At 38.3% G+C, this 72,089-nt stretch overlaps 4 protein-coding genes across 7 annotated transcripts; 2 read left to right on the top strand and 2 right to left on the bottom strand.

Annotated features, from left to right (window-relative positions):
- Positions 1-40,198: 40,198 nt before the first annotated feature.
- On the top strand, positions 40,199-42,821 carry LOC140884506 (protein INVOLVED IN DE NOVO 2-like). 2 transcript variants are annotated; one of them, XM_073291279.1, is made up of 2 exons: positions 40,199-40,271; positions 41,808-42,821. In XM_073291279.1, the coding sequence occupies exon 2, from the start codon at positions 41,820-41,822 to the stop codon at positions 42,639-42,641; it is 822 nt and encodes a 273-aa protein (XP_073147380.1). In that variant the 5' UTR covers positions 40,199-40,271; positions 41,808-41,819; the 3' UTR covers positions 42,642-42,821. The 2 variants fall into 2 exon arrangements, with proteins under 2 accessions (XP_073147380.1, XP_073147381.1); XM_073291280.1 differs by having other exon boundaries at positions 40,211-40,271; positions 41,820-42,821.
- Positions 42,822-43,679: 858 nt separating this feature from the next.
- On the bottom strand, positions 43,680-49,100 carry LOC140880964 (uncharacterized). Of its 2 annotated transcripts, none has more exons than XM_073285880.1 (7): positions 48,795-49,100; positions 48,653-48,715; positions 48,464-48,550; positions 46,484-46,718; positions 44,661-44,734; positions 44,478-44,570; positions 43,680-43,906 (listed from the first exon to the last, which is right to left on the bottom strand). In XM_073285880.1, exons 1-7 carry the CDS (start codon positions 49,008-49,010, stop codon positions 43,832-43,834), a joined length of 843 nt encoding a protein of 280 aa, XP_073141981.1. In that variant the 5' UTR covers positions 49,011-49,100; the 3' UTR covers positions 43,680-43,831. The 2 variants fall into 2 exon arrangements, with proteins under 2 accessions (XP_073141981.1, XP_073141980.1); XM_073285879.1 differs by having other exon boundaries at positions 44,472-44,570.
- Positions 49,101-53,301: 4,201 nt separating this feature from the next.
- Positions 53,302-54,790, top strand: LOC140882867 (CAX-interacting protein 4). Its single transcript, XM_073289096.1, has 2 exons — positions 53,302-53,420; positions 53,643-54,790. The coding sequence occupies exon 2, from the start codon at positions 53,666-53,668 to the stop codon at positions 54,638-54,640; it is 975 nt and encodes a 324-aa protein (XP_073145197.1). The 5' UTR covers positions 53,302-53,420; positions 53,643-53,665; the 3' UTR covers positions 54,641-54,790.
- A 179-nt stretch (positions 54,791-54,969) lies between these two features.
- On the bottom strand, positions 54,970-57,595 carry LOC140883873 (pentatricopeptide repeat-containing protein At1g07590, mitochondrial). 2 transcript variants are annotated; one of them, XM_073290484.1, is made up of 2 exons: positions 57,228-57,595; positions 54,970-56,703 (listed from the first exon to the last, which is right to left on the bottom strand). In XM_073290484.1, exons 1-2 carry the CDS (start codon positions 57,522-57,524, stop codon positions 55,450-55,452), a joined length of 1,551 nt encoding a protein of 516 aa, XP_073146585.1. In that variant the 5' UTR covers positions 57,525-57,595; the 3' UTR covers positions 54,970-55,449. The 2 variants fall into 2 exon arrangements, with proteins under 2 accessions (XP_073146585.1, XP_073146586.1); XM_073290485.1 differs by lacking the exon at positions 57,228-57,595 and adding an exon at positions 56,893-56,979.
- Between the last annotated feature and the right edge of the window lie 14,494 nt (positions 57,596-72,089).

A 72,089-nucleotide genomic window follows, 5' to 3' on the forward strand; every position in this document is an offset into this window, starting at 1 on the left:
TCAATTAATCACTCACGCGTAATAAGATTCGTTCAATACTTTCAAACCTAGTTGAGATATAAAAAGTTCAAATATAGGATTATAATTTCTTGTTGTCTCTATTTCTAGTAATAGTTTCCTATATAGAAATATAGAAGAGTATCATCTTCCTATGGCATTAAATTTGTGTTTAGATGTGTCAATTCGGGTTGGTCAAGTGGATTCAGGTCGGGTTGGCACAATATACTGCTGAAAATTCTCAACCCGAGCCCGAACCCTGCTAATCCGATCAACCCAATTTTTTTAATTTTTATACAAAATAATTAAATAAAAATTCAAAACATACAATAGTAATATTTCATTTAAACAAATAATAATAAAATCTAAACTTATATACAATTTAATTAAATTTGAAAGTCTAGTTGTAGAAAATTTAAAGTATACTTACTACAAATAATAAAAAATTATTTAAAAAATAAATTTTTTTATAAAATAAAAATTATATTGGAGATCGGGTGTGTGTAGAGGGGGATGAATACACATTTTTAAAATATTTTGAGCTACAATAACCGCTCGTTCTTGAAATGTTCGAAAATAAACCAAGCATCGAGAAATTATATCGAGTTTGTTTACAAAACCAAGTGAAAAATACTCGAAATAATCCCTCTAAAAACTGATTAATCATTTGAGAAATCGTTTGAAAAAATTGCAAGTTGAGATAGTAAAAACATTTTGTTTGAAACATTTTATCAAACACTTTGTATGCAATATTTTGGTATTTTAAAAAACACATAAAATGCTTCAACAAACCATCTAAAAACAACAACAACAATAAGTAAATGTGATAAAGTAAAAAGACATGAATTTTTTTTATGTATGTTCGGAGATAAAACTCCTATGTCATTCCTTCTTCCCCTTTGAAGGATACACTTTGACTATTACAACGTCTTGTAATACATCAACTACAACCTTAGGACTTACCCCACCATTTAAGTCGTAACTCCTAGATTCTCAACTTTCTCTAATGACATAACATTGAACATAAACATTGGTTTACACAATCTTTAACGTCTTTGTGCAAAAAAATTAACTCAACTCATCCATACAAATCAACTAACAAATGTGTGTGAGTGAGTTGGGGTGCGAAGAACTTGACTATAAAATCTCAAGAAATCTGTTGAGTTCTTCACACCAAGAACAAGTTCTCAACTAGCTGAATGGATCTGTTTTGACGCCCTCTATATGTGGAAAGCTCTAACTAGCTGAATAATCTTTTGGTCATCCACTATCTCTTCTCCTTAATCTCCAGATCTTGTATTTATAGTCTCCAAAAATTATATAGACGTTACATACAAGAATATGACTGTTGGAAAATGTTTTAAACTATTTCTGACAACATAACGATCATATTTGAGCTTCTGGAAAGTAGTTTTGACCGGTTGACTAGATCTGGATCTGGAGCAGTCGACTGATGAGAACAGGTGACAAGATTGGTGATCAGTCGAGTAAGAGCAGGTGACAAGCTTGGTGACCATTCGAGTGAGAGCAAGTGACAAGCTTGGTGACCAGTCGAGTAGAGCTAAAATGAGTGAGTGAATGTAATCTGTTCAGGTGCTTATAATTCTTGTTGTGCAGAACCAGAAACTTACACTTAATATATAAGCAACTTCGACTCTAATTCACACTTAGACTTGTAAAGATGATTTGTATATCATTTTCTTATCTTTGCAAATCACACTGAATCATTCCATTTGGTTAACGGATCTGAGAGATATGGTCATTAAACCAGAGTTGGTCTGTATTTTATTTGCTACTACACTTTATCCAACTCTATTTTGAGACGATGGTTTGGCGGGCCTAGATATCATCCGAATTGGTCCACCTGGCATGAGATGTGACTTGTAGACTTTTGTGTTGGCTATGATATGATTTTTGTGGCTGGTCATTTGGATCATCGAACTATGAGATATGTTTGAAACAAACAGCTACGTCAGAAACTAAGTTGAGCTGAGATTGTATTTCAACTTAGCACTTTTAATTTGTGATCTATCAGCTGCACACTTAGTAAATATGTTAAAAACACAATATCAAGTTTTGTTATCATCAAAATCAAGATTACTTGCATTTTCGGATCCAACACATTAAATGATGAAAACACATCATATCAACGTACACTAATTTTTTTCAAATATACAATACATAAAAATGTATTAAATCTTTGTATATTTTATATAAAATAATAGCAATAATAATAATAATAATAATAATAATAATTTTGGGTCATCTCGGGTTGACCCAAACCTGATTAATTTTTTCGGATTAGCTTTTGGAAACTTAAAAAATACCAACCCTAACCCGATATTTTTTGGGTCGAATGGTGTCGGGTTGGCGGTCGGTTTATATATATATATATATATATATATATATATATATATATATATATATATATATATATATATATATAACTCATCAAATATAATTTGTACCACGCATCATCTTTTTGAGTAACATGACAATGAAAATGTAGGTCACATATATTTAATTTATAAGATAAGATAAAATGTATCACATCAATAAATATCAATAAAATAGAAAGCTAAACATAAACTATTCAAATAAATCATCAGATAGTAAGGAAATAAAAAAATCCTAATCCTAATTAAGAAATGAGTTTATACATGAATCTGTAAGATGAACTCCTAAGAAGGATACTCAAGCGAGCTATGGCAATTCTTACTAGTGTCTCAGTATTAATAAAAAAATAGGAAAATTTGTTATTTTGATCTTGTATATTTGTCATTTTGCGATTTCAGTATTTTATATTGTCAGATTTCAGTTTTATTCTGCTATCTTTGTAGAAACTTCATGGGAATGTGATTCTGCAAGAGTAATTGAGCCAGATCAAGAGAAAATATTATTTAAGGAATCTTCATGCAAAGATGAGCCAAAAGTGACATTGAAAGAGAAAGAAATATACAAGGCGAAATATTTGAACTCGTCAATGGTCTTTGCATGTACACCATTAGAAGATCCATTCTTTTTATTGACGCCAACTCCACAATATTACATCCTTTATGAGCTTCAGCTACATTCAGAGTCTCTTCCCAAAATAATCAGTTCATGCCAAATATTGTTGGAACGACGAGCTTATAATGTCAATATCATGTCAAGCTTGAGGACGTACAAAATCAAGACTCATACGTAGAATCGTATGATACATACTATACGCGGCAGCCGCTTTTTGATGGTTGCTTCGGGAATTCGGTCTATAGAATATAAATTTAGCGCTGACTGGGAGGCAACCCAGTATTTTTTTCCCTCTTTTTTTATTTATTTTTCACTTTATTTTTATTATTTTATGCTGGTCCAACGCCTTACCCATCACCTTTCCATGTCCAATATGTTGCCCCGCCAATAGAAATTTGATGCTGGTGTTCCATCACCTGAGGAGGATGAATAAAAATGACCAGGGGAGTTTTCTTAATTTTTTGTTCTTCTTCATGCATTTAGTGTCTTGCATCATTGCATTGTCTATTTTTGTAATTGTTTCGTTTGTTGTATTTGTTTGAAGCATTAAGGGCAATGCTTTGAATAAGTATGGGTGGGGGAGTGTTTCATTGAATTTTACATTTATTTGTATATCTTTGCATGATTGTGAATTAGTTGCATTTTTTTGTGTTTAGTCGTTCATCATGTCGTGTTGTGTCAAGTTCGGATTTATGAAATGGGAGCCGATGATGAAATTAAGCATGAAAATTGATTGTGATGTATAATTTTGTCTTCACTTGAATTAAAAACCTCTTATTGTACCATGAACAAATTTTATGCACATTTTTTAGACTGGTGAAGTGTACAAAAAGCGATGAAGTTATAATTTTTTGATCATTGCACGACACTAGGTGTTTAGAAAACTCAATTGTATTCGTGTGATTTCTGGTTACACTCTAGTATCATATGTATGATCTCGGTACTTTCCTTGCTTACACCAAATTATGTTGCATAGGCCACAATTATTGACCTTGGAGACATCCTCTTGATTCTATATATATATATTGTCAGTACCTAGAGATGTCAAAACAGGCCGGCCCACAACCCGTCGTAACCCACCATTAGGCGGGGCGGGGCGGCCCACGTTTTAGGCGGGTTGGAAATACACCAACCCAACTCACCTATTTTAGGTGGCGGAAAGGGCCAACCTGACGGGCTCACGTGTAAATTGATGGGTTTTTGCGGGCCAACCCGCAACCCACCTTGGAATGAAGAAAAAAAAGAAGAAAAAGAAGAAGAAGATTGTAAGGTGAGGGGAGGCCTTGGAATGAGGATTGAAATCCTAATCCAACCAATTCCAAGAGCTAAGTATGGGAAAAATGTATGGAGTTGAAGTAAACCGGGTGTAAAATCCGACGGTGCATTAAAAATATGGATCATCCTTACTTTTTGTTCATGCCAGTATTTATTCTGATACACAATAAGCCATGTTTCTATTGATAAGTCCGGGGGATGTGTGAATTCTAGGTGTGGCTAAAAGAAATTGTTACATGCGAGGGATATTTGCACCGATGTGTTAATTAGGTTCTTTTGCACTCGTTATAACTGATTCTACTTGAAGTGCATAACACGAGAATAACATCACACACACACTTTCATGCTCAATATTCGAGGTATATTGTGAAAATATTAAGGGTTTTTCTAGCTGCTGAGTGTTTGATTTGACTGAGGCTCGATTATTATCTATGGAATCGTCCGTAACTTGATGTTACATCATGTTTTTTGTCATGTGTTTGTGTTTTTGTCATTTGTTCTTGCTCGAGGACAAGCAAGAGTTAAGTATGAGGAAATTGATAAGTGTTATTTTTATCTATTATGTTGCGGTATTTCGAGTTTATTTTTCATGCATATGTTGTGTCTTGAGGTATTTTATGTTTTATTTATTTAATATTTAAGCATGTGTTCGACTTCTCGTTTCTCCTGGTTTAATTGTAGGTACATAAGAAAAATCAAGAAATTTGGCAAAAAGAGAGAAACCAAAAGAAAAGAGAAGGAAAATAGAATTTTAGGCGCTCGAGCGCACAAAAGAGAGGAATTTTTGAGCTGGACAGAAGTTGCGGCGCTCGAGAGGAGGATTTTTCCCGCTCGAGCGCGAAGAAGAAAGACCCAGGGCGCACCCGCGCCGCGAGCATGAGGAGGGGCAGCGCCACCAAGGGCGCACCCACGCCCTGCATTAAAAAAATGTGGCGCCTAGGTGCTAGTTTTGGGACCTAGGCGCTGCTGCGCGAAATATGAAAAAAAAAAACAATTTTTGAAATATTAAATTCTCGAATTTCCGGGCTTTATTTCATGGGATTTCAAAGACATATAAAATGGAGTTTTAAGACTGCAAAAAGGGGAATTCAGATTGAGACTTATTTTTGAAGAACGAAGACTAGGGCTTTGGAGGATTGAAGGCTTTGAAGAACGCTCTATCTTAGTTTATTCTCGATTATTCTTCTTTTTATGTAAAAACCTACTTTTTGAATTGAGTTCTCGTTTCTTGAGTAGTTTTTCTTCAACTAAGACCATGAGATTGAGTCGCGACTGATTTATGTTTGACACGTGGTTGCATGTTTGAGATATTTTGAATATTTTCAATTATTGATTGATGTTAGTTTAATATTTCTGGTGAATAGCCTGATCACCTAATCACTTGTTTGTTGATTAATCATGAATCGAAAGAGGATTGATTAAAGATAGCTTCAAAGATGTCAATCAACATATGGTTAAAGCGACTAGAAATAGTATTCGGTTTCAATATGCGATTTTAGATGAAAACTGAATTTTCATAAATATTTAATGCGTTTGAGTTTGAGTAAAATTAATTAGAAATAATTAATCCGCCCAACTTAAATATATTTAGTAAATCTAGAAATAGATTGTTGAATAGTATAGGAAAATTCACCGTGATAGAAATAAACATAATTTTCAGCATGTGCCACGTGGATGCATAAATTAGCTCGCTACCTTCGTGTGTCTTGGTTGTCTCGTTTTAATTGAATTTGTATTTGAGCTCTAGTTGTTAGATAGTTTCATAATTAATTATTATTTTAATTCTTGTTTTTTAATAGTAATTGAATTTTTATTCAACTCATCACACTTTTTTTATTATTTTGTCTAGATTAAGTAAAAAAATTAAATCTTGAGAATTAACTACAGTCTCTTTGATATCGATATTTGGACTCATCGTCCATTTACTATTACTTGACCTAGTCCGTTTTGCTAGATTTATTCTCAACCGAAATTGTCGGTCAACGGGCCTTGAGATTTGAGGAGAATTTATTTTTTGAAAGTAAGCAATGGAAAAATTGGATTAGCTAGCTCATCCTATGGTTATCAAGCCAAGTAAATACACCCTTAAAAAATCTTAAAATATCCTTTTTCTATTCTAAATAAATTCTAAATGAAAATATATAGTAGTATATCTACGAATATACAGTAAAATAAACATAAAAGTAATCAATATTTGTGTAAAAATTAAGTATACCAAAAAAAACGAAATTCATACTTTGTTTGAAAACTAGGATTGATGTGCTTCAAAGTTCAAAGCTCTACACACGAATTGATGAGAGAACTAAATAAGAGAGTTGAGACAGAGAAACTGATGGGGAATATATTTAAATTATATATTTGTAATTTGATATTATAAAAAGATTATTTTCATAAATTAATTTAATTGAAAACTAATATATATACATGTTTTACGTTAATTGAAGGCTAAAATTGTTTATAGTAATTTGATGGAGGTTATTTTAAAAAATCTCTTCTTTTGTATTGTAAAATAAGAAGATTTTTGTGAAAAACAAAACAAAACGAAACGAAAAAAAAAAAGAGTTAATCAAAGTTTGAAAAAAAAAGCACGTCAAATTCAATTACCATTTACTCTTTTCCCTTTATTAATGAATATTATTCTGATGCACGTATTGCGTGCTCGTACAGTGCGGTTTTTTTAACAAAACAAAAAAATTAATTGTAAAATTTAACAAATGCAAAAAATAACATTTTCCTTAATAAATAATCACAAAACGCAATAAATATATAAATTTTACAAAGTGAGTGTCATTTTCGTAAATAAAAAAAATCAAAAGGCGCACTGAGTGTCATTTTGATAGATAATAAAACATCTAATGACTAAAAAATAGGAAACCATATAATATAACTAATTTTCTTAATAATATTGAAAATTAAATTATGATATAAGGGTAATTTCAAATCTAACTTTACCAATTAATTAAAAATTAATTAATTATATAGTCTCTACTATAATAATATAATAAGATATATTAATAAATATCCGCTACGCGCTTGTATATATAAATAATTTTTGTTATCATAAATTTTAATAGTATATGATTAATTTAATTTGAAATTAAAAAAGTATTAAATGATTTGTATAGAATGAAAGATTGACGAGGAAAATTAGGGAAATGAAAAGTGAGAATTTGAAAGTTATAGAGATAATGATAGAAGGTTAATAAATCAAATATTTAATATTATTATGTGTTCAATTTTAATATAGTATTATTACTCGAGTGCATCCATTGCTTGCTAATATAATCCATTTTTTGTAACGAAAAGAAAAAAGGTATGTGTAACTATTTAATTTTATCAACTGTCTAAACATGTTGAATTGGTCAAAACATGATTAAAAAATTTTTAATTGGATTTAAGAAGTTGGAAATCGGATTCGGAATGGTCGAAAATAGTTCCAAGAGCTTCAAGTCATTAGACAATTCGGAAGCTCCGAAGGGTAGTTCGGAAGCACCAAACTGGTTCGGAAGCAGCGATGTACTTTGGAGACAAAGGGTGAGTTCAGAAGGTCCGATCGTCTTTGGATAAGAAAATATGGGCTTTCTTATTGGTGAACTGGCGTGAGATAGATCGTAAGCTCCGAACCCCAGTTCGAAAGGTTCGAACTCCGTTGGCCGTAGTGTATTCTCCAATTAGAGACACGCGTTCGGTGTCTGGCGATCGGAAGCTCCGAAGTCCGTTCGAAAGCTCCGAATATGGGATCGATAGTTCCAATCATTGTTTATAAATAGAGTCGAGGCTACACTTTTTCTCATCAATTCACTCTTCTCTCTCTCGTTTTTTGTGATTTCGTAGGGCTTTCAAGCATCGTCTTGAGGGTCAGTAGATAGCGAGGCGCTACCGGGATCGTAGCGGAGTTGTGCCTAGAGTTTGAGGCAATCGCCATCAAAAGGCTAACGACGGACGAGGTATAAGTCTAGACTCATTAGCTTTAGTGAGTAGCTATTAGTTTAGTTAATGTTTTTAGTAGGCAGTAAGTGATATGGTGATTATCTGCTTATAGGCTTGGACTAGAGAGTCAATGTTGCTAGGTTGCTTATATTGAGGTACGGACGTACTATCCGAAATATCCTGGTTGAGTATGCATTTCTATGTTTGCATGGTTTATATGGCATGACTTATGTGCATATCTTATGTCACAATTATTATGTTGTATGCATTATCATTTTGACTCTGTACCTTGATATTACCAGTAGTGAGGTCGGTCGGTCCTGAATTATCGAGTGGATGGTTGGATCCGTGGATTCGGATCAAGTCACTTATATCCACGTATTCTTGGGAGCCACCTGATGTGACGGTCCAGCGTACTACATACCATGACACCTCTCGTTTGAGTAGAGTTGTAGTAGCCCGTAACCAAATCAGTAATTAAGGAATTAATCATAATTACTTGGGTAGAGTTCGAAAGCTCCGAAGGTGAGATCGGAAGCTCCGAACAGGATCGGAAGCTCCGATCAATATTACGCCAAGCATGACGTGTGGCAAGATCGGAAGCTCCGATCAGGACCGGAAGCTCCGATCACCCCTATCCGGAGTCAACTAGTGATATTTTGACACGTGGAAGATCAGAATCTTCGGAAGCTCCGATGGCAGGATCGGACGTTCCGATCAAGGTTCGGACGTTCCGATCAAGGATCGGAAGTTCCGATCGTTGTCTATAAATAGAAGGCCGAAGCTTCACTTTCATTTGCCAATTCCGAGTTCTCCTTTCCATTCTAGTCCTTTTGGAGTTGTTCTAGTCTTCTTAGGCTTGGTCCGGAGGTCGGCGAGGTGTTCGGTAGTCGTAGCGGAGTTGTGCCCAAGTTCTGGAAGCATCGGCATCAAAGGGCTAACGACGGACGAAGGTATAGCTTTTGCTTCCTATAAATATTTAGGAGTATGCAATAGCTTAGTTAAGGCTTTTAGAGCACTTTAATGATAGTAGTATCATTTGGCAGTGTAGAGCAGACTATAGGCGTGGACCTAGAGTTGGTAGAGCTTGCACTGTTTTGAGGTACGAAAGTACTGTTCGAGATATCCTGACTGAGTATGCATGTATTATGTGACTGCATGATTTATATGCCATGATATTATGCTGCATTCATGTGCATCTTGCTGTATCTCTTTCGAGATGTCTGTTAGTAGGGTTGTACCCTATCCTGTTAGTGGATGGACTTCCATCGATTTGGGTCCGGCGTATCCACGGTTATCTCGGTATGGGAGCCACCTCCTGAAGCGACGGCACAGCGTGCTACATACCAGGGCCCGGTCTGTCTCTGTTATCTGATCCTTGACCTCGAGTCTATAGGGAGTTCACTTTGCATGCATGTATACTCATACTCTCGCACTGAGCGTTTTATGCTCACGTCTCGTACTCTGTGTTTTTTGGACACCCTATTCCATGGGGCAGGTTTGCGATTGGACGAGGAGGGTGGATCCAGGAGGGGCTAGTCAGTGGTTGGCCAGCTGGAGTTTCGTCTAGGTTTTATTACTGTTGTTTGGGTTATACAGCTATTCGATTTGGTTGTATATTATTGGATAAATTACAGATTCCTTTACTTGGGGTTGTAAATTATTTCTGGTTTCCGCAGTTTTATTCTGATATCTGTTTAATTAAGTAAATTGCATGCATAAGTTCTGCTTAGTAGGTAATCCGGGTAAGGGTCACTACATTTATGGTATCAAAGCATGCAAAAGAATTCTTGGGATCTAGTCTCATCTTGAGGTATTTTTGTAGATGTCAAATCGTGACGACCGGAGTTCTCATGGCAGTGTTGGTGGGCGTTGGGGTGATGCCGACCGGGAGCCTCGTCGAGAACGGCGTCATCGTCATCATGACGACGAGCGTTTCACTGTGCGTCGATTCTTAGCTATGGGTCCTAAGCCCTTAGTTGGAGGTGAGTCACCGGAGGATGCGGAGAACTGGTTAGACCGCATGGAGACGACTTTTCAGACTTTCCAATGCACCGAGGAGCAGAAGGTGGAGACCCTTGGCTATCTTCTGGATGGGCGTGCGCGCAGGTGGTGGAGGTTTACTTCTGCACCTTTTGTTGCGGCGAGAGGAGTGGCCACCTGGGCCGAATTCCGCACAGCTTTCCAAAAGCGGTATTTTCCTCCTGCACTATGTCAGTCGAAGGCAGGCGAGCTACTGAGTCTGCGACAGGGAGCCATGTCTATCGATGAGTATCAGCAGAGGTTCTTTGATCTGCTATCCTATTGCCCCGAGATTGCTGATAGCTCAGAGATGAAGTATAATCTGTTCCTTCAGGGCCTTAACCCTGAGATCCATGACCGTGTGGCGGTTGGCGACGACATGTCCTACGAGGATTTGGTGAGCCGTTGTCACCAGGCGGAAGACAGCATTCGGCGGAACAGGTCTTTCCCTCAGTCGAGGCCTGCTAGTTCTTTGGGTCCCCGTGCCCAAACTTTCAAGAAGTCTGGATCTTCTTCTTCCTCTGGTTCTGGAGGTGTTGTTCGTTACGGTAAGAAGGACAAGTGTGATCACTGTGGGAAGAACCATCCATCCGACAAGTGCCGTAAAGCTTCTGGAGCTTGTTTCCGTTGTGGAGAGACTGGTCATATCTGGAGGGATTGTCCACTGTCTGGGGGAGGCGGTTCTAGTTCTGGTTCAGGATCGGGTTCTCAGGCCACCGTTCAGCAGAGGTCGCAGGGACAGTCTGCTGGGAGTTCTCATTTGAGGCCACGAGCTTCTGGCCAGGTGTTTGCCCTGAGACATGATCAGGCTGTGGAGGAGAATGAGAAAGTCATCGCAGGTACATTTCTGCTTTATGGTATACCTGCTCTTGTACTTATTGACACTGGTGCATCTCATTCCTTCATTTCTGCACGTTTTGTTAAGAGGCATAAGTTACCATGCATTGCACTAGACGTAGTGATGTCTGTTTCTACTTCGACGGGCCAATCTGCTTTGGCTAAGCGTTTAGTGATGGGTTGCCCTTTAGAGTTCGAAGGGAACATTCTGTTAGCGAATCTCATGGTCCTGGCGATGGACGACTTTGATTGCATTCTGGGAATAGATATGTTGACTACCTATCGAGCTTCAGTGGACTGCTATCAGAGATTAGTACGCTTTCATCCGGAAGGGAGTGAGAGTTGGTTTTTCTATGGTGAGGGAGCGCGACCCCCGATGCCTTTGGTATCAGCTTTGAGAGCCTGTCGAGCTCTAGAGTTTGGCGGGGAAGGCTACCTTATCTATGCAGTTGATTTGTCCGCTGAGAGTTTTGGGATAGAGAGCATTCCTGTGGTGGATGAATTTCCAGATGTATTTCCTAATGAGATTCCGGGTTTTTCTCCTGCTAGGGAAGTCGAGTTTGGCATAGAGTTGATGCCGGGTACTTCGCCTATTTCTAGAGCACTGTATCGTCTGGCTCCGTCAGAGATGCGTGAGTTGAAGAATCAGCTACAGGATCTTTTGGACAAGGGGTACATTCGTCCTAGTGTATCTCCTTGGGGAGCTCCTGTTCTCTTCGTGAAGAAGAAGGATGGGTCGATGCGGCTGTGCATTGACTATCGGCAGCTGAATCGAGTCACTGTGAAGAACAAGTATCCGTTGCCTCGTATTGATGACTTGTTTGACCAGCTGCAGGGCACATCAGTTTACTCCAAGATTGACTTGAGATCTGGGTATCATTAGTTGAGAGTCCGTGATCAGGACGTAGCCAAGACGGCATTCCGTACTCGCTATGGGCATTACGAGTTTCTAGTGATGCCATTTGATTTGACTAATGCGCCGGCTATATTCATGGATCTGATGAACCGTGTCTTCAGGGAGTATTTGGACAAGTTTGTCGTGGTCTTCATTGACGACATCTTGGTTTATTCGCGTAATACGGAAGAGCATGTTTCTCACTTGCGGTTGGTACTACAGACTCTTCGAGATGAGCAGTTGTACGCCAACCTGAGCAAGTGTGAGTTCTGGATGGATAGAGTGGTTTTTCTTGGCCATATCATATCCAGGGAGGGGATTTCTGTTGATCCAAGCAAGATTGAAGCAGTACTTAATTGGTCGCGTCCGACGACAGTTGCTGAGATCCGTAGTTTTCTGGGTCTAGCAGGGTATTATCGTCGCTTCATTCTGAACTTCTCTCAGTTAGCTCGACCGTTGACGCAGCTTACCCGCAAGGGTGTGGATTTTGAGTGGTCCTCCGAGTGCGAGGAGAATTTTCGTGAGCTTCGACGATGGTTGACTTATGCGCCGGTGTTGGCATTACTGTCCGGATCTGGAGGGTATGTGGTATATACGGATGCTTCTCTTCAGGGGTTAGGTTGTGTCCTGACTCAGAATGAGCATGTGATCGCATACGCTTCTAGACAGTTGAAGCTTCACGAGGACAACTACCCAGTCCATGATTTGGAGTTAGCAGCCATTGTGTTCGCTTTGAAGATCTGGCGTCATTATCTGTATGGCGAGAAATTTGAGATCTTCACCGACCATAAGAGTCTCAAGTATTTGTTCACTCAGGCAGAGTTGAACATGAGGCAGAGACGTTGGATGGACTTGCTTAAGGACTATGATTGCGAGATTAAGTACCATCCGGGAGCTGCTAATCTCACCGCTGATGCTTTGAGTCGCAAGGTGCGACTATCCGCACTTCAGACTTGTTCGATGTCTAGTGTGATCAGTGACTATTGTACTTCAGGTTTTACCTTTAAGCATAAGAAAGGTATGCAGAGTATCCAGATGTTTGCGATATTATCTGAGCCAGCCTTGTATTCGCGGATCCGAGATGCTCAGATGTCTGATTCGAAGACCCAGCGTTTAGCTCGTCTAGCTAACGAGGGTAGCTCGTCTGGATTTCATTATCAGTCAGATGGCTTTCTGTGTTTGTCTGGTAGGCTTGTGATTCCGCAGGATGAAGAGTTGCGAGAGGAGATTTTGTCTCAGGCACATCGCACTAAGTTGAGTATTCATCCTGGGAGAAACAAGATGTACAAGGATCTACGTACTCGTTTCTGGTGGAAGGGAATGAAACACAGTGTTTATCAGTTTGTTTCGAGATGTTTGGTGTGTCAACAGGTCAAGGCAGAGCACCGACGACCTGGAGGATTGCTTCACAGTCTGCCTATTCCTGAATGGAAATGGGAGTTTATCACAATGGACTTTGTGACCCATTTGTCGGTATCCCCGAAGAACTGTGATGCTATCTGGGTTGTGGTGGACCGACTCACCAAGTCAGCGCATTTCATTTCCTATAGCCGAGAGTACTCTGTGGATCGCATGGCACGGATGTACATTCAGGAGATCGTTCGACTTCATGGAGTGCCTGTGAGCATTGTCAGCGATCGGGACCCCAGGTTTACTTCTAGATTCTGGGGGAGTGTTCAGCGTGCGATGGGTACTACTCTCAGTTTGAGTACAGCCTATCATCCGAAGACTGATGGTCAGTCAGAGCGCACTATCCGTACTTTGGAGGATATGCTTAGAGCGTGCGTCATGGATTTTGGTTCAGCCTGGCAGGATCATTTGCCGTTGATCGAGTTCGCGTACAACAATAGCTATCATACTAGTATTGGGATGGCACCTTTTGAGGCGTTGTATGGGCGACGTTTTCGTACTCCACTCTTCTGGGAAGAAGTGGGGGAGAGACAGGCTGAAGGACCGGAGTTTATCCAGCAGGCGATAGACATTGTTGATCAGATCAAGAAACGAATTAAGACTGCACAGGATCGTCAGGCCAGTTATGCTAATATCAAGCGTAGGCCCTTGCAGTTCGAGGTCGGGGAGAAAGTGTTTCTGAGAGTGTCACCTTTCCGCAAGATTCTCAGATTTGGCCTTAAAGGCAAGTTGTCTCCCAGATTTATCGGTTCGTTTGAGATCTTGGAAAGCATTGGCGATTTGGCTTATCGACTAGCTTTGCCACCGCATCTATCCAGTATTCACGACGTTTTCCACGTATCTCTGTTGCGACGGTATGTGGCGGATGAATCTCATATTCTGCAGCGGTCTGAGGTTCAGGTAGACAAGGATTTGACTTATGTTGAGAAACCTCTTCGTATCCTGGATTATAAGGATAAGGTTTTACGAAACAAAGTCATTCCTTTGATTTTAGTTCAGTGGCAGCGCCGAGACACTGAGGAAGCTACTTGGGAGCTTGAGGACAGGATGCGTAAAGACCATCCTGAGTTGTTTTGATTTCATTCTTTGAGTTGTATTCAGTTGCAAACTCTGTAAACGTTTGATTTGAATAAAGAATGTTTCTGATTTCTGTATTTGCATTCGGTACTTAAGATCTGATTTCGAGGACGAAATATCTTAAGTGGGGGAGAATGTAGTAGCCCGTAACCAAATCAGTAATTAAGGAATTAATCATAATTACTTGGGTAGAGTTCGGAAGCTCCGAAGGTGAGATCGGAAGCTCCGAACAGGATCGGAAGCTCCGATCAATATTATGTCAGGCATGACGTGTGGCAAGATCGGAAGCTCCGATCAGGACCGGAAGCTCCGATCACCCCTATCCGGAGTCAACTAGTGATATTTTGACACGTGGCAGATCAGGATCTTCGGAAGCTCCGATGGCAGGATCGGACGTTCCGATCGAGGTTCGGACGTTCCGATCAAGGATCGGAAGTTCCGATCGTTGTATATAAATAGAAGGCCGAAGCTTCACTTTCATTTGCCAATTCCGAGTTCTCCTTTCCATTCTAGTCCTTTTGGAGTTGTTCTAGTCTTCTTAGGCTTGGTCCGGAGGTCGGCGAGGCGTTCGGTAGTCGTAGCGGAGTTGTGCCCAAGTTCTGGAAGCATCGGCATCAAAGGGCTAACGACGGACGAAGATATAGCTTTTGCTTCCTATAAATATTTAGGAGTATGCAATAGCTTAGTTAAGGCTTTTAGAGCACTTTAATGATAGTAGTATCATTTGGCAGTGTAGAGCAGACTATAGGCGTGGACCTAGAGTTGGTAGAGCTTGCACTGTTTTGAGGTACGAAAGTACTGTTTGAGATATCCTGACTGAGTATGCATGTATTATGTGACTGCATGATTTATATGCCATGATATTATGCTGCATTCATTTGCATCTTGCTGTATCTCTTTCGAGATGTCTATTAGTAGGGTTGTACCCTATCCTGTTAGTGGATGGACTTCCATCGATTTGGGTCCGGCGTATCCACGGTTATCTCGGTATGGGAGCCACCTCCTAAAGCGACGGCACAGCGTGCTACATACCAGGGCCCGGTCTGTTTCTGTTATCTGATCCTTGACCTCGAGTCTATAGGGAGTTCGCTTTGCATGCATGTATACTCATACTCTCGCACTGAGCGTTTTATGCTCACATCTCGTACTCTGTGTTTTCTGGACACCCTATTCCATGGGGCAGGTTTGCGATTGGACGAGGAGGGTGGATCCAGGAGGGGCTAGTCAGTGGTTGGCCAGCTGGAGTTTCGTCTAGGTTTTATTACTGTTGTTTGGGTTATACAGCTATTCGATTTGGTTGTATATTATTGGATAAATTACAGATTCCTTTACTTGGGGTTGTAAATTATTTCTGGTTTCCGCAGTTTTATTCTGATATATGTTTAATTAAGTAAATTGCATGCATAAGTTCTGCTTAGTAGGTAATCCGGGTAAGGGTCACTACAAGAGTTTTCTACCGTAATAGGTTTCTGGTACCTATTCATTTGTATTTGCATTCATAGCATGTGTATACTCATACTTTTGTACTGATCGTTGTTGGCTCATGTGGGGACCTGGGTTGCTAATATTATCTTAGGGCAATTTATTATAGTTAACAATTAATCAAGTACTTAAAAGAATTAAAAATCCAAGAGCTAAAAAAAAAAAAAAAAAAAATTTAAAATTACACAGTCTCGCTCGATCGGCAAAAGTTGCCCGATCGAGCGAGCTCAAACTAAAACTCTCGGGTCCAGGGATTTTTGGCCTCGCTCGATCGGTGAATTTCTACCGATCGAGCGGGCACAAAATTGATTTCTCTGCCTTGCAAAATAAGGGCCTCGCTCGATCGGTGAACTTCAGCCGATCGAGCGGGCTTCAAACTCAGAAAATTCTGCTGCTAACAAAGTGCTGTCAAAGGTAGAAACAATAACCATAATCTCTTGTACAATCTACCAAATAAGATACATGCTATCTCATAACATCTAATAAGCTTCCAAACACAAGCTAAAACATATTCAACTACTTATACAACATTCTTGTATCTGTTCTAACATGGTTCATCAACTCAAAGTACATGTAATGCTGCTAACACCCGTGTCCTCACATGCTACAACTCTATCTCGAGCCATCACTGTCTCTTCTGACTAGCTCCTGCCCCACCTATTACCATGCATACATACAAAACAAAGAAATAGCCGGATACTTCCGGTGAGAATAAAATCCCAGTATAAACAACATAAAGCGCGAGATAATAAACATGAATGCAATGCATATGGCAAAAGAGGCTATCAAGCTGATATCAATCGAATATAAGTTCTTTGGGATCCCGAAGAAATAAAATCTTTAACGAACACCAACTCACCCAATCGAGGTGAAGTTAAATACTTTATTTTCTCTGACTTTTGTGCAACTATAGTGAGTCTTCTGGCTCAAGAAGTAAGTCTACAATCCGTGCCACTCAACTACAGCCCTCCAAACGTCATATGCACTATAGGCTTTTCAACCCTCTGTGCTTTTCAGGCTGAAGTTCAAGATGAATGCAACATGTTCTGTATGCATTAAATGCTATAAAACATCTTGAACAACTAATCACATAAGCATGTAAAGCAATCAAAGCATCTAATCACATAAAATACATAATCAACCAAGTATGTGATTAACAAGGGAATACTCGAAACGATAGCTATTTTGAGTGTTCTATCCCATCTGGATTCGCTGTAATTTATACCTTTCAATGTCGAGTCTGAAAGTACTTCAAATCTGTAAATACAATCAACAACAACATGTCAAAATCTGCTCAGCTTCTCAACTTTATTTCAACTATAATTCTAGCAAACCTTGCTTCAACTCCTTCTCGGTACGAATCGGGATTCTCGAGTCGTCAATCTTCGAATGAAAGCAAAACGAAGGTCTCGGATCGGTGATCGCAGATATATATTTATCTGGAATTTCTGACAATCGGAGCGCGAGTTATCGAAGCTTTTTCGGATAAAAAATGGAGTAGGAGGGTTTCAGCTGTTCTTCCCTTCTTCTTCTGATGCTTCACGTGTAATTCAAAATAATTCAAGTGGAGAATTAGATATATATAGCATATTTGCACTTTAGTCCCTGAACTTTTGGCTATTTGCAATTCAGTCCCCAGAAAAGCGATTTAATTCAATTTCAATCCTTTTCAATTTAAGAATATTAGAATTTAATTCTAAACTCTAAATATTCCCAAATTAAATATTTTTGGATTAAAATTAAATAATCTCGGGCCTTACATTTCTCCCCCACTAAGACATGAGTTCGTCCTTGAAATCATAAGCAAGCTGTATAGACCATCTGTATACACATAAGATAAAAAAAATAACATAAAGCAGAATAAGAACTCACATCAATGGAACAACTCTGGAAATCTCTGTCTCATGTCTGACTCAGTCTCCCAAGTTGCTTCTTCAGTGCCATGTCGACTCCACTGAACTTTGACTAGCTGAATTGTCTTATTTTTGAGCTGTTTGTCTTTGCGATCAAGAATCTAAATCGGATGCTCAAAATAACTGAGAGTCTTATCAAGTTCAGCTTCATCAGGCTGAAGAATATGGGAAGGATCAGGCTGATACTTCCGCAGCATAGAGACATGGAATACGTCATGAATACCAGACAAAGATGGAGGAAGAGCGAGTCGATAAGCAAGATCGCCTATCTTCTCAATAATCTCATATGAACCAATAAAACGTGGAGATAACTTTCCTCTCTTTCCAAATCTGACTGTACCTCTAAACGGAGAAATCTTCAAGAAAACTCTGTCTCCCTGATCAAAAGATAGAGGTCGTCATCTGATATTCGCATACTTTTCTTGTCTATCTTGAGCTGTTTTCATTCTTTTCTGTATAAGCTTTACCTTTTCAGTCATTTCTCGGATCATATCTGGCCCAACATCTGGTACGTCTGAGATATCATCCCAATACAACGGTTATCTGCATTTCTTTCCGTACAGTGCTTCAAAAGGAGCCATTTCAATGCTCGTCTGATAGCTGTTATTATAAGAGAATTCTGCAAGTGGTAATGAATCTTGCCAACTAGTACCAAAATCTAGTACGACAGCTCTCAACATATCCTCAAGTGTCTGGATAGTCCGCTCTGACTGTCCGTCTGTTTGAGGATGATAAGCTGTACTTAGATGCAATTGAGTACCAAGAGCTTGTTGCAAGCTATGCCAAAAGTGTGATGTAAATCTAGGGTCTCGATCTGAAACAATAGATTTAGGCACACCATGTAATCTTACCACTTCTCTGACGTAGATTTCTGCCATCTGATCATGTCTGTACGTGTAGTGGCCCGTATCCAAAACTAATGATTAATGAGTAATTAAATCGTATAATCATGTCAGGATTAAGTAAAACATGATTAAGGAAATTCCAGAAGGGTTAACGGATTTCAGAAATGGATCCAGGACACTCGAAAATGGCTTAGAGGGTTTCATGACTCCAGTGGGATCGGAACCACCGATCCAGGATCGGAGCCTCCGATCTTGGTGAGTTCGGAACCACATTGGAAGCAGGGAGATCGGAACGTCCGATTAGGATCGGAGCTTCCGATGGCTGTCGGTGACAGGTGTGTGGTTGCATGTGGACCGAATTGACACGTAGCAAACGGAACTTCCGATCGGGGAACGGAGCTTCCGATCTAAATGAACGGAGCTTCTGATCGAGGAACGGAGCTTCCGATCGATGCCTATAAATATGAGGTCCGAGCTCCTCATTTCTTGCCAATTCCGAGTTCCTCTCCTTCGCCTAGTAGCTCTATTTTAGGGCTTTGGGTACTCTTATTTTAGAGTTGGAGTAGAGAATATATTTTAGTATAGTCAGACGGTGTCTGACATAGTAGCGGAGCAGCACTCGTGTAGCGGAGTAGTGCTCGAGGCTGTGGAGCTGCAGCAGGGGTGTGCCCCTAGTTGCGGGATAGTCGCCATCAGTGGGCTGACGACGGACGCAGGTATAGCTATGGTCTCCTTAAATTATTTAGGAGTATGCAATAGCTTAGTTAAGGCTTTTAGCGCTTATTGAATGATGCATGGGTATTTGCATTGTAGACTTGATGATAGGCTTGGAACCTAGAGTGGGACTACTAGGACTGCCTTAGAAAGGTACATAAGTACTGACTGAGATTGCCAGCGGATATGCATGCTTATATGTTGCATTTATGTGTTTGCATGTTATTATTGTTATGCGGCATGTGCATATCATCTTGTGCATGTACATCTGTATATCTTTTGAGATGAGCCAGTTAGGGTTGCTCAGCCCTGTTAGGACGTTTGATATTGAGTATCCTTAGGTACTGATATCTAGAGGACTCCGTGGTCCGCGTCCGGGATTTGGGAATGAGTGGTCGCACACAGTGGTTAGCTACCCCGATGTGACGAGCTTATATTCCAGGCGCCAGTATGAGCAGTTTGTATACAGTTATCCCAGATATGGATACCCTGTCATTTTCATGCATCATATTTGTATGTTTATCCGTATTTGCGTATTGAGCTTAGAGCTCACGTTCAGTCTTTTCTGTATATCTGGACATCCTATTCGACGGGGCAGATTTAGGTGCAGGGTTTGAGCACCAGGAGCTTGGAGTAATCAGTGACCTTGAAGACAGCAGGATTAGCTGTAGGTTTTATTTAAAGTTATTCGATTGGGTTGTATGATCGAATCTGTTTAGCCGGTTGTATTCCGCCGGTCTTTTTGTATTTAAGTCTTCCGCAGCGATGTTATTTAATGCATGTTTTATTATGCTCTTATCTCTGATTAGGTAGTGGATCCGGGATGGGTCGCTACATTTATTGGTATCAGAGCAATGCATGCAAGGGACTTAGGAAATTGATATTAAGACTTCTTGATTATCCTTGTAGGGTTGATTGAGGCCCAGCGAAAGAAGATTTGGTTCTTCATTGCCGAGGTTTGCGGCATAAGTCTTTACTATAAGGAATGCAACAGTGATGAGAACACCAGTAGTAGCATATCGATAGATAGACTGACTGCTGTGGACAGTTCATCATTCGATGCATTGGGATGTTGATCGAAGAATATATGGATTCCAGCCAAGGAAGACTGGAAGAGAAGATCGAGTATATCGCGTCAGATACCTCTGAGGGCTTTTTGGAACGAATGGTGTTTAATAATCCATGTAGTTCCAGTCCTCGAATATTCTTCACTCGTAGTTGGAGAGATTGTCAGATAGACCTTTACCAAGGAATGTTTCAAGTGCCTAAGGCATGGCAGGTTCCTAGTGTAAGGTCTGTAAACTCATGCAGAACATGGTTTTGCCGGTATGCTTGTATTGATGCTTTTGTTAGGCATACGGGAAACTTCATGTTCAAAGGCATGATTCGGATACAAGAAGAACGCTGATGGTAGATCGCGAGCAAAAGAAGTCGACCGACATGCACTGACGCAGAGCATAGCTGGTTAGCTATTACGTGCCATTTCTCCGGAGTTCTTCGCGGGAGGACATGTAGAGAGACTTGGACGAGAGTATGCTTGTATCGATGTGTGTGTCGATGGGAAGCTTCATGCTCAAGGAACGAAGACAAGATTTGATGATGTTAAATACTGTATTGTTGTAGTTGTAAACAGTATTTCAGTTGTAATGAATCATCAGAATTTGGTTGTACCAGTTCAAGTTACTGGATGTACATTTGTTGTATTTTGAATACTGTATGTATTACATGGGATTTTAATAAAGGAAATTGTACATAACTTGAAGTAAGATACATGTTTTATTTATTCAGCAATTCGTGATTGATTGCAAGTAATTTTATAAAGTTTGGCTTGGAATTAGTTGATTGGTAATCAACTAGGTTAGCTCATGGATTTTGGGTAAGCCAGCGGTAACGAATTGAAGTGTGGTTAGTCTAGGTGTTTTCCTAGGATTGACCTATTTAGTCATTTGACTGGGTTAGTGCCATTGATGAGGTGATTCATCTGGGGCATGGGATTATTGATCTTGTTTTGGAATTTTGAGTTTCGTTCTAGGTGATTTCCGTAGATCAATAGCTTGATTTACCTTCATAGGTTGAGACTTCGTGATGATGGGATTTCATCGGGATACCAAGTCGAGTATATATACCGAGAGTTGTGGACTATGACCATGACTAGACATGATGGAGCGCGACCCTATGCCAATGTTACTCTGGGAGTCTTTCGTACTTTGGAGAATGTCTGGAAGCCTTCGTGCTTCAGGATTGGCGGTGGGAAGGCTACTAGTCTAGAGTTGTGGTAACAGTCACAACGGGGTATGAATTTGGATTACTTGCCTTGGTTAGGTATCAGTGGTTTAGATATCATCTGACTGTCGTCAGAGATATTGGCTGGTTAAGTATCTGTGGTTTAGATATCGTCTGACTGTCGTCAGAGATATTGCTTTGGATTTTGTCACAAGGACCAGTCTTGGAGGGATTTCCTTGACAAGTGCGTACTCTGAGCAGATAGTTTTAGACTATTGGTTACTGCTAGACTAGTGGATCTAGTCGGTGTTTGGATGCTCTGGTGATAGGGGCTAACTAGGAGTTTGGTTTGTGAACTTCCTATAACGTTTGACTCGAGGATTAGTATTTCTTTCAGCATTGATGGTTTCCTTCAGTGATAGATTATATCCGATGCTAAGGACTGTACATGACGATTTGAGGCGTGAGGATAGCGTGATTTATGCCAGTGTACACTTGGTGGTGATTTCAGGTGGGACACTGCGGCAAGTAACCTCAGTCTCGATTTGTTGCAGTCTTAGCAAGAGATATAATTATCAGGAGTATGTTCAACGATAGTTGAAATCATTCGGACTTGTATTGCGGCTTGAGTTGAACAAGTCCTTATGATCATCTTGGATGAAGATAGACAGTGGATAGTATGTCTAGACTGATGCATGTTTAGCACTAGTGACTACTTGTAACTGTTGTCTGACTCTGTCAAAGATGAGTGATTGAATCAGCTGTGATTCTTTTGATTTCAAGTATTTGGAATCTGCGGACATGTGGCATTGAGATCATTGATAGTGATCGGCCATGGGATTTTTCTTTGATCTGTGGTTGTCTGATTAAAATTTGTATCGTCAGGCATAGCAAGAGCTACAGTAGATCAACTTGATTGATCAGAATATTCCAATTGGTACTGATTGGGATATAGTGAATCAAGAAGTGCTGGAATAGTACTTAAGTACGGTATGCTATGATATAGCGATTCAAGTGCATTTAGGAAATTCTTTAGTCGCTAAGGAATCTCCAGGGATGCGGGAATCGAGACTTTTGGATTCTGCGGATCACGAAAGTGGTCATTAGTTTTCTTTTGCGATCGTAGTTGTTGGTAACGTTGCTTTGGCTACCAGTGACGGATTTTGATCTGAACATTGCTTGGTTTTAGCAATGATTTATTCAGTTGCGGAAAAAGGATTCAGTGATTGTTCCAGGGTTGTCAGTGAACGAATTTTGGAGACTGTTAGTCGGAATGATCAGCTTGGGTGCTTCCAGCAGATTTCTCAAGAGTTGTTCTTGAGCGGTAATTCAACAAGTGCTTTTGGATTTCAATGAGCATTAGCATGATAGCAGTAGTTGTTTCATGGGATGAGACAACAGCTGAGACTTGTGTTTCTGAGTCTGGCAGGATTGTTGTCACTGATATCCCAGTGCGTTCTGATATGCTGTGTCATTGAAGGGATTTGATAACGTAATTGCTATCCGTATTGATAGATTCTGTGCGGGATCACGGTAAATCAGTTTGGTTATCCCCGCTAGGGAGCCAAGGGTTTGGTTATCTGGAACAGGATTAACCGGAATCGTTTTCGTTGATACTATCTCTAGTTCTGATATGAAAGTAAACATCTGATTGAGACTACTGCTGAGGATGGTGTGGTCTATCTGGGAGTTTCAGCATGATGTTAGTGAATTTCGAGACGACGACCTCGAAGAATGCTTTTAGACAAGAAATTGTGTATAAGGATCTTATCACAATTGGGGTTAGTAATCTTTGTTTGCTAGTTGTTGTTCTTTGGGAACATTTGTTGGCCAATGGCAGGGTGAGTACTGAAAGTACATACTATGACGCCAGGAATTGTCAGGATTTTGTTGTTATCCATGGTAGGATGACTAATGTAATCGATTAGATGCTATCTACGATGGCAAGATTCGGATCAAGGTTTATCACAATTATTCTAAGGATTTCAAATGGTTAGAGTCGCGTGCAGTGGTGCGATTGCTCTGCGAGCGGGTGGCCGGTAGCTGCCATTTCTATTCGCATAAGGTACTGTTTTGGAAAATATATTTTATCCTCGTGATAAAAAGTAACTCACACGAGTTCTTGGAAAAAGGATATCTAGGATTTGACCGAGAGTTGAATCTAGGTCGATTGTTTAGGGCTTTTCGATAACATCAAGAGATGAGATGTTACCGTTAGACCAGTGAGATACAATGTGTTGTATCTTGTTCTCTAGTTGGACTGCGATGGAGTTCGTACATATCTATAGATAACTGCTGATTAATTACTATCTTAGCAAGGGTGTCATCGCTAAGATTTATAGGCAGTGTGACTGATTCAATGGGCAATTTGGACCGAAGGTGCCGTGTTGTTGAGGTTATCGATGGATAACTGACGGTAGTCAATAGTGTTACACTATTTTATCAAGGATTGGGTCTGTCGAAGGTTATTCGACCCAATATTTGGAACCCGAACTATTGCTGAATTGGACAAGTGGTTTGTACTATATTCCGATGTTTACCTTAGATTTCGAGGACGAAATCCTTTTAAGGTGGTGGGAATGTAGTGGCCCGTATCCAAAACTAATGATTAATGAGTAATTAAATCGTATAATCATGTCAGGATTAAGTAAAACATGATTAAGGAAATTCCAGAAGGGTTAACGGATTTCAGAAATGGATCCAGGACACTCGAAAATGGCTTAGAGGGTTTCATGACTTCAGTGGGATCGGAACCACCGATCCAGGATCGGAGCCTCCGATCTTGGTGAGTTCGGAACCACATCGGAAGCAGGGAGATCGGAACGTCCGATTAGGATCGGAGCTTCCGATGGCTGTCGGTGACAGGTGTGTGGTTGCATGTGGACCGAATTGACACGTAGCAAACGGAACTTCCGATCGGGGAACGGAGCTTCCGATCTAAATGAACGGAGCTTCCGATCGAGGAACGGAGCTTCCGATCGATGCCTATAAATATGAGGTCCGAGCTCCTCATTTCTTGCCAATTCCGAGTTCCTCTCCTTCGCCTAGTAGCTCTATTTTAGGGCTTTGGGTACTCTTATTTTAGAGTTGGAGTAGAGAATATATTTTAGTATAGTCAGACAGTGTCTGACATAGTAGCGGAGCAGCACTCGTGTAGCGGAGTAGTGCTCGAGGCTGTGGAGCTGCAGCAGGGGTGTGCCCCTAGTTGCGGGATAGTCGCCATCAGTGGGCTGACGACGGACGCAGGTATAGCTATGGTCTCCTTAAATTATTTAGGAGTATGCAATAGCTTAGTTAAGGCTTTTAGCGCTTATTGAATGATGCATGGGTATTTGCATTGTAGACTTGATGATAGGCTTGGAACCTAGAGTGGGACTACTAGGACTGCCTTAGAAAGGTACGTAAGTACTGACTGAGATTGCCAGCGGATATGCATGCTTATATGTTGCATTTATGTGTTTGCATGTTATTATTGTTATGCGGCATGTGCATATCATCTTGTGCCTGTACATCTGTATATCTTTTGAGATGAGCCAGTTAGGGTTGCTCAGCCCTGTTAGGAAATTTGATATTGAGTATCCTTAGGTACTGATATCTAGAGGACTCCGTGGTCCGCGTCCGGGATTTGGGAATGAGTGGTCGCACACAGTGGTTAGCTACCCCGATATGACAAGCTTATATTCCAGGCGCCAGTATGAGCAGTTTGTATACAGTTATCCCAGATATGGATACCCTGTCATTTGCATGCATCATATTTGTATGTTTATCCGTATTTGCGTATTGAGCTTAGAGCTCACGTTCAGTCTTTTCTGTATATTTGGACATCCTATTCGACGGGGCAGATTTAGGTGCAGGGTTTGAGCACCAGGAGCTTGGAGTAATCAGTGACCTTGAAGACAGCAGGATTAGCTATAGGTTTTATTTAAAGTTATTCGATTGGGTTGTATGATCGAATCTGTTTAGCCGGTTGTATTCCGCCTGTCTTTTTGTATTTAAGTCTTCCGCAGCGATGTTATTTAATGCATGTTTTATTATGCTCTTATCTCTGATTAGGTAGTGGATCCGGGATGGGTCGCTACAGTACGTCATTCTGTACGGAATAAAACATGCTGATTTCGTCAAACGATCAATAATCACCCAAATGGCATCGCACCCTCTGGATGAACGTGGTAGCTGTGTAACGAAATCCATGGAAATGTGATCCCATTTCCATTCTGGAACTGATAGACTCTGCAATAGACCACCTGATTTCTTTCTTTCTGCTTTTACTTGTTGGAAATTCAAACATTTAGACACAAAATCTGTGACATTTGCTTTCATCTGTTTCCACCAATACTGTGTCTTCAGATCATTATACATTTTCCTGTCACCAGGATGAATACTGAATCGACTGTTGTGAGCCTCTTTCAATATCTGATGTTTCAAGTCTGAAACATCTGGAACAACAAGTCTGTTATTCACATATAACACATTATCAGCACTGACCTGATATTCAGATTGATGTCCAGATCTGACAATAGCAATAGAATTCTGAATATTCTGATCCTCTTTCTGTGCTTCTTTGATTCTCATTAACAGTTCTGGCTCAGCTCTTATAGCATAAACACGAATAGGTCGCATATCTATTTCAAATATTAATCCAGAAATACAACAATCTTCCACCAATTGAGATACACCTATCGTAGACAAGGATAAAGAACATACCTTTCTACTTAAGGCGTCTGCAGCTGCATTAGACTTTCCTGGATAATATTTAATCTCGCAATCAAAATCTTTCAATAAATCAAGCCATCTACGCTGTCTCATATTCAATTCTGATTGCGAAAACAGATATTTCAAACTTTTGTGATCAGAAAAGATGTCAAACTTCTCACCATAAAGATAATGTCGCCATATCTTCAATGCAAAGATAATAGCGGCAAGCTCCAAATCATGGATAGAATATCGAGTCTCGTGTGGCTTTAACTGTCTCGAAGCATAAGCAATAACATGACCTCTCTGCATAAGCACACAACCCAGACACTTGTGAGAAGCATCACAATATACTACAAAATCACCCGTACCTGATGGAATCGTCAAGACAGGTGCACTTGTAAGCCTTTTCTTCAACTCCAAGAAACTAGTTTCACACGCTTCAGTCCAGACATACGGCTTATTTTTTTGTGTCAATTGCGTAATAGGCTTTGCAATGCTGGAAAAATCTTTGATAAAGCGTCGATAATAACCTGCCAAGCCCATAAAGCTCCGTATTTCTGGCACTGATGTAGGTCTAGGCCAATTGAGTACCGCCTCGACCTTGCTTGGATCCACTGAAATCCCATCACCTGAAATAATAAGCCCTAGAAACACAACTTTCTGCAGCCAAAATTCACATTTCGATAACTTGGCATATAATTTCTCATTTCTCAATGTCTGTAAAATGATTCTGAGATGTTCAGCATGATCATCCACATTCTTGGAATATATCAAGATATCATCAATGAAGATAATGACAAAGTCATCTAAATATTTCTGAAATACCTGATTCATCAATCCCATAAATACTGCAGGAGCATTGGTTAAACCAAAAAGCATGACGATGAATTCATAATGTCCATACCTTGTTCTGAAAACAGTTTTAGGAATATCTTCATCTTGTACTCTCAATTGATGATATCCGGATCGTAGATCAATCTTAGAATATATAGCTAAACCCTGTAGCTGGTCAAACAAATCATCTATTCTAGGCAATGGATATTTATTCTTGATTGTTACCTTGTTCAATTGACGATAATCGATGCATAATCGCATTGAACCATCTTTCTTTCGTACAAATAGTACCAGAGCGCCCCAAGGTGAAACGCTTGGCCTAATATACCCCTTAGCCAATAAATCTTCCAGTAGATCCTTCAACTCCTTCAATTCAATAGGTGCCATTCTGTAAGGAGCTTTGGATATTGGTTGCATACCTGACATTAAATCAATACTGAAATCTATCTCTCGGGCTGGAGGTAAACCAGGAATTTCATCAGGAAATACATCAGCAAATTCATGTACAACTGGAATATCTGTTACTGCTGGACTGGATTTCAATACATCGACTGCATAAATAATAAATCCTTCTGCACCTCTCTGTAATAAACGAGTCATATATAATACAGATATCAAAGGGATCTTAGCTCGAGAACCCTTACCGTAGAATTTCCATTCAGATGCCATTTCTGGTCTAAATCGAACCACTTTCTGGAAACAATCTACAGTTGCCCTGTACTGGGTTAACATGTCTATACCAACAATACAATAGAAATCTAATAATCCAAGTACTATACAATCTGTATCAATCACATTCCCGTCATATTGCAACGCACAATTTCGAATCATTCGAACAGATATAATATCTTCACCCAAAGGTGATGAAATAGAAACAACAGTAGGCAATGGCTCAGATGATAAAGAATGCATCATAACAAATTTTTCAGATATGAATGTATGTGATGCACCTGTATCTATCAAAACATAGGCAGGATAACCATAAATAGAGCAGTTACCTGCTATGACATCGTCAGGTGCTGCCTAAGCCTGTTCCTCAGTAAGTGCAAATACTTGAGCCTGTTGTCTAGGAGGTTGAGTCACAGTCTGGCTTCCTCCTACTCTGGTCTGTTGCTGAGGTTGCTGAGGCTGGAATGAATGCACTGATTGCCTTTCTGCCTGAGGTGCTGGTCGAGAAGAACTTTCACCAATAGCTCGTTGGGGACATACTTTGGTATAGTGACCTGGTTGGCGACAAATATTGCAATTACCTGACACATATTTGCACTGATCGATAGCATGTCTTCCACCACACTTACCACAAAACACTCTTGATTCACCAGTTCTCTGACCTGTACCAAACTGTAGTAGCCCGTACCCTAATTGAGTAATTAAAAGAATTAATCATAATTACTTGGGTAGAGTTTGGAAGCTCCGAAGGTGAGTTCGGAAGCTCCGATCGGGATCGGAAGCTCCGAACAGGATCGGAAGCTCCGATCGGTATTACGTCAGGCATGACGTGTGGCAAGATCGGAAGCTCCGATCACCCCTATCCGGAGTCAACAAGTGATATTTTGACACGTGGCAGATCAGGATCTTCGGAAGCTCCGATGGCAGGATCGGACCTTCCGATCGAGGTTCGGACGTTCCGATCAAGGATCGGAAGTTCCGATCGTTGTCTATAAATAGAAGGCCGAGACTTCACTTTCATTTGCCAATTCTGAGTTCTCCTTTCCTTTCTAGTCCTTTTGGAGCTGTTTTAGTCTTATTAGGCTTGGTCCGGAGGTCGGCAAGGCGTTCGGTAGTCGTAGCGGAGTTGTGCCCAAGTTCTGGAGGCATCGACATCAAATGGCTAACGACGGACGAAGGTATAGCTTTTGCTTTCTATAAATATTTAGGAGTATGCAATAGCATAGTTAAGGCTTTTAGAGCACTTTAATGATAGTAGTATCATTTGGCAGTGTAGAGCAGACTATAGGCGTGGACCTAGAGTTGGTAGAGCTTGCACTGTATTGAGGTACGAAAGTACTGTTCGAGATATACTGACTGAGTATGCATGTATTATGTGACTGCATGATTTATATGCCATGATATTATGCTGCATTCATTTGCATCTTGCTGTATCTCTTTCGAGATGTCTGTTAGTAGGGTTGTACCCTATCCTATTAGTGGATGGACTTCCATCGATTTGGGTCCGGCGTATCCACGGTTATCTCGGTATGAGAGCCACCTCCTGAAGCGATGGCACAGCGTGCTACATACCAGGGCCCGGTCTGTCTCTGTTATCTGATCCTTGACCTCGAGTCTATAGGGAGTTCACTTTGCATGCATGTATACTCATACTCTCGCACTGAGCGTTTTATGCTCACATCTCGTACTCTGTGTTTTCTGGACACCCTATTCCATGGGGCAGGTTTGCGATTGGACGAGGAGGATGGATCCAGGAGGGGCTAGTCAGTGGTTGGCCAGCTGGAGCTTCGCTTAGGTTTTTATTACTGTTGTTTGGGTTTATACAGCTATTCGATTTGGTTGTATATTATTGGATAAATTACAGATTCCTTTACTTGGGATTGTATTTGTTTATGGATTCCGCAGTTTTATTCTGATATCTGTTTAATTAAGTTTATTGCATGCATAAGTTCTGTTTAGTAGGTGATCCGGGTAAGGGTCACTACATTTATGGTATCAGAGCATGCAAAAGAATTCTTGGGATTTAGTCTCATCTTGAGGTATTTTTGTAGATGTACAAGGATCTACGTACTCGTTTCTGGTGGAAGGGAATGAAACGCAGTGTTTATCAGTTTGTTTCGAGATGTTTGGTGTGTCAACAGGTCAAGGCAGAGCACCGACGACCTGGAGGATTGCTTCACAGTCTGCCTATTCCTGAATGAAAATGGGAGTTTATCATAATGGACTTTGTGACCCATTTGCCGGTATCCCCAAGTAACTGTGATGCTATCTGGGTTGTGGTGGACCGACTCACCAAGTCAGCGCATTTCATTGCCTATAGCCGAGAGTACTCTGTGCATCGCATGGCACGGATGTACATTCAGGAGATTGTCCGACTTCATGGAGTGCCTGTGAGCATTGTCAGTGATCGGGACCCCAGGTTTACTTCTAGATTCTGGGAGAGTGTTCAGCGTGCGATGGGTACTACTCTCAGTTTGAGTACTGCCTATCATCCGGAGACTGATGGTCAGTCAGAGCGCACTATCCTACTTTAGAGGATATGCTTAGAGCGTGCGTCATGGATTTTGGTTCAGCCTGGCAGGATCATTTGCTGTTGATCGAGTTCGCTTACAACAACAGCTATCACACTAGTATTGGGATGGCACCTTTTGAGGCGTTGTATGGGCGACGTTGTCGTACTCCACTCTTCTGGGAAGAAGTGGGAGAGAGACAGGCTGAGGGACCGGAGTTTATCCAGTAGGCGATAGATATTGTTGATCAAATCAAGAAACGGATTAAGACTGCACAGGATCGTCAGGCCAGCTATGCTAATATCAAGCGTAGGCCCTTGCAGTTTGAGGTCGGGGAGAAAGTGTTTCTGAGAGTGTCACCTTTCCGCAAGATTCTCAGATTTGGCCTTAAAGGCAAGTTGTCTCCCAGATTTATCGGTCCGTTTGAGATCTTGGAGAGCATTGGCGATTTGGCTTATCGACTAGCTTTGCCACCGCATCTATCCAGTATTCACGACGTTTTCCACGTATCTCTGTTGCGACGGTATGTGGCGGATGAATCTCATATTCTGCAGTGGTCTGAGGTTCAGGTAGACAAGGATTTGACTTATGTTGAGAAACCTCTTCGTATCCTGGATTATAAGGATAAGGTTTTACGAAACAAAGTCATTCCTTTGGTTTTAGTTCAGTGGCAGCGCCGAGGCACTGAGGAAGCTACTTGGGAGCTCGAGGACAGGATGCGTAAAGACCATCCTGAGTTGTTTTGATTTCATTCTTTAAAGTTGTATTCAGTTGCAAACTTTGTAACGTTCGATTTGAATAAAGAATGTTTTTGATTTCTGTATTTGCATTCGGTACTTAAGATCTGATTTCGAGGACGAAATATCTTAAGTGGGGGAGAATGTAGTAGCCCGTACCCCAATTGAGTAATTAAAAGAATTAATCATAATTACTTGGGTAGAGTTCGGAAGCTCCGAAGGTGAGTTCGGAAGCTCCAATCGGGATCGGAAGCTCCGAACAGGATCGGAAGCTCCGATCGGTATTACGTCAGGCATGACGTGTGGCAAGATCGGAAGCTCCGATCAGGACCGGAAGCTCCGATCACCCCTATCCGGAGTCAACAAGTGATATTTTGACACGTGGCAGATCAGGATCTTCGGAAGCTCCGATGGCAGGATCGGACGTTCCGATCGAGGTTCGGACGTTCCGATCAAGGATTGGAAGTTCCGATCGTTGTCTATAAATAGAAGGCCGAGACTTCACTTTCATTTGCCAATTCCGAGTTCTCCTTTCCTTTATAGTCTTTTTGGAGCTGTTTTAGTCTTCTTAGGCTTGGTCCGGAGGTCAGCAAGGCGTTCGGTAGTCGTAGCGGAGTTGTGCCCAAGTTCTGGAGGCATCGGCATCAAAGGACTAACGACGGACGAAGGTATAGCTTTTGCTTCCTATAAATATTTAGGAGTATGCAATAGCTTAGTTAAGGCTTTTAGAGCACTTTAATGATAGTAGTATCATTTGGCAGTGTAGAGCAGACTATAGGCGTGGACCTAGAGTTGGTAGAGCTTGCACTGTATTGAGGTACGAAAGTACTGTTCGAGATATCCTGACTGAGTATGCATGTATTATGTGACTGCATGATTTATATGCCATGATATTATGCTGCATTCATTTGCATCTTGCTGTATCTCTTTCGAGATGTCTGTTAGTAGGGTTGTACCCTATCCTGTTAGTGGATGGACTTCCATCGATTTGAGTCCGGCGTATCCACGGTTATCTCGGTATGGGAGCCACCTCCTGAAGTGATGGCACAGCATGCTACATACCAGGGCCCGGTCTGTCTCTGTTATCTGATCCTTGACCTCGAGTCTATAAGGAGTTCACTTTGCATGCATGTATACTCATACTCTCGCACTGAGCGTTTTATGCTCACGTCTCGTACTCTGTGTTTTCTGGACACCCTATTCCATGGGGCAGGTTTGCGATTGGACGAGGAGGATGGATCCAGGAGGGGCTAGTCAGTGGTTGGCTAGCTGGAGCTTCTCTTAGGTTTTTATTACTGTTGTTTGGGTTTATACAGCTATTCGATTTGGTTGTATATTATTGGATAAATTACAGATTCCTTTACTTGGGATTGTATTTGTTTATGGATTCCGCAGTTTTATTCTGATATCTGTTTAATTAAGTTTATTGCATGCATAAGTTCTGTTTAGTAGGTGATCCGGGTAAGGGTCACTACAAAACTGTCTCTGTCCACTAGAACTGGAAGAACTACTACCTGCCCGCTTGAACTGTTTCCCTTTAGGCTTGAAACGAGAATCCTTTCTGCCACTGCTTCCTCCCTCAAATCTGAGAGATGGTTGCTGAAACTGTGGCGGATTCTGTGGAAGTGATGTTGATACAGGTTGTGGTAATGGCTGTGGAATGAACGGTTCTCCTCTTTGTCGCAATAACCCCACTTCTGCTCCCTTAGATTTATTCAAGGTGTCAGCAAAAGTATTAGGTCGTCCACTATTCACCAAAGTAAACACATCCGGATTGAGGCCATTGATAAACTGATCTGCCATTGCTTCATCAGTCGCTGCTATATGTGGAGCAAACTTCAAAAGACTTGAAAATTTGGCCACATATTCCTCAATATTCAAGTTGCCTTGCCTTAGATTGGCAAATTCAGCACCCTTATCCTTCCTGTAGGAGACTGGAAAGAAACGTTGATAGAACTCAGTTTTAAAGACAGTCCAGGTGATAATCGTACCTCGTTGTTCTAATGCTCGTTTTGTAGTAATCCACCAACTTTTAGCAACATCGTGAAGTTGATGTATTACCAGTCGGATACGACGATCATCGGTATAGTCGAGTGATTCAAACAGCTGTTCTATATCTTCAAGCCAATTTTCACAATCCACTGAGTTTTTTGTTCCTTTCAATTTTGGCGGTTTGAATGACTGAAATCGCTTCAGTAAAGTCTCCATTGGAGTAGCAGTAGGATCCAAAGGGTCAGTAGATGTACTACCCTGTGCATTCTGAGGTTCAACAGCTGGCGGTAGTACTATTGCTGGTTCAGCTGGAGGAACCACTAATGACTGTCTAATGGCCGGTGCTCTACGGGGAGGCATATCTGATTGTCAAACAGATTAGTGCATAAACAATATCATATGCAGCAAGTTATTCCATCCTTCTCTGATAAGCATTCTCATGAGAATTCAGGTTCTGACTGAGGATAATCTGGAATACAATTGCATATATAGCATGCAGTAGCAATGAAAGCACATAATCATGCAATCATATAAATCTTGCAATATAAAGCATGCTAGCATATAGTGCACATAATCAGATACAACATGTCATCTCATGTCATAAGATCAAACAATCAGACAGACTCAATCTACCCCGCTCATCAACTTCTATCTAAATCCAGAAACTTATGCTCTGATACCACCTGTTGTGGGAACCCGGGTTGCTAATCTTATCTTAGGGCAATTTATTATAGTTAACAATTAATCAAGTACTTAAAAGAATTAAAGATCCAAAAGCTAAAAAAAATTATTTTTTTTTAAAATTACACAGTCTCGCTCGATCGGCAAAAGTTGCCCGATCGAGCGAGCTCAAACTAAAACTCTCGGGTCCAGGGATTTTTGGCCTCACTCGATCGGTGAATTTCTACCGATCGAGCGGGCACAAAATTGATTTCTCTGCCTTGCAAAATAAGGGCCTCGCTCGATCGGTGAACTTCAGCCGATCGAGCGGGCTTCAAACTCAGAAAATTCTGCTGCTAACAAAGTGCTGTCAAAGGTAGAAACAATAACCATAATCTCTTGTACAATCTACCAAATAAGATACATGCTATCTCATAACATCTAATAAGCTTCCAAACACAAGCTAAAACATATTCAACTACTTATACAACATTCTTGTATCTGTTCTAACATGGTTCATCAACTCAAAGTACATGTAATGCTGCTAACACCCGTGTCCTCACATGCTACAACTCTATCTCGAGCCATCACTGTCTCTTCTAACTAGCTCCTGCCCCACCTATTGCCATGCACACATACAAAACAAAGCAATAGCCGGATACTTCCGGTGAGAATAAAATCCCAGTATAAACAACATAAAACACGAGATAATAAACATGAATGCAATGCATATGGCAAAAGAGGCTATCAAGCTGATATCAATCGAATATAAGTTCTTTGGGATCCCGAGGAAATAAAATATTTTACGAACACCAACTCACCCAATCGAGGTGAAGTTAAATAATTTATTTCCTCTGACTTTGGTGCAACTATAGTGAGTCTTCTGGCTCTGGAAGTAAGTCTACAATCCGTGCCACTCAACTACAGCCCTCCAAACGTCATATGCACTCTAGGCTTTTCAACCCTCTGTGCTTTTCAGTCTGGAGTTCAAGATGAATGCAACATGTTCTGTATGCATGTAAAGCAATCAAAGCATCTAATCACATAAAATACATAATCAACCAAGTATGTGATTAACAAGGGAATACTCGAAACGATAGCTATTTCGAGTGTTCTATCCCATCTGGATTCGCTGTCATTTATACCTTTCAATGTCGAGTCTGAAAGTACTTCAAATCTGTAAATACAATCAACAACAACATGTCAAAATCTGCTCAGCTTCTCAACTTTATTTCAACTACAATTCTAGCAAACCTTGCTTCAACTCCTTCTCGGTACGAATCGGGATTCTCAAGTCGTCAATATTCGAATGAAAGCAAAACGAAGGTCTCGGAGCGGTGATCGCAGATATATATTTATCTGGAATTTCTGACAACCGGAGCGTGAGTTATCGAAGCTTTTTCGGATAAAAAATGGAGTTTGGAGGGTTTCAGCCGTTCTCCCTTCTTCTTCTGATGCTTCACGTGTAATTCAGAATAAGTCAAGTGGAGAATTAGATATATATATATATCATATTTGCACTTTAGTCCCTGAACTTTTGGCTATTTGCAATTCAGTCCCCGAAAAAGCGATTTAATTCAATTTCAATCCTTTTCAATTTAATAATATTAGAATTTAATTCTAAACTCTAAATATTCCCAAATTAAATATTCTCGAATTAAAATTAAATAATCCCGGGCCTTACAGCTCACGTCCTCGGTTTTTGGTTTTGGACAGCCCATTTCACGGGGCAGAGCTTAGATTGGACGAACCGAGAGGTAGCGGTCGTTGAGCTGCAGCGGTGTAGGGATTTTTTCATACCAGGTTTTCATTTTGTGGAGTTTTAGTATTGTCATTCAATCGAGTTATATAATAGTTATCAACAGTTGATTTCGGTACCAGTTATATTCTGCCGGTGGTATTGTTGAATCATTTGAGTTTCTACTGGTTTTAATTGATTATTGTGCTTTAAGATATTTATTGTTAGGACTGGCAAAATCCAGAAAATTCCCGACCCTTCCCAATTCTCAACCCGTTCCCGTCCCAAATTTTTCCCGTCCCGAACTTTTTTCGACCCGAGTGGTCGAGATTTTTCCAGATCCGATCAATTTTGGGATCGGGATAGGAAACTCTACCCGACGGATTCCAGACCCGACTCGAATATATTAATTATATTTTTTAATAATATTTTTAAATTAAAAAATAGAATTTTTTTATAATTTTCTGTTTTAATATTAATATTTTATAATTATCTACCATATAATTATTTTTTTATATTTATATTTATCTTTTTAATATTAACATTTAGTTATAAATTTTTATTTTATTTTTTTATTATTATGAATAATTATATGTTTTTATTGTATTAATCAAGTAGTTGTTTTAGTTTATTTGTAATATACTAAGAAGATGTTTTAGTTTTTAATTTTTATATACAAAGAAATTTTATTTTATTTGAGTTTCTTTGTAAAAAAAATTTTAAAAAAAATATTTTCATAGAATTTTTTTTTAAAAAAAATATTGTTCGGGATTACCCTCTCCCGACCCGATGGGATTCCGAAAATTCGGTTCCCATCACTTTTCGGGTGCGGGATCGGGAGAAAAAGATATTTTAATTCTTATCGGGACGGAAATCTAGTAAGGGAGTTACGGGACGGGTCACGACTCGATCCCACCCCTATTTATTGTATGCTTAAGTTTGATTACTATGTGATTCCGGAGCAGGTCACTATAGTATGGAACAATTTTGAAAAATGATGTTTTGCAAATAAATAAATAAATTTTTTTAATGTGACATTTTTGTAAACTAATAATTATCCAAGGAAAAAAACGTGATATTTGGTAATTAAATGGACATTAAAAGATAAATCAAGAGTGAATTTGCTCAAAGAAATAGTCGAGTTGATGTTAACCTTCGATAATATGACTAGGGATGTGTAACGTCCCAATTTTCTTTATCGGAGCGTTACTCAAACATACATACTAGAAGATAAAAATTTGAAGAAAAATACACTTTGTGGAAGCATCATCTCCTTTATTAAATAAAAGTATTAAAAGTTCACAATAAAAAAAAAATAACATTTAAAAGGTTTTGCCAAACATGGCCATCTACTTAAAATTAAAAATTTGTTTTCCCCTCAAAACATAAAATTGTTTTTACAAAACTCATTCATAAGTCTCGCACTCATGCATTGTCTGCTGGACCGACCCTCGACTCCTCATCATGCCCGCCCACATAGTCATCAATAAATGCATCAACATCGTCGTTATCTGCACCATTCAAGTATAGTGAGTCTAAAAACTCATCAAGAAATGCATAAAAACTTTTCATAAAAACTTTAAATTTAAAGTTTATAACATAACATAACACATAGTAAAACTTAGCATCTTAAGTGATGAAATACATGCATATGTGGCAACCATCGTGTGAGCACGTATTTTGGAAAGGAACTTTCGGAGCTCATCCCGAAAATCCAAAACCCTACATTGAGCACATGTTTTGGAAAGGCACTCCCGGTGCTCAACCCGGAAGTCCAAAACCATGTATTTTCCGTCTCGTTTTGCCACCACAAATTCACATACAACATCAAATCATTTTCATGCAACATAACATTCATCTTATCATATCATAACGTTTCATATCATCGTAAAATCATGCTCGTAAAAATTCTCGTGATCTTAACATGCTTACAAACTTCAAACCATTTCATGAGAATTTAGTTTTTCATAAGAAAGTCACATAACATGCAATAAATAACTTGATCGATCCACGTGAGACATTCCGTCCGTCTCGTACAATCTAATTTTTGAAACTTTTCCATACAATGCCTTAAAAACACTTAAAAGAGCTTAAAGGATCATAAAATTGAATTTTGGACTGAACATGCAAACTTTAAAAAAAAAATTGGTGCAGAACCCTGCTCGCTCGAGCGCGGGAAAATTTCCGCTCGAGGGAGCACGCCCTCGCTCGAGCAGCACAAAGGTGCGCTCGAGCGAGATGCTCGCTGACGAAAACTTCTACATCGACACCCAGTCGCCTTTACACCTTCTCTTTCTGATTTTTCTTAATTTTAAACATTTTTCCTGCACTCAAAATATTTTCCATTTGAAAGGCATCATTACCGGACACAAAACTTCAAATCTTTGAAAAGAATTTACCCCCAAATCAACTAACATCAAAAGTTTTGATTCAGAGCTTCAAAAACAACAAAAACGCATCAAAATTCTGCATCATAATTCAAATTCCATCAAACTCCAATACATTTATACCAAAGACATCAGGAACGCCTCCTGCTTCACGTTTAAACATCATACTCATAAATTTCAGAAAAAGAAACACGCATAAATCATAAATCAATCACATAGGTTTTATCTTAAAATACATATATTCTTGAATGAGTTTCAAAACAGTAAAAACTTGCTTGAATTGATTGATTGGAATTAACCTGGGCGATGGGACGATCTAACCTTGGGAATGAAGAACCCTAGCCTTGGATCGCAGTGTTTGAATGAGAGAGAACTTGAGAGGAATTTAGAGAGCGAAAAAAATAATTGAGAGTTCAGAATGAAATTCTGAACGTTTATTTCTTTTGTGACTAGGGCTCCAACAGGGCCCATTAGTTACATTTAAAAGCTTTTAAAATTTTTAACTCTCTCAATTAAATAAAATACACAGCCTCCAATTTAAACTTTAATTAAAATAATTTTCATAACTTGCTCAAGGCTGGCCTCATCCCTACGACCCAACTTAATTCCAACCTAAAACTTTCAAAAATCACATCACGTCACATAAATTTCAAATTTCAGGCATTATAATTATTCACATAATTAAACATAAAAATTAAATTTTTTAAATAGCATGCATTAAATCACATCATTTAATTAATTTAACGTGATTAAGCTAGTGAACTTTTTGAACTTTACATGATGAAAATTTTTTACGAACCCAATGAGAATCCGATAGCCGACCCGAACAGAGAAGGTTATGAAGACATTTTTTTGGATCCAATTAAATAAATTAGTAATTGGGTATAGAAATTTCGGATATGGGGATGAAGGATTATCTAGTAACATCCTACCCATCCTTTGCCCGAATACTCGATTAAATATAAATATATATACACACATATGTATTATATATAAATATATATGTATATATTTATTTATGTATTTATTATATTAAAAAAATATTATGTATATATTTATTTATGTATTTATTATATTAAAAATATTGATTCTAATTTATTTTTGTTGAATAATGGTAGTTGGATGGAAAATAAAAAAGTGTTAGTATAAAACTAACGTTATTTTGTAAAATAATGATTTTGAGATAAATTATATATAATATTTTTTTAATATTATTTTTAGTTTACTAATTTTTTTTCTTTCATCTTTTTCTTATTGTTTATTATTAAATTTTTTTTTTATCAAAATAATCAAATTTGAAAAAATGCAATTGCGTGTGATAATAGGATATTTGGGTAGGATATGAATATTCATGTAGTGACCCGCACCGTGATCACCTACTAATCAAAACTTAAGCATGCATTTATAAAAATCTTAATCAGAGTAAAAGCAGAAATTGAATAACTAAATACCAGAATAAAACCATCTAATGGTCAACTTTGCACTCCTGCCTTGGTCACCACCTAATCTTCTCATCCTGAGGAGAACTACCGGCAATCTGCCCCATAGCTTCCGAACTCCATCGGTGGCTCCGATCCCTTGCATGCAGCTACGTGTTCAAGCTTTATGGCCACGTGCATGACATTGAGATCGGAGCGTCCGAAACGTAGTTGCATGCAAGGGATCGGAGCCACCGATGGAGTTCGGAAGCTTTGGGGCAGATTGCAGGTAGTTCTCCTGAGGATGAGGAGATTAGGTGGTGACCAAGGCATGAGTGCAAGGTTGACCACTAGATGGTTTTATTCTGTTATTTAGTTATTCAATTTCCGCTTTTACTCTGATTAAGATTTTTATAAATGCATGCTTAAGTTTTTATTAGTAGGTGATCAAGGTGCGAGTCACTACAATCCATCCTCCGATGGCTATGACAATGAGGATGAAAGTTGAATACCCGACAGAGGTGGGAATGAGTATATGGATGGATATAATAAATATGGATGAGAACGGAGGTATGAAATCATACTCGAACTCGATCAATTGTCATCCCTAGTAATATTGAAAAAATTAGACTCAATACTTAAGAGCACCCACAATGGGGTGTTAAATGAGCATTATAAAACAAATTTAAAATGTATTTATTTAAGATGAAAAAATTATAATATTATTAAGTGGAGTGTGAAACTCATAAATAATGAGTGTTAACATTAAAAAAAATGTGGATAAAAGATATGTGTTAAATTAATGAGTATGTGGCAATTGACCACATTTTTTTTATGATATGACAGGTGTCAGGGTTCATTTTTTTCACCTTGCGAAAGAAAATTGATTTTTATATATTTTTTAATTTTTCATTTACTAACTTTTCTAAGTCAGATTTAAAACCCAAGCAACGAGCAGTGTGGTGTGCTACTCAATTCTGTGATCTTCTTCAGCTACTTGAGGTATATCTCCCTCTCATTCTACCAATCACTGGCGTTGTTTGAGTTAATCTCTCTTTGCTCCTTCTTTCGTTTGGTTTGGTTGGGTTTTGCGAAAAAATTCGAGGGTTTTAGTTGCTGTTTCCTTTCCTTTTTTTCCCCCTTTTGCCTCTATTTTCTGCTTTCGGAAGTCTGGAGTCTGGAATGTCGATGGGCTACTCGGACAAAGGAGAGAAAATAAAAGATCCATATTTGATATTTGACCAAAGGGTTTGGGTTTTTTTTTTTTTTTGGTGAGTTCCCACCTTTGTGTATGAACAGTCTAGAGCTGGCATTTTGGGATTTCGTGCATAGAAATGGTTTTTGGCATATTTCTTATTAAGAAATTAGAAGTACATTTTTCGTCATTTTGTCATTTTTTCTTTTAATCGGCTAGATTTTTACTCAGTGTTTTTTTTGTGCAAAGATATTAGAAGTACATTTTATATAGGCATCCTTTAGACATTATTTTTTAACGAAACCAAGAAGGATGACATTTTCCAACCAGCGAAAGGAATTAGTGCTTGCTTGGTTATAGTGGACGTAACTTGTTTTTGGTTTTGTAATTTATGATATTTTTCCTGTTAGAAAGGATAATATGTTTCACTTCTAGAATTTGGTGGCATCCTGGATGTTTCCTTGTTCGTTTGTTTGCTATTGATAAAATTGATACTGTAGTTGTTTGTTGCTGGTTGATTTGATAAATGTGGACATTTTTTTTATAGTTGAATGCTCCCAAAAAGTCCATCACAGATTCACAGTTGTTTCTTGGAGTTCGTTGATGAGAGTACCAAGAAAAAGAAACAGATCAAAGGGAAAATAACAAATTTTCTTTAGAAAAAATTGAAGGAAAGACCTGTGAGGTGAAAGAGTGTGATGGAGACTTTCTGGAATCATATTTCTGTTGAATAAATACTTTTGTGTTTGATAGAACTGCAAATATGAAAGTGTAGTTGCAAGGATTTTAATGGATGCTGTAAAAATTCACTATATCATATCTTTGCAAGTCATCAGTTGTGTCCATATTTATTAAAAGTCTAGAAGGGCATATGACTCGGCTGGAGACATGGTACAAACAGCATTCACTGCCCCAAGTCACAAAACAAGGTGTAGCTTTTAGTAGGGATGTGCCTTATCCGTGGAACATGGTTAGGCCCAATGTGTAGTAGTTAATAATACAAAGTGAAATGCAATGGTATGGCGTTCATTTGTGCTCATATTTCTGTCTCCAAGTCCAAATCCCCTCCAATCCTATCGAAATCCAGGTTGCCGAACATGTTTGATCTTGTTCAATGGGGTTGTTAAGTATACATGGTATTAATTTTGCTATTCACGGAATATTTTTGAATCTGAATAACTTTTAATACTTTCCGGAGACTCATTGAATGTACTGTGAAACAAACAAGATACGGTGTTCTGTTTTGGTTTGTTCTATTTTCTATATCCTTTTCCAATTGTTCGTGTGAAAGGATAATTGTCGTTCTACTATCGTACATTTAATGCCTATTATCTATCTTTCAGTTTTTATGAAAGATGTCTTCCTCATCTGAAGACGAAACAGACGTAAGTGAATCTGAATTAGAGGATTATGTTGATCAGTGCTATGAGCTGTTAAAGGATGGGTTTGTGAAAGTTCAATTTTCAGACGAACTATACAGGTGTCCGTACTGCCCCGGAAAGAAAAAGATTGTCTATCAATACAAGGACCTTCTCCAACATGCCTCTGATGTTGCCAAGGGATCACAGAACAAGGATATCAAGCACAAGGGTAAGCACTTGAGTCTTGTCAAGTACATGAAGAATCATCTTCTTCGGGACGATTTATCTTCAGTATTAGCGGGATTGACTCTTGACCCTCCTTCTGGAAAAAGGGGAAACGATGTCTTTGTGTGGCCGTGGATTGGAATTCTGGCAAATGTAGGTGTAAGTAGTACTAGCCTCAAAAATGATCTGGCCAGGAAAGGGTTTGATCCCATTAGAGTTAGATTACTGCCAAATGATAAAGATAATCCAGGATATGTATTGGTGGAATTCAAGAAAGACTGGAGTGGATTCTATAATGCTATGATGTTTGAGAAGGAATTTGATTTTGATCATCACGGGAAGAAGGACTATGATACAGCTCCACTTTCGGTTGACAAATGCTACGGTTGGATCGCCCGAGATGATGATTTCAATTCAAAGGGTATCTTGGGTGAGTATCTCAGGAAGAGTGGAGACTTGAAAACTATCGCTGACGTAGAAGCAGATGAGAAGCGAAAAAATGCCCTACTCATAGCCAATCTGTCTAACACCATAGACGAATTGAGGGCACGTCTTGATGAACTTGAAACCAAGCATAGCAACTCCCCTTGAGGCCTTTGGCCTTGTGAAAGACCGAAAACTTGGATGTGCTCATGTTTTGCTAGATTGAAAATATACACTGTTAGTGTTAATGGTCCAGTTTTGGTTCTGCCATTGCTGGTCCCATTTAAACTCCCTTTTTGATACTTTATCTCGTTTGTGGTGTTAATTCCCTGCGTTTGGTTGGTTGTGTATTTGATGTCCCAATGTTTTGGTACTGGCTTTACGTTTTGACGATTTGCTGATCTTAGATCTTCTTCAAACTTTGTGATGGTAGAATCCACGGAAACACGAGTATTTTGAGTACAAATAAGATCAGATGTGGAAGAAGATTATGTGAAACTTTGTTCACATATGCTTCGTTTACCAGTTTTTGATTGGTCATTAATTTTGTGCCACTGTGTCGTGACTCCCATTTAAACTTCCACATCAGATCTTTGAAATATAATATTTATTGCAAATTAAATGTGCAATTCCAATTGCAATTACAAAGAAATGTGTTTCAGTTTATTTGGTTTGGCCAACAAAGCTACAATTAAAATTTCAATTAATTGAAAAAAGAAACGCATTTATTATCTTCTCTCAAGAAACGTGCAATTCCAATTGCAATTAATTGCATAAAAGAGAAGCCGTTTAGCTTATTTGGGGTTTCACCGATAAACCACGATTAGAATTGCAAAGGATTGAAAAAACGAAAGCGTCTTTTTACAGCATGACTTCCCTAGTGTGATTTAGCGTAATTTGCATATTGCGTCTGAGAATTTACCCAGAGCGCACCGAAAGACAGCGGCTACGGTTTCCAAGTCAAAAAAAAAAAAGAATTAGTGGTCACTGGGCAATTGTTATTTAATTATTACCATAATATTAAAAAATTGTTGTGATTTACAGTTTAGACCACAATTAATAATACAAGGGGGAGTATATTTTTTTAAATCGGCATATCAACATTTCCCACACAGATTGCTTTAGTCTTCTTTTGCTCAATCAAGTCGTATGATTTCATAGCAAAACAAATTGGAAAAACCCGACCGATAAGTACCAGCAGAGATCAAATAAAACCAAGTGCGTACTTGCAAGTTGCAAGTGATGCTTTAACTTTATTGCTGATTTCCAACGTATAAGATTATAAATCTATGTTTTCCTGTACAAAAAGGCTGCATTGAATCAAGTGTGAAATTTTTCCAGCAGTGTCAGGACCATCTCTAGTATCGACTCTTGGGACGAATCAAGTAGATGCGACCATGTACCCATCGTCTACCTGGTCTTGAGATAGATTGCTGCGTAAACAAACATCAAATCAGTTACGTAAACTATCGAGTTTGTTCCAGTTTTCTTCCAATCCATGGGACATTGTCACAAATATGAACACATTCTGTGCATGTAATTTCTTAATTGTCATTGTCAAGCCCCAACTCTCAAATTCATACATCCACGATCATTCCAGAACAAATAAGTTCACTGAAGGGGAGGGGGGGAGCAAGGAAAGAAGTGAGGAAAAAGGCATCCAATTACTGTTTGTGCACCTATTTGAGACATCAACCACTCATGTAATTGGTAGCATTTGCAAACCCAATTCAATAAATTGACAGGTTTGGCCATGTGAATGCCCTTTTTCTCAAAGTCAGAGGCACAAAATCTTTGGATATTTGTCATCTATACATGTGATGTAACCCCTTTTTCAACGCAGCTTCCCGTAGCTTGGCAAGGCAAAGAAATGAATGCAATCTCTAAGTAATTAAATTCCTCAAATTCATTAGGAAAATTTTCCAAATCCAGGCACAGAGAAACTGTGAAATATACTATTTGTCTTTAAGCTAGAACACCTGGAGTACAGTTAAGTACCTCAACCTTGGTTCGGAATTCCAAGGAGCTCTCGCATATGTGACACTCGGCTCGATGAGAGGATTGGTTGGGCTGATCTGACCTAACAAAAGCAAAAACCTGCGAGTATATGTAATACTTACTGTTGTAAGGATCTAGGCCACATATGGTGAAATAGAACAGTTGAGAAAGGGTGATTTTCTAGCACACCTCTTCAGTACAATTTGGGCATGCCCCCTTTAATGCAACCAAGTCATTTTTCCAGAGCCCTTTAAGTGCTCCAACTATAAGAAAATACCGGATTAGAGAGGATATCACAAGTTTCATATACTTCTATAGAGTAAATGTTGTGTGATAAATTATATCAATTCAAACTTTTTTCTGCTCCATGCGTTTGAGGAGCAACAGCTGGCAAGCATAGGTTTGATTTATGACACGGTCGTTACTCCGACCGCATAACAATCCAAGTATAATAAGCCATTATTTTCTAGATTCTTCATATTATTGTACAATACAGGGTCTCTTGAACAATCTCGCATAATATTTTGGCATGAAAACAAACTGGAAAAGTTTAGTGGAAAAAGTTGTGTTTTTCAGTAGTTAAACTTGGATCAGACAAAGTTGTGGTAGTGTTTAGCAAACCCAATTATGGATTTGCAGGAACATTCTCTTCCAATTCGTCGAGCACCGAAACTAGTTTCTGATTGTTGAAATTGTGGGCTAAATATGTCTAAGTTCATTATAGGTATGACTCAGTTGCAAAAAAAGAAATAAAAGATGTTAAAATGTTTCTCAAAAGATTACCCATTGAAAAATGCTATTTACTGTTATGAGCCCAAATACAGCTAGATGTTTTATGTTATTGGGCCTAACCAATCAAGCCCAAGGATTACAATTCAAGCCCAAGGATTACAAGTCCTAGAAGAATCTAGATACAGTGGAGGTTATAAGACGGTAGAGTGGGATAGATAGGATCATTCAGTTCATTTTATTTGTTGAGGGTTAACTAGCTTGCGTTAGGGACTAGCTTTGTGCTACGGACAGAGTTCATCTCTGGGTTGTTTCTTTCTGTTTTCAGTGCAATACATTTCTTATTATATATATAAAATTGTGATTGTAACATTTACATATGAATATAATAAAAAGCATGCCAAAATTTTTACAAGAGTTGCACTAACCGAGCACTCAACTTACCCACCCAAACTAAGATCCATATAGAATCTCCCGTTATTGATAGACAGGATGTTCATGAATAAGATACGACTGACCCATTCCCAAAGTTTCAGAGCAGACGAAAAATTTTACTTTTGTTTTAACTTCTAATAGTCATATGCTTTAAAATATGTAGGTTCATTCAGAGGTAATTTTGCAGACAACTAACGATTGTAGGAAAAGATAAAAAATGAAGCTTAAAAAGGAGGAACTGAAGAAAAGAAAAATTAGAGCAGCTTCCGTTAATTGTGCAGAACATAGCCAAAGGTGATGCCACTGCCAATCCATAAAAGAATAGCATAACTAGAAGGCAATATAAATATATATGAAGATCCTGGCAAGAAACACAGGATTTAAAAGGAAAGAGAAATGGATATGTTGACCATCAATACTTAAATTCGAATAGACAAACGTATTAAATACTAAAAGCAGAGTAAAAATGGCCACTTAAAAACTTTCGATGATAAATTTGCACTGAGAATTCTAAGCATACCAATCCAAAGTTTCCATGAAATTTTGTCATCCTACAAATTTTAGAGGCAACACTACTTTGTCAATAAAATGACCCAAAAAAATTAAAACATCGGGTACTATTTGTAATCACGGAACTTTGAACTAGCCTACCTTTTTTAATAATGATATGTAAATAGTGAAAATTTGTGCAGATAAAATATGTAAAAAGAACGCAAAAAACAAAATTGAGGCAACATGAAAATATTCATGTTAACAGCAAGCACATATCCATAAGAATAGTAGAATCTAAATGATTGTTTTTCCAAAATATTATGTAGAACAAGGTATAGCTTTAGAATTAAAAGTACCAGAGGCTGAAGCAATTGGATAGCCTATGACGAACCCCAACATGAAAAAGAAACCATTCAGTGGGCCAAGAAACTCCACTGCAGAAGCTTGATCGGTAGGCGAAATTCTTGAATCGAATGCATCTTGATAAACCTGAGCTACTGTGTACATGATAGGTACAAGACAGGCTAATGACCCAAAACCAAGAAACAACAACCATACGCTTGCCAATGCAAAAACTTGAGAAGGATCTTCCTGCCCTACATTCACGTTGTAGAATATTCAAGTAGAGGAAAGCATAAAACAATGATCCATGGCGCTAAAGTATGTAGCTCGGCTAATATAAAACTAATAAAACAATTAGTGATGTTGTAAATCATATATTACGCAGGCATTCCACTATGAAGCATACCAAAAAAGATAAGAGTTAACATTTACCCATTACCTACTTGAGTAATTTACATGCTTGGCTGGATCAAGCCATTCAGTATTATACGTCTGATAAAAATATGCATAATATCAACTATTTCTCTGTAGAATCGGATATTGTTTTGATCATAGCAGTAATGAGAAAAGAAGATCCTAGAATTGTCTAGGTTTAAAAATATTCCAAACAACAAAAAAAACAAGCCTTTATCCCACTACATGGGATCGGCTACAAAATTCGTCCATGTCATTGTATTCTATTCCCTACTATATCCTCATCTACATCTAAATGAATTTTATTCTGTTTAATCATTGCTAACCAAGTTTTCTTTGATTTTTTTCTTGGTTAATGTGAATATTTGTCAGGGTCCTACATTGTGTAATTCGGACATTTATTGGTCGCCTAATTACATGTCCATACCAACTCTGACAAAAATAGCACAAGGACTTCTCCTATATTTATAAACTAAAACCTTGGCTAGAAAATTAAAGGATGGTTTCACATGATAAAGTCTATTTTGGTGCCTCATCTCCCGATAAAGCTAACGCACGACCAAAAATAAATCTAATCAATCATTTTATTAAAACCAATGTGTTAAAGCTACCAGAGCTTTATAAGCTGTCTTCTTATAGCCTTTGGCAATCATGTCCATGATCAGATGTTTTAGGATTCAAGATATGTGATACTACGAAGCCTCTATTCAGCTTTATTTAATTCTTAGCCTGAAACCTTTGCATCTGAACCTTCATAATGCTTGAATAATCTCCAACCCCAGATATTAATGCTAGCAAACGTTTCATTGAAATTCACAGTACCATATAATCCCAAACACCTCTTTTTTTCTCTTACAACACTATCCAAAATGGTTGCAAAGTAAATTTCAGTATAATTAAATACTGTCATGTGCACCAAAACAGTCACGAATAAAAATTGAATGATCTTTATTCCTGTTTTCCATAAAACTTTGTTCATTCTTAATCCCACCCAAACTGTATGTATAATTTCCTTTTTTACCATACCAAATATACAATTCAAAACCACATTAGAATTATCATTCATCAAGACTACAGAATTAGACACTAGAGATTTGATTAAGCAGCATTGCAAAGCATGAATTAATCAAGTCTTCAATTTATAAGCCCAAATTGGAAGATTGGTATATCAGGCTACAGTCTCTTAAACTTACATGCCTAGTTATTGATGGTTTTAATATACTCGCAACAGTGATAAGCTGCACCAGCTAAACATCCCTTGTGCCCTTCAATCAAAATGATGATATAGTTTTGCCCCAGCGATTCCATAATGCGCCACATTCTAAATACTAAGATGAATTAGAAAGCTCCAAGACATGATACACACTTATAATTTAAAGCATTCAACACTCAGCACCAAAACACATAATTCACAAATTACTCTAATCCAACTATATTTCAAGGTTTATTTTAACCAAATACAGAGTTTTAAGGCAAATTCACTGAAATTTTGAATCGACACGAGCCAAAACAAAATTGTTGGCACCATAATGTAGATAGCATTACAATATACCATCAGTTGAAAGCAACTGCAAAATTACCTTAGCATCTGCATAAGTGGATTGCCGCTTGAGACTGCAGCGTGGATACTTTATAACATACTTTGATCCATACCACCGCAGCTTTAGCTGCAAAACAAAATTTCCTTTCCCCAGTAAACATCCCAGATAAACAAAGAAACTTCATAATTCATAACAGAAAATATCTCAGTGAGATGAATCAAACTTTACCTCGACCCTATCAAACATGTCATCGACTATCAACGGTTCGCCGCTATAATAAGCATCCCGAGCCTAGATTACACCACAACTACATAAGTGAAAATAGCACAAATTAATTCAAAAGAGAATTGCAGAGGAACCGGGGACTGACTTGACAATAAAGAGCTTCTAGCGTCTCTTGGCTGGCTGTTTCAATTTTTCCGACAAAGACGCAAGACGGTCCTTCGAGCTGACTACTGTTGCCGCGTGTGGCGTACGGGGAGGAGGAGGCGCCGTAACTTCGCGTGGGCACACGTACGGAGAAGGGGGATCCAGCTCGGAAGAGCTCAACGACGGCCGAGCCGCTCACCTGAGGCGCTACGGCCATCGACGGCGGAGAATAGTGGCTGGAAATGATTTTATGGAGAAAGAGTACATTTTGTTCGGAACTTGTGGCTATCACGCTGAGCAGAGCTGATTTGACGGAATTGCCCCCTTCACCAAATTGTTTTCTTTCACGTTATCAAATCTTTTTTTTTATATTACATTAAAAAAAATCTTGTATTTATATTTACCGTATGACTACTACCCTGTCACGTGTTTAATAAAAAATTTAAAAATATATAAAAAATGTATCTTTTTCGTAAACATATAGCACAATAGATATATAAATTTTATAAATATGAATGATATTTTCATAAATAAAAAAAAATATTAAATGGTAAAAACCATAAAAAATCTAAAAAAAAATATATAAGTTCCTATAAATTACTAATTTGCTCAATAAACTTGTTGAAAACCAATTAATTAATTTAAAATATAATCATAAATTCATCTCAGACATTTAATTAAGGGATTTAAGATTATTTATTTATTTTTAATCAGTCATTTTTATTTAAGAGAGAAATTTGATAGATATTAGAATTTTAGATATTCCCAATGCTTGGGTTCAAATGATCAAATTTGATCAGTCGTTAATTTGGGTTAGGTATATCAGATCGGTCCATCTCGTCACATAATTTTAGAACTAAAGACGGGCCTAGGCGGGTCAACACGCAACGGACGTGTTAATTTTTTTATTTTATGGTGATATATGTATTTTTTTAATGAAAGTTGTGAATTTTTTTGTATTAATTATTTTATATAAAATTTACACGTGTGAAATTAATAATTAAAAATTTTATTAATATATTTCTATTAATATTTATTTATGAAATAAAATTTATAATTAATTATAATGATTTTTAAACACCGATGATATCAGTTTTGTGGCTGGAACTCAAGTTTAATCTCAGCTTGATTGCTAGTAATTGAAATATGATCTTAAATAGTTTTTTTATCAACTTGCGTTGGAGTAATTTCACGAGGCTACTTAGGTTAATGTTCATAATCAAACGAGAATTTTTAAGGAAGAAAATGATATTAATTTGCTAAAATAGATATGTTCTAAACTTAAAATAAATTTTTTTAAAAACAATTATAAATAAGATAGTCGGTTGTCTAAATATAAGAATAAGATAACTAGATAAGTATATTACAAGCTAAATAGCTAATTGCACCAACCTTTTTGTGAAAGATTCGTGAAATAAATTAATAAGATAATACATCTTCATTTTAAAAAAAAAAAAAATCAAACATAAAAATCAAACATGTCACCTCTATTTTATAGAAACTTGGGAACACTCATCAGTCTTAATTTTTATATTTTAAACAACGGGTTTTTTAAAAAAAAAAACAAACAAACTGAGATATATTACTAAACCTCAATTAATTTTAAATGCTCTAAATTTTACATAGAAATTTTTTTCCTTTTAATTTTTTTAAGAGTATCGATGCAATTAGCTTGTAGGGTGAATGAAATCAATGAAGATTATTCTTTTTTTTTTTTACAATATATATATATATATATGTATATATAGAGTTTTGCTATGTTGTCCACCTCCGTTGCCCACCTTTATGCCCACCTATGAGGTGGCACTCATCCATTGGATGAACCATTTGTATATGATTCATGTCATCTATTGGATGAGTGACACCTCATAGGTGGACATGGAGGTGGGCACTGGAGGTAGGCAACATAACAAAACTCTATATATATATATATATATATATATATATATATATATAGTTTAGATATAGTGAGCACCTATCATGTGCACTTATGTGTGCACCTGCTGATGTGGCGATCACCTATTGGATGTAGAGGATATCACGTCAGCGGTACATACAAAAGTGCACATATTAGGTGCTCACCATATCAAAACTCATATATATATATATATATATATATATATATATATATATATATATATATATATATATATATATATATATATATATATATATATATTTGTATATATAAATAGGGGTAATTGCATACATTGTCTCTGTGAAAAACGAGATTGCTAAAACGCCTAATGAAAAAATATGATCTATTATGTTGTACTCTTAGTTTTGGTGATTACAAACTGAACTGCCAAGCATTGTAAAACAGGTAGAAGATTTCTGACTGCTCTACAGAATTCTCGAAACTGCTTTACAGACACTTCGAACTGCTCAAAAGACTCAGGAGAATTTTCGAACTACTTGAAGATCTCCAACTGCTCTAAAAAGATTCTAAGACAACTTTTTATGGATATTTAATTGAGACTGCTCTGAAGAAACTAGGGGTGTCAATTCGGGTGGGTCTGGTGGGTTCGGGTCGGGTTGACGAAAAAAATATTAAAAAATTTCTCAACCCGAACCCGAACCAACCCGAAGATGGTCAACCCGAACCCGTCTAACCCGACTAACCCGATCAACCAGAACCAACCCGATTTTTTTATTTTTTTATTTTTTTTACAAAATAATTAAATAAAAATTCAAAACACACAATAATAATAATATTATTTAATTTAATCACATGATAGCAAAATCTAAACTTATATATAATTTAAATTTGAAAGTTTAGTTGTAGAAAATTTAAAGTATACTTACTAAAAAAAATAAAAAAATATTTTAAAAAATAAAAATTGTACAAAATAAACATTAAATCAAGAAAATCTATTATATCAATATAAAATAAATTTTTTACAAATATACAACATATGAAAATGTAGCAAATTTTTTTAATTTTATATATAAAAAATAAATAATAAAAAATTTTGGGTCATATCGGGTCAACTCGGATTGACCCGAACCCAACCCGAACCCGATTAATTTTTTTGGGTTAGCTTTCGGGTCAACCCGATTCAACCCGAACCCATAAACCCCCAACCCAAACCTGATATTTTTCGGGTTGATTCTTGTAAGGTTGGCGGGTTGGGTTGGGCTTTGACACCCCTAGAAGAAACTATAGTCAAGCTCAAAGATAAATAAAAAATAACAGACAAGCTGTCAATCGCATTAAAAGCCGCAAAAATTAATCTTATTCATCTCGGACAAAGATCATATTTCACATTTATGAAGACATTTATACAGATTCTCGAAAGACTAACAGAAGGTTCAGAGAAACACTTTTGAAGTCATCAAAGATGAACGTTGCTGAAAGAAGACTATACTCATCCCAACTGCTCACGTAGCCCACATATACAAGCTTCATATCGGATCTTTTAAGGATCAAAAAGGGTGAATAGTCAACTCCCAACTGCTCATCTCAGAACTGTTGAAGAGACATTGCTCATCCGTTTGAATCTTAGGATTCATTCAAACTACGAATACTTCACTTGTTGTTTTTAAGAATTGTTGTCTTAATTTGTGTTGAGAACTAGGAGTTTCGATTCAGACAAATGATAAGTCCTTCGATTGAATTGAGTTGTATACAAATAAGTGTATAATCAAAGTCTTCTAATGAATTTCTTTCTTCGTGGAAGAAGAAGATACATCATACGTAAAAGCAGTTTGTTTCGAACTTCTATATATCTTGTTTTATTTACTTCAATTGTTTATCTATTTTATTATATGTGCCTATTTGAATATAAAGATATCGCAAAAGCATTTAGACTGTTTATCCGCACTAATTTTGTAGTCAAAACTGCCTTTTGATGATAAAGAAAATAATCTTAATAGTTAACACTAGTAAGACTGCTCGCGAAGAGTTTGAAAAATATTTTGAAATATCATAAGTGTGTATCCACCCTCCTCTACACACACATTCGATCCTAACATATTAGCTCTATGTGTTTTTTAATCTTGAGCGCATAACTCGCTTTGTTTTTAAATTTTGATCACACAAACCCTTGTCCGTACGTGCTTTTAGGATATTTGTGCTCGAAATTTCAAAACACAAGAGGTTAATAGTAATAAATAGTTTTCGCCCACAATGGCATAGATGAGTTGATAAGATATGATGTGACGTGTGAAGAAATTTTCCAGTTGCGGGTTTGATCCTCGTGTAGAGCATATTTCCTGATGAAATATTGTGGAGATATGCTCTGGGAGTTGGTCATATTGCTCTCTCCCCCAGGTTACTGCCGTTCGTGCACATCCCTCGATTTAACCCCACATGAGCCAATGAGCCTCTGAATCATGTGGGATGAGATCTCATTCGAAATCAACCATTTTTAATAATAAATAGTTTTCAGCAATCTCATAATTTTAACGTGGTAGTATATGCAAGTTTCCTATATAAATTATAAATAGAAATTTTCAAAAAACAAATAATAAATAGAAGGGCAATGAATTTTCTTGATGGAACAGCTAAACGATGTCGTCTATGGTATTTTTCTCTATTTATGACGCTCAAACCATCAGCGAACTGCATCATTTCTCTCTGTTCGTCGCTCTCCCAGGAAATCTCAATCCTCCAAATCGCAGAAGCGTGAGTTTCAACTGGCCTTGTTTTTCTTACACTTTGTTCGAATTTTTTATGTTTAGAATTCAATTAATTGCAGTAATATAGCTGATTTATTGAAACCCCCAATTTAAAACCCATTGGATTTCATTGATTTTGTTGTTCCGGGGTACTTTTTTTAGATATTATCATTATATGCATAGATTTGGCTCAGAGCTTTTGTGAAATTCGTGATTTTCGGGTGTACAGGCGTTTATCTGTAATTTTCCGACATGCCGGCGACAGCGGGGAGGGTTCGCATGCCAGCGAACAACCGGGTGCACAGCAGCGCCGCCTTACAGACCCACGGAATATGGCAGAGTGCGATTGGCTACGATCCGTACGCGCCCAATAAAGAGGATAAGAAGGACAAATCGACTCAGAAGAGCACCGTCCCTGAGCCTGAGGGTGAGAATGCGTATGCTAGTTTTCAGGGTTTACTTGCTCTTGCTCGTATCACCGGATCCAATGCTGACGAGGTTCGTGGTGCGTGCAAGAAGTGTGGTCGAGTAGGGCACTTGACGTTTCAGTGTAGGAATTTTTTGAGTGCTAAGGATGAAGGTGATAGAGAGGGGAGAGACCCTGACGCAATCCAAAATGCTGTCTTCACTGGTTTGGAGAAGCTGAAGGGGGAGAGAGTGAGGAAAGGCAAGCGTGTTGAGGAGAGCGAGGAGAGTAGCGAAGAGGAAGAAGAGAGTGAGACTTCTGATTCGGACTATGATTCTGAGATGGAGAGGGCAATTGCTGAGAAATATGGGAAGAGATTCAGTGGGGGGAGGTCGAAAGTTGGTATGAGTACCAAGAAGAAGGATGCCAGTGAATCTGACGAAGATAGGGATGGAAAAAAGAGGGGTAGGTCGAGGAGAAGAAGTCTCAAGAGTAGTGGGCGTAGGGACTCTGAGGATGAGGAAGAAGTAAGCAGAAAGAAGAGGAAGGAGAAGGAGAAGAGACGGAGAAGGGACCAGGATTCTTCGGATGAGGAGGAAGAGCGTAGACGTAGGAGGAGGAAGAGTAGGAAGGAGAGGAGGAGTCACAGACATTCTGATGATGATATGTCTGATGATTCTGCCAATCAGCGACAAAAGAGAAGGAGGCGGCGGGGATACTCCTCGGTTTCTGATTCTGATGACAGTGGCTCAGATGCTCGAGTGGGAAGGAGCAAGAAGAGATCGGGAAAAAAGAGCAGGAACCATCACCGTGAAGACTGAAGAGGCATAGTTTCTGGTGCCTGTTATCATATTCTCTAGTAGTAAAAGAAAATTTCATCTCGTGTTTAAAACACGTCTTTAAACCACTTGCTTGGTTGTCATGTCATGTTTGTGATTGCAATGTTATTCAGTTCGTTGACAACTTGACATCATTTGTTGTGTTGTGGTTTTTCTTAATGTGTTGGACTATTGCGTTCGATGATTGTTCTCGTTCTTGCTGTAATAAAATTTTGGTTTGTTCCAAATATGATAAATAAAACATGTAAATTAAAATATCTTAGTTTATATACAGAAATAAGGAAACAGAGTTAAAATCGTGCGTATATTCATAACCGCTGGTCAATTTCTACAAATTAGAATCCAAACTGCCAAGGCAAGCAACAAGAACCAAAATCCATGCCATTTCTTCGAGGATTACATCAGATGCTATACAATTATGATACCATAATAGTCTGGACTACATGGCTTAAGGTACGTTATTGCATGAGTTCACATTAATCATGCGACCTTGAAAATTCTGTAGCCTCCAAATGAATTAGCAATCATCATGATGCATTGGATTTTAAACCCTACTTCAAAACCACTTGAAGGGCATAATTTTGCATTGCCAAAAACTCGTCCTGTGCAGCCAATAAGGGCGATGGAGCATTTATCGTATCATAGGACGAGTTTTTGACAATGCAAAATTACCACGGTGTCATCATGTTTCCTCCCGGCACCGCACGGGTCCCTTAATATCATAATATCTCTACATCGCCAGGATAAACAAGAGTGGATGATGTGCGTGCATGCAGTCACAGAGTTTGGTACTACTGGGATTCAACCTGTTCTATGAGCTTCAGTAAGCTATAGGTCTCGGAATCTGGCCTAGCCCCTCCCAAGACCATTCTTTCAAGAAGCTTAGGCTCATAAATCTTGGCTTTTACATACACCTTAATCAGCGCATTGAAGACGAATGTATACCTAGTGTAACCGGATTGCTTCAATTCTTCAAACAACTTTTCTACATTCTCTACATCACCATTCCCTGCAAAGATTTCCAGTATCAAAAAAGTAGTCTCCAGCCATGGAGTAGATCTTCTGACCTTTGAACTGATTCTGAAAACCATCCCTAATTCAAGAGTTCTCACTGCTTCTTTAATTAATCCTGCCTTCAAACAACCAAGTGCAAGGTGGCGAAATGTTATGGCATTTGGTTTGCATCCACCTTTCTCCATTTCTTTATACACCGCAGTTGCTTTAGTAATTAGCCCATGTTTGCAGTAAACAGATATCATTGAATTAAACTGCTCGGTGGATTTTAACCCCTTGTATGATTCCATGTCAAACCACAGTTTCTCTGCTCGAGCAAGGTCTCCGATCTTGCCAAAAGCTTCTATAGCCAACACAAAACTTTTCACCCTAACATGTGGTAGTTCTCGAATCTTGAACCATGTTCTATCTAGCTCCTTGTGCTTCCCCATATATCCATATAATATCATAAGAATGTCTAGTGTTGACCAGTTAAGTCCAGTCATGGACTTTTCGATAGCATCTACATAAGCCTCACACACAGTGAAAAGCTTTGCCGCAGCATGTGCAACAGCCAATATACAGTAAGTTATCTCATTCGGTCCAACCATCATCCGCTTCATATTGTCAAATACCTTGAGCAAACGTTCAATATTGTGCTCATTGGCTTCTATTTTCAAAAGAATGTTGTAAGTCGAGACATGTGGAATCACTTTATCAGCTTTCATCTGTATCAAAATTTTCTGAACTTCTTTCCTATAACTAGGAGAAGAATGAAGTATAATGAGGCGATTGAAAGCCAAGTAGGATATGGGATGACCCAACTCCCTCATCTTCTTCATGTATTCCAATGAAAGTTTAACCAACCCTTTTTCCAAGCATCCAAGAACAAGATTGTTGTAAAGAAGCTCGTTTTTAAACTTGGATGGGATATGAGCGAAGAGGGTCTCACCTTGAGATACTCCGTGAAGCTTGGTCGTAAATTCTAATAAGTAGGAGTAATCTAGTTCATTTGGCTTGTATGGCTTCTCCCTTATAACCCACTCCATCACCTGAAAAGATAAGCAAACTGTTGAGCTTCTATTCTTGTTCAAGCATCTAGTTTGCAATTACTGCTCGTGACTAAGAAAACATTTTTTCGTTTTGTTTTGTTCCTGTAAATTACCCAGAAAGCGGTATTTGGAAAGAGAATTTGCTAGTATTTTTATATACAACTGGGGTAGGGGATTTGAAGGAATCACCTCTTCTCTTCCTTAATGGAAGAGAAGACAAAGGTTCTTGGCAAAAGAGTGCGATGGTTGATTCCATTTTGCTCCATAATACTAGATTAGAACCAATGGGAGCATAACAAATTAACTAGTCAGAGAACCAAGGATTACAGTGAAGAATGAAGATAACTAGATATTAGATAGAAGCAGTGGATGAACAACCCTACAGTTTGACTTTTACATATACAAAACTAAATGAAGAACCCATTTTTTTAAATGAAACGAATGCATTGAACACTTTTGCTCAAGTTGCAATTTCTTGAAGCATTTCAACAAACACTTGGCAAACATCGAAGCAGATCTCTCACCTCCAAAGCTCGTTTATTAGATTTTAGCTTGCGCAGACGGTTGATGGCGTGGAAAACTTCGCCCCTGTGTATCGGAAAGCCATCACCCATCCAACTTTGGAAGGCAGAGATGACGGATTCTCCCTTACGCAATTTCTCAATCCTACAGCTCAGGCTCTTTGCTCCTGCTTCGTTGTTATCCTTCACAGACTCTGGAGCAGTTGTAATAGCTTTTGATGAATTTATGGCGCCGAAGCAGAGATTTTGATGGATGCCAAATGTTCGACGTATTGCTGTTGTGAAGGCTATAATTCGCATGCTTTGATTCGGAAGAGGGAATCAAACGCACTTCTCTCACTCATGGCGCCACGCCAACGCTAGTTTCTCAACTATGCTCGTGATTTGACAAACAAAACAAAACAAATCTTTCCTCACATAATCTAATATTGTATTAATTTTATAACAGATCTCCTATTTGATATAATTCATAAAAAAAATATTATTTTCATTTTATATTTCAATCAAATCGACAAATCTCACAAATTTTTATTTTTAAGACCGTCTCACGTGAAACTTATTGTGAGAGAATGTCTGCCGTATTGGATTGGCCAAAACTTGGCTGATGGGCTTGGACATGATCTCACTTACTTGTTGTTGGACTTGGGCCGAGACTAATTTTTTTGGCCAAATAATTAGTGAGGCCCTAATACAACATGGATGTGAGAATGAGCCCGGTAGTAGCTGGAGGTTGGGGGAAAGTTCAACTAACTAACAAACTCAAGCAATCGTTTTCAGAGGCTGTGACAATACAGTTGAGCAGGGGAATTGAGTTTCGAGGTTAAGCATTCACTTGATGCATTTTCTATCATCAGTTAGATTTCCATTAAAAGACAGAGAGTAGAGAGGAGTAGCAGCGAAAGAAAAGGGAAGAACAAGGCAAAGGAGGAGATCAAAGCTCTGTAACTTGTTCACATCTTTCATGTCTGTAATGAAAATTTTCTTACTTGTACTCTGGTATATTGTGGTGTATTTTGGTATCTGGATTGTTGGGTGAATGAATAAAGAAAAGGCCTCCCATGGATGTAGGCTTATTCATAGCCAAACCACGTATATCTCGGTGTCGTTTATTTTCTTGCATTTGACTTCAATGTTGTTGTTTTGATTCGAGTTCGTGGTTGATTGTGATCGTGTGATCTTCTTGATATTACTTGTGTTGTTACTTGTGCAATCTATTCTTGATTTTGAGTTGTGTTCTTGGAGCTGTTAATCCTATTGAATCCCAACAGTGGCGCCGTCCGTGGGAATCATAGATTCAATGAGACTGATGAAGTTCGACATAGAGAAGTTCACGGGCAAGAACGACTTTGCCCTATGGAAAATCAAGATGAAAGCGATTCTGGTTCAGCAAGGGCTTGGAGAAGCATTGAAATCCAAGGAAGAAAAGTCATCTTCATTGAATGAGAATGAACGTGCTGATATAATGGAGAAGGCTCAATGTGTTATTATCTTGTGTCTTGGGGATAAGCCATTGAGGGAAGTCTCTAGGGAACAATCAGCTTGTGGGATGTGGCTTAAACTCGAAAGCATTTATATGACTAAGTCACTTGCCAACAGGCTCTATATGAAGCAACAGCTATACTCTTTTAGATTTCAAGAAGGGAAAAACATTGAGGATCAAATTGAGGAGTTCATCAAGATCCTTGATGATCTGAAAAATGTTGAGGTTAAACTCGAAGATGAGGAGAAAGCTATTATATTACTCAATGCCCTACCTAAATCTTATGAAAACTTCAAGGATGCCATGTTGTATGGCAGAGACCAGTCCATATCTTTGGATGAAGTCCAGTCATCAATTCAATCAAAGGAATTGCATAGTAAGATCCAAGTAAATGGTCAATCTCTGAGTGAAAGCTTGAATGTAAAGGGAAGGCCAGATAAGAGGACTCAAAGCTCTTATAAAACCAGAGCTCATTCAAAAAGTAAACCAAAGTATAAGTGTTTTATATGCCACAAAGAGGGACATTTTAAAAGGGACTGTCCTGAAAGGAAGAAGAAATTCTTTGAGAAACCGAAAGAAAATGCAGGGGCTGCTGTTGTAACTGAGGGTTATGACAGTGCAGAGGCTATTGTAATGACTGATAGTGATATGAAGAATATCTGGATTCTAGAATCTGGTTGCACTTATCATATGTGTCCTACCAAGGGCTGGTTTGAGGAGCTAAATTAATCAGATCAGGGAATGGTGCCACTGGGAAATGATAAGTCATGAAGGATCAAAGGATTTGGTATTATCAGATTACAGATGGACAGTGGTGAGGAAAGAATACTGAAGGATGTCAGATTTGTCCCTGAACTAAAGAGAAATTTATTCTCTTTGGGAACACTTGAATCTGGTGGATATAGTTTCAAATCTGAAAATGGAGTGATAAAGATTTCCAGAGGTGCTCTTGTAGTGATGAAAGGATTGAGAATAAACTCACTATACATCCTACAAGAAAAGACTGTCATATGAGGTTCAGTCTTAATTCATGAAGCACAAGCCAAGTAAAGTTTATGGCATATGAGACTTGGCCATGCAAGTGAGAAGGCACTGTTGGAGTTGTCAAAGCAAGGTCTTCTTTGTGGTGATGAAGTGAGAGGACTTGAATTTTGTGAATGCTTTTTAGGAAAAGCAAAGAGGGTGAAATTTGAACAAGGAAAACATACATCTACCAAGCCACTGGAATATATACACTCTGATCTCTGGGGTCCTTCGAAGACTCTCACCCATGGAGGTTGTAGATACTTCATGTCCATCATTGATGATCATAAAAGAAGAGTTTGGACTTACTTGTTAAAATCAAAGGATGAAGCTGCTCTAAAGTTTAAAGAATGGCTGGTGAACATAGAAAACAAAACAGAACACAAAGTGAAGTATCTAAGGACATATAATGTCCTGGAATTCCTCTCAAAGGAATTCAAGGATCTGTGAAGCAAAATGGGTATTACTAGACACTTTTCTGTGCCTCACACCCCCCAGAAAAATGGAGTAGCTGAGAGGATGAACCGCATACTTCTGGAAAGAATAATATGCCTAATATTGAATGCTGGATTACTTAAAACCTTCTGGGGTGAAGCCCTTGCAAGATCAACCTATCTTATTAACAGATGTCCTGCAAGTGGGTTGAATCAAAAGACTCCTATGGAAGCTTGGAATGGAGTTCCAGCTGATTACTCACACCTTATAGTGTTTGATTGCTTAGCCTATGCACATACAAAGAAAGGTAAGCTGGAACCTAGAGCTCTAAAGTGTATTTTCATAGGATATCCAGAGGGTGTAAAGGGGTTTAAAGTCTGGAATTTAGAGTCTACTGGTCAAAAATGTTTTAATTCAAGGGATGTGACTTTTGATGAGTCAAGGATGAGGTACAGTCTTAAGAAAGCAGAGCTTAAGGCTGCAGAAGAGAAAAATGGAGAATCTAAAATTGAGGTGTAGTTACATGAGGCAGAAAATATCAGTTGAAAATGATCAACAAACGGCAGAAACTCAGGACTCAGCTCAAGACAGTGATCAACCTCATATTGCTGATCAACCTAAGTCTTATGATAAGTGCATTTTGTGTGCATTATTTCTTGTTATTTTTATATTTATTTTGTGTGCATTCATTTTATTTTATTTATTTTTATGTGTTTTAAGTGCATGTGTGTGTATTTCACTTCTCGTGTTGATTTTGTAGGAAAGTGGATTTTTGAAGTGTGAATTATGGAGCAGCTTTGGTAGAAAAATCATATTTAATTTTAGAGAGATTCAAATCCGATCTTCACTGTTCAGAATAAATTTCAAGATGTTTTGAAGCTGCTGTCCAAATTTCAAGTCAATCCGACGGCTAGAACTTAAGATATGAATTTTTCAGGATAACTGCGCGCTGAAAACTGGAGGCAGAACTTTCAAGCCATGGCGTGATTTTTCCTGCGCCATGGCGTGAACTGGTAAAAATTTGAGAATCGAGACAGAACTTTTCACGCTATGGCATGACTTTTCTGCGCCATGGCGCGACGCGGACTGAAAAAATATTAATTTTCTAACATTAAAAGTTGCGATTTTTTTGGGCTTTATTTTATGGGCTTTTTGAACCCATATTTAAGGGAGAGAGTTAGAACATGAGAAGGGGTGGAGAATTTAGGGTTCCGAAGTTCCACACATCAGAAACGCAAGGGAGAAGGTAGCCATCCAAGGAGAAGAACGTGAAGAGGGAGAAAACTTGAAGAACTCAAGAACCGCAACACTAGTTTTCTTTGTTTTCTTTTATATTTGTTGGGATTTAGGGGATCCTACCCCCAAAACTTTGTTTTGATTTCTTCTTGAAGATTGAATTTGGTTTTTATGCATTCTTGATTATATTACTGTTTTTATTGATTATTTGGAGATTGATCAACTTCGAATTGATTTTATGTGTTATAATTGATACTGAAATGAGATTTTATAACATGATAGGGTAATATAGTCCATGGATCTACAACTTACATAGACATATGAGGTTGGATACATGTTGATAGTCATAGTCCAATAGGTCGAAAGCTAGAAGATTCCACAAATCGTAATGCAATTGCAATTGTTAAATAACACAAGGACACTTGGTTATTATAATTTGTTAATTAGATTAATATAACTCGACAGAGTATATTGATAGATTAGGGAATTCCGTCAAAAGCATGACTTGAGAACTGAATTTCAATCATTAGAGAAGAAAAAGGGGTAGGTGAACCGAGATTCTAACAATCGTTTATTTATTTTCTGAACTTAATTTATTTGTTTTGCTTTTGTTTCATTCTTTTTATTTTAGTTATTAATTTATTCTCTTTATCATTTTAATTAACTAAAGAATAATACTTGAGTAATTTTGTCACAAATCAATCTCTGTGGGACGATACTCGTACTTTGTACACTATATTATTACTTGACTCGTGCACTTGCGATTTATTCGAGCTTAATTGATAGACATATTTTAGTTGATTTTCTGTGGTAGTATTTGCTCGATCATCTTACATATTGGCTAGGGATAGGAAAAGAAGGAAAACAAAACCTCCCATAAGATTTGCAGAAGCAGACATAGTCTTTTATGCTCTACATACTGCTGAGAAGATTGAACACAATGAACCCTCCTCATATAAGGAAGCTATGACCAGTAAGCACAAAAGATATTGGCAGGAAGTAATGAAAGAGGAACTTGACTCATTACATAAGAACAATACTTGGAAACTCATATACAGGCAAAAGAAGAAATGAGTTCTAGGCTACAAATAGATCTATAAAGTTAAAGAAGATGCCACAGTTGACAGATCACAGTAACCTCAAGTTCAAGGCAAGAGTGGTAGCAAAAGTTTACTCACAGCTTGAGGGAATTGACTACAATGAGATTTTATCACCGGTTGTGAAACATAGTTCATAAGACTTATATTGGCTATTGTCACACAATTGGATTTGGAGTTAGAACAACTTAATGTGAAGACATATTTTCTCCATGGTGACTTAGAAGAATATATCCTAATGGAATCACCTGAAGGATACCTGGACAGTGGGGTTAAGAACAAGGTATGTAAGCTTCAAAAATCACTTTATCGGTTAAAGCAAAGTCCCAGGCAATGGTATTTGAAGTTTGATGATTTTATTAAGAAGATAAACTTCAAAAGGAGCTGTTATGACAGTTGTGTGTACTTAAAAGAATCAGAAGATCTCACTTAAACTTATTTGCTCTTATATGTCGATGACATGCTTATTGCAAGTAAGAATAAAGCTGATATCGAAGAACTTAATAGTGAGCTCAGTACTGAATTCGATATGAAGAATTTTGGAGAAGCAAGGAAGATTTTAGGTATGGAAATACTGAGAAACAGACAGAAAAAGAGTTTGTTTCTAAGTCAAAGATCATACCTAAACAAGGTATTACAAAATTTCAATATGCATGAATTTAAATCAGTTACTACTCCACTTGGTTATCAACTGAAGCTATTATCAAGTCAATCTCCAGAGGACTCTGATGGAAAGGAATCTATTGCATCTCTACCTTATGCAAGTAGAGTTGGAAGCCTAATGTATGCAATGGTTTGTAGTAGACCAAATTTACCTCATGTCATAAGTGTTATGTCAAGGTTTATGGCTAACCCAGTGAGGCCTCATTGGGAAGCTCTGAAATGGACATTGAGATATCTTAAAGGATCAGTGAACATAGGACTGTTATTTCATAAAAAAAAAAAAGAGTGATGCTAAACCTTTGGAGGGATTTGTTGACTCGGATTATGCTGCAAATATTGATACAAGAAAGTCACTTACTGGACTGGTGTTTACAACTTTTGGAATTGCTATAAGCTGGAAATCAGTGCTTCAATCGGTGGTTGCCCTCTCAACTACAGAGGCTGAATATATAGCAGAGGCTGAAGGAATCAAGGAAGCTCTTTGGTTGAAGGGACTGATATCTGAACTTGGGATAAAACAAGAAATGATTGAAGTTCATTGTGATAACCAGATTGCTATACACTTATGTAAACATCAAGTGTTTCATGAAAGGTCTAAACACATTGATGTTAAGCTTCACTTTGTGATAGACATCATTGAAAAAGGTGAAGTGAAGTTGGTTAAAATCAGGACCGAAGAAAATCCAGCTGATGCATTTACTAAGTCATTACCTCAGTCTAAGTTCAAGTTATGTCTAGACTTGATTGGGGTGATTGACAAAGACTTATTTTGATCAGGAGGAGGAGGAGGATGCTGCCTAACATGACAGACAAGGTGGAGATTTGTAAGGAAGTGTCTGCCATATTGGATTGTCTCAAACTTGGCTGATGGGCTTGGACATGATCTCACTTACTTGTTGTTGGACTTGGGCCGAGACTAATTTTTCTGGCCAAATAATTAGTGAGGCCCTAATATAACATGGATGTGAGAATGTGCCCGGTAGAATGTAGTATCTCGGTTCCATTTTACAAGATTAAGTGATTTTAAAACATGTTAGAAAGTGACATATAATTTTAAAAGTGCCAAAACATGTTTAAGGAGTCCTTATTTGGTAAAAATAAGTGGAAAATCAGATCCGAAACGTCCGAAAATGGTAGGGTAGGTCCTGGGGGTCCAAAAATGACTTCGAAAGGACCAAAACAGTTCGGAGCACCCGGAACAGTTTGGGCCCTCCGAACCACTTCGGGCCCTCCGAACAGTTCAGGCCCTCCGAACCCGAGTTCGGATCGTCCGAACTCAGCAGAGACAGATTTCTTAAAGGCTCGAACAAGTGGTAGTTCGGACCGTCCGAACCCAGTTCGGATCGTCCGAACTTCGCCTATAAATAGGCCCTCCGAATTTCAGATTTTTCACACAAATTCAAGTATTCTCTCTCGGCTTTTAGTGCATTCTAGGGTTTTGGGGTGTTTCCAGCCTTCCTAGGCTTGGTCCGGAGGTTGGCCAGGTGCTCCGGGGTTGCGGCGGAGCGGTGCCCAAGTTCTGGGGCAGTCGTCATCAGCGGGCTGACGACGGACGCAGCCACGCAGGTATAGCTCTGGCACCTTATAGTAAATAGGGAGTATGCTATAGCGTAGTTAAGGCTTTTAGAATAAGATTATAATGCATGAGTACTTTGCATTGTAGTGCGGATTATAGGCTTGGACCTAGATGGGAGCTTCTAGGATCTGCCTTAGTAAGGTACGAAAGTATTATTCGAGATATCCAGATTGAGTATGCATGTATTATGTGTTTGAATGGATTATGTGATTGCATGTTTTATATGCCTTTATATATACAACATGTCACGACTATATGTTGCATACATGAGCATATTGAGCCCGTATCCTTGCGATATCCGGTATTGGGATATTTATCATGTCAGTAGATGGTTGGACACAGAGACACGTGTTAGGCCACCAAAATCAGTTGGACACGGAGCTCGTGTTAGGTCACTGATATTTGGTTGGACACGTGTACTTGTGTTAGGTAACCATCAGGGCTTCTGAGTATGTTGGTCACCTCCTATAGCGACGGCTCAGCGTGGCACATACCAGGACCCAAGTTTGTTCTTGATCAGATATTCTTGACCTCGTATCTTGGTACACAGTTCACTTGCATACATGCACATATAATACCGTATACTCATACTCTCGTACTGAGCTTATCATGCTCACGTCCCGTACTTGTTTTATCTGGACATCCTATTCCATGGGGCAGGTCTGCGGCTGGATGATGCGGGTGGTTCCAGGAGGGCTTAGGCGTTGGATGACCAGCAAGGCTTTGTATAGGTTTTTGTTTCAGTTGTATTTGGGTTAATACATTGGATTTATTCGATATGGTTGTATCATAATATTTGGGGAGTTTATTAATGCTTTTCCGCTGTTAATTCTGATGATTTTATTATTTAAGTTAAATGCATGCTTAAGTTCTGATTAGTAGGTGATCACGGCGCGGGTCACTACATAGAAGCTGTAGGTTGGGGGAAAGTTCAACTAACTAACAAACTCAAGCAATTGTCTTCAGAGACTAGGACAATAGGTGAATTGAGTTTCGAGGTTAAGCATTCACTTGATACATTTTCTATCATCAGTAAGATCGCCATTAAAATACAGAGAGTAGAGAGGAGTAGCAGCGAAAGAAAAGGGAAGAACAAGGTAAAAGAGGAGATCAAAGCTCTGTAACTTATTCACATATTTTATGTCTGTATTGGAAATCTTTCTTACTTGTACTCTGGTATATTATGGTGTATTTTGGTATCTGGATTGTTGGGTAAAGGAATAAATAAAAGGCAACCCGTGGATGTAGGCTTATTCATAGCCGAACCACGTATATATCGTGTCATTTATTTTCTTGCATTTGAGTTCAATGTTGTTGTTTTGATTCGAGTTTGGGGTTGATTGTGATCGTGTGATCTTTTTGATATTACTTGTGTTGTTACTAGTGCAATTTGTTCTTGATTTGGAGTTGTGTTCTTGGAGCTGTTAATCCTATTGAATCCCAAAACTTATCATATCATTTTAAACATTGAATTTTTTAAAATATAATGGTAAATAATAACAGATGGAATAGATGATTGTAGGACAATTTTCAATTCAAAAAACGTCATTATTTATAGTACATAACTAGAGATGCTACTACTAGCCATTGTCTATTTTTTCTGTAAAGATATTTGTATTGCCTGAAAAAAAAAAAAGATATTTTGGAGATCTTTGAAGAAATTTAGAGGGGTGACGTTTGTTTACTTTGAAATCTTTGTCGAAGGTGCTGAAATTAGAGGATTTTGAATTGTGTGCTATGTTGGTATGGGCAGCATGGGGGGAATATTGTAAAAGAATTCATCCGGATCAAAGTTGGCAGGAAAAATTTAATTTCGAGTGGGCTTTGTCTATGCTGGAATTTTTCAGAAAAGACGATATGTTGTGCGATAATTCTATTATCATGGTGGACAACATCACAAATCAGGTGTGGTCACCTCCGGTGGCTAATCATTTGAGAATGGATGTTGATGCGGGTTATGACGGAGTTAGACATGTATTTAGTGTTGGGACAGTGGTGCGTGATTCCAACAGCTGTGTTGTGGGACTGCATTCTCAAACTCGATACCACCTGGACTAGGGGTGGCAAATTTTTATATAAATCCCGACCCGTTCCGATTCCCAACCCGATCCCGTCCCGAAATTTTCCCGACCCGATTAATTTAGGGATCGGGATCGGGATAGGCTACACTTCCCGACGGGATTTTCGACCCGACCCAAATATAAAAATAATATTTTTTAATAATATTTTTTAATTAAAAAAATAATTTTTTTTAAATTTTATGTTTTAATATTAATTTTTTATAATTATATACCATATAATTTTTTTTATATTTATTTATTTTAATATTAACATTGAGTTATAAATTTTTATTTTGTTTTTTTTATTATTATGAATAATTATATGTTTTTTATTAATTAAGTAGTTGTTTTAGTTTATTTGTAATGTACTAAAAAAATGTTTTAGTTTTTTAATGGTTATATATAAAGAAATTTTAATTTATTTGTAATGTATTAAAAAATTGTTTGATTTTTTTCATAATTTTTTTTAAAAAAAATATTTTCATAGAATTTTTTTTAAAAAAATATTATTCGGGATTACCCTCTCCCGACCCGACGAGATCCCGAATGTTCGGGATCCCGAACATTCGGGTCCTGACACTTTTCGGGTGCGGTATCGGGAGAAAAAAAATAATTGCTATCGGGACGGGAATCGGGTAAGGGGGTTACGGAACGGGTCCCGACCCGATTCCACCCCTAACCTGGACCACTGACAAAGCTCAGATCTCGAGCTTCAATGTTAAAGCCTTGAATGCAATTGTAGTAGCCCAGTTCTATTTCACAATATTAGTTTGTTAATCATATTTAGATTAAATAAATCATGATTAAAGAATATTTATATGATCAATAGGACCAAGGAATTGGAATTATTTGGGCCTGGACAAGTTCGGAAGATCCAAACTAGGTTCGAAACGTTCAAACTGATCGGAACAAGCGAAGCATGTTCAAAAGCAACGGGACACTCGGAACGTCCGAAGAGGCATCAAGCGTGTTTGTGTTGCATATTTTAATATCATTTTGTTGTTGTTTTGCATGCATTTATATGTTTTAATGAAGTATTGTGTTCATATTTCATATATCGTGTCTTCATAACATACTCCCGATTTTATTGTGTAGGATGCAACATTTCGGCTGGAAAAGAAAGTCAGAGGTTCACCCGCTCGATCTGCTAAACTCAACCGATCGAGCGGCCAGAAGAAGAAAAGCAGGAGATGAAACAGAAAAAATCTCGCTCGATCTGCTAAACTTCACCGATCGAGCGAGATGCGCAGTTCAAGAAATAATTTCAGAAAAAAGAAATTTTTTTTTGAGGACTCTAGTCTATATTTAAGACTTTTATTCCGATTTTTACCTATATATCATCAGACTTAGAAGTGTAGAACACCAAGTATTCCTTGGCGGCTAGGTTTTATTCTAACTTTTCTTAGACTTCTTCTCTTCTTTTGATTTTTCTTGCGAATTTCATGAATATTTGTGGCTAGGATTTAGAACTTGGTTGAGGAAGCCAAGCCCTTGAATTTATTTATTTGTGAGATTCGAATTTTCAGTGTTTGATTATTATTGAGTATCAAAAGTTATTTTGGATTATTTTATGCTTGTATGTGAGATTTTCGGATTGATCACCCTAGGATTTTGCTTTACAATCTACTGCTAAATTAGAATTCAAATCCGTAATTTTTTGAATCACCTAATTTGTGAAGCTACTGCAATTAATATTTTTTCGCTTGTGAATTTATTAATCTGTAGAAACAACAATTGACTAGATTAAATACATCCGATTGTGTATGTGTTGTCTAGATTCATCAATTTTACTTGTTTGCATGATGCCTTGAATTTAAATCTAATCGCTTGTATTTGGTTGATTCATTGGTAAGGGTTAATTTAGAACGCTTGTGTCTAGTTAACTACGATTAAGGTAAAACAGATCTTAAATTTTCGATGATAATTATTCAATTAGAATTAACTATTTTTAGATAATCGATGATCGAATTAATAATTTCAAGGGTGTAGTCGACCGATACCAATGCTTGTTTTCAATTGATTTCTCATAATTTTAAATCTTGCATGCTAGTGATAAATTTTGATTTTAAATTGCTTTTAATTTTCGGTAGTTAATTTCAAAAACTCAAAACCCCCCTTTTATTTTATTTTAGTAATTTTTAAGAACAAGATAAATTTCAATTTCCTCGTGGAAACGATTCCTACTCTCACTACTGCATATTTTATTTATTTGAGTTGAGTTGGGTAATTTGGACGCGATATGACTAAGAGTTACCAAATTTTGGCGCCGTTGCTGGGGACGGTGTTTAATTCATTATGTTCTTTTTATTTTATTTAATCTCATTTTTATTTTATTTTCTTTGTTTCTAGTACTTCTTCAGTCGTTCATGCTTTCAGGTGACTCTTCAGAAGAAGGATTTCCATACGACCCGGATATAGAATGAACTTTGCATAAGCAAAGGAGAGAAGCTCGTAGAAGACTTTAAGAAAACGAATTTCAGACTGAAATTCCTGAGGAAGAGATGGCTGCCAATGCAAATCTGAGCCTGAGACAACTGGGCACTCCTGATTTAAATCAGCAACCTTTATGCATTAATTTTCCTACTCTAGAAAATAATGCTACATTTGAGTTGAAATCCGGATTAATTCACTTAATGCCTTCCTTTCATGGTCTCACAGGTAAGAATCCTCACAAACATTTGATGGAATTCCATGTGGTATGCACGAGTATGAAACCCCATGGAGTAACAGAGGAGCAGATCCAACTGAGAGCCTTTCCTTTCTCTTTGAAGAGTGCTGCAAAGGATTGGCTGTATTATTTACCCTCTGGATCCATCACAACATGGACTGAAATGAAGAGTATTTTTCTGGAGAAATATTTCCCAGCTTCTAGAGCAGCAAATATCAGGAAGGAGATATATGGAATCAAGAAATTTACGGGGCAATCACTTCACGAATACTGGGAGCGGTTCAAAAAGTTGTGTGCTAGTTGTCCGCAACATCAAATAAGTGAAAACCTGTTAATTCAATATTGCTATGAAGGTTTGTTACCTCATGATACGAGTATGCTAGATGCGGCCAGTGGAGGAGTTTTCGTGGACAAAACTCCAATACAAGCGAGGAATTTGATCGAGAACATGGCTGTCAATTCTCAACAATTTGGCACCAACAGAAGTGATCATGCACCTAAGAAGAATAATGAGGTAAATGTCTCTTATCTTGAGCAACAATTTATTGAATTGACGTCTCTTGTGCCTCAAATGGCTGTAGGAAATGGACAAACTGCAAAGGCATGTGGAATTTGCGCTGCAGTGGGACATGCTACTGACATGTGTCCCACACTTCAAGAGGTTTCGATTGAACAGGTGAATTCTACTGGCGGATTTCCTGGACCACCACAGCGGAAGTATGATCCATATTCCAACACATACAATCCAGGTTGGAACGATCATTCAAATCTTAGATACGGAAATCCTCAGGCGAATCAACCTGGGCCTCAGACACAACCGCATAATCAAGCTTAGAGGCCACAGTATCCTCCACAACAGCAGCGTCCTCAGATTCCAACACCAGGTAAGTTTCTTGAAAATATAGTTAAAGATCTTGCAACTAATACTCTGACTTTCCAACAGGAAACCCGATCAAGTATCCAAAACTTGAATAACCAGATGGGACAGCTCGCCACTGTAATCAACAAGTTGGAAGCGCAACATTCCAACGCTTTACCTTCTCAAACAATTCCAAACCCAAGGGAGAACGCAAGTGCTATTACTCTAAGGAATGGGAAGGAATTGAAAGTCAAGGAGAATGAAGTTGATGTTTCGTCCAAGAAGGAGAAAAATGAAGAGCTTAAAGTAGATGATGGAGAAGCAACTCATGGAGAAGCGCCAAAAGGTAAGTTCCCTCCTCTCTCTAAATATAAACCTGTAGCCCATTTTCCTTTAGCACTTAAGGAATCCAGGAAATATGAAGGGATTAAGGAACTTTATGAAACTTTTTGTAGATGTGAGGTAAACATTTCATTGCTAGATGTTATTAAGCAGGTACCTCGATACGCGAAGTTTTTGAAGGAATTATGCACTGCAAAGAGGAAACAAACATTGAAGGGATGCCAGAAAGTGGAGTTGGGGGAAAATGTATCTACGGTGATCCAAATAAAATTGCCTTCAAAATGCAACGATCCAGGTATGTATTCTATCCCATGCACTATAGGGAATGTTAGACTAGAAAATGTCATGCTAGATCTAGGAGCATCAATCAATGTTATGTCGTATTCTATTTATGCATCCTTGAAGCTTGGCCCTTTGAAAAAAATTGGAATTATCATACAATTAGCTGATAGGTCTAATGCATACCCTAGGAGAGTAGTAGAATATGTGTTAGTGCAAGTAAACAATTTGGTCTTTCCTGCTGATTTTTATGTACTCGACATGGAAAATGATGATCACAATAGTCCAATTCTGTTAGGCAGACCATTTTTGAAAACGTCGATGACTAAAATCGATGTTCACAGTGGCACACTTACTATGGAATTTGATGGCGAGGTTGTAAAGTTTAATATTTATGATGCCATGAAATTTCCTAACAATGATGATTGTGTATATTCTATTGACATTGTGGATTATTTGGCACAATAGTGTTTGGAGCATGCAGGAAAAGACGAGCTAGAGGTGGCTATTATAGCACTCATTTAGCAAGATGATGATGGGATTGGTTTCAATGAAGAAGTGAAAGAAATTGTGAAAATTCTGAATAGTGAACCGGAGCTACCTCAATCAGGTAACCTTGCTTACATCTCTTTACCAATTTCTAATACTCGGCATCTTCCATCTGTTTTGCAGGCACCAGTTATTGAGCTGAAAACATTGCCCAAGCATCTTAAATATGTTTTCCTTGGAGAAGGAGAAACATTGCAGGCACCAGTTATTAAGCTGAAAACATTGCCCAAGCATCTTAAATATGTTTTTCTTGGAGAAGGAGAAACATTGCCAGTTATCATCTCTGGCAGTCTCGAAGTTGAACAAGAGGACCAACTTGTCAAAGTTTTAAAGGAACACAAGACTGTTATAGGATGGACCATTGCAGATATCAAGGGAATCATCCCTTCTACGTGCATGCATAGGATTATGATGGAGGAAGTAGACCTGGCCAAGGGCCGGGTCAAACCCGGACCCGACCCGGAACAGGCCTGTGGTCAACGGGCCGGTTAACCGGGTCAACGGGTTTGACCTGGAACCGTGACTGGACCGGCCAGTGGCCGGTCCGATCACGGTTTTTCCTTTCAAAACCCGCCGACCCGGCGGTTCTGACCCGGGT

The sequence above is a fragment of the Henckelia pumila genome, chromosome 2, assembly GCF_033568475.1.
Source record: "Henckelia pumila isolate YLH828 chromosome 2, ASM3356847v2, whole genome shotgun sequence".
NCBI classification, from domain to species: Eukaryota; Viridiplantae; Streptophyta; class Magnoliopsida; order Lamiales; family Gesneriaceae; genus Henckelia; species Henckelia pumila.

Excerpts from the sequence above, each read along its gene's own strand:
- LOC140884506 (XM_073291279.1), top strand. The coding sequence starts at position 41,820 with ATGTCTTCCTCATCTGAAGACGAAACAGACGTAAGTGAATCTGAATTA.
- LOC140880964 (XM_073285879.1), bottom strand. The coding sequence starts at position 49,010 with ATGGCCGTAGCGCCTCAGGTGAGCGGCTCGGCCGTCGTTGAGCTCTTC. Across the intron at positions 48,551-48,652 it reads ACATGTTTGATAGGGTCGAG|CTAAAGCTGCGGTGGTATGG; the intron begins GTAAAGTTTGAT and ends TTTGTTTTGCAG. Across the intron at positions 44,735-46,483 it reads TCCAATTGCTTCAGCCTCTG|TTGGAGCACTTAAAGGGCTC; the intron begins GTACTTTTAATT and ends ATTTTCTTATAG.
- LOC140882867 (XM_073289096.1), top strand. The coding sequence starts at position 53,666 with ATGCCGGCGACAGCGGGGAGGGTTCGCATGCCAGCGAACAACCGGGTG.
- LOC140883873 (XM_073290484.1), bottom strand. The coding sequence starts at position 57,524 with ATGCGAATTATAGCCTTCACAACAGCAATACGTCGAACATTTGGCATC. Across the intron at positions 56,704-57,227 it reads CTAATAAACGAGCTTTGGAG|GTGATGGAGTGGGTTATAAG; the intron begins GTGAGAGATCTG and ends TTATCTTTTCAG.